General features: G+C 47.5%; 3 protein-coding genes across 3 annotated transcripts; 1 reads left to right on the plus strand and 2 right to left on the minus strand.

Annotated features, from left to right (window-relative positions):
• The first annotated feature begins 22,211 nt into the window (after positions 1–22,211).
• LOC123444332 (GDSL esterase/lipase At5g45670-like) lies at positions 22,212–24,755 on the plus strand. Its single transcript, XM_045121017.1, has 3 exons — positions 22,212–22,725; positions 23,414–23,538; positions 23,655–24,755. The coding sequence occupies exons 1-3, from the start codon at positions 22,494–22,496 to the stop codon at positions 24,375–24,377; spliced, it is 1,080 nt and encodes a 359-aa protein (XP_044976952.1). The 5' UTR covers positions 22,212–22,493; the 3' UTR covers positions 24,378–24,755.
• Positions 24,756–24,822: 67 nt separating this feature from the next.
• Positions 24,823–26,103, minus strand: LOC123444333 (HVA22-like protein f). The gene is made up of 5 exons (XM_045121019.1): positions 25,922–26,103; positions 25,763–25,789; positions 25,552–25,674; positions 25,181–25,427; positions 24,823–25,063 (listed from the first exon to the last, which is right to left on the minus strand). The coding sequence occupies exons 1-5, from the start codon at positions 25,966–25,968 to the stop codon at positions 25,037–25,039; spliced, it is 471 nt and encodes a 156-aa protein (XP_044976954.1). The 5' UTR covers positions 25,969–26,103; the 3' UTR covers positions 24,823–25,036.
• A 339-nt stretch (positions 26,104–26,442) lies between these two features.
• On the minus strand, positions 26,443–38,442 carry LOC123444331. Its single transcript, XM_045121016.1, has 3 exons — positions 38,321–38,442; positions 37,928–38,246; positions 26,443–30,260 (listed from the first exon to the last, which is right to left on the minus strand). The coding sequence occupies exons 1-3, from the start codon at positions 38,374–38,376 to the stop codon at positions 26,949–26,951; spliced, it is 3,687 nt and encodes a 1,228-aa protein (XP_044976951.1). The 5' UTR covers positions 38,377–38,442; the 3' UTR covers positions 26,443–26,948.
• Positions 38,443–71,824: the final 33,382 nt, after the last annotated feature.

The raw sequence follows: 71,824 nt of genomic DNA on the forward strand, positions 1-71,824 counted from the left end.
GGGTCTACCAAATATGATGGGCAAAAGATATCTTGTGCAGTAGCAAGGACGAGGAAATCAGTAAGATACTTCGTCTTACCACACAGGACTTCTATGTCTCTCACAATTCCCACAGGGCAGATAGTGTCTCTATTAGCTAGCGTAATAGTGACATCAATGGGTTCTAACTCAGCAGGTGCAATCTCATCTTTGATTTCATCATATAGGGACCGGGGTATTGCACTAACACTAGCACCCATATCACATAAACCATGATAACAGTGATCTCCTATCTTGACAGAAACAACGGGCAGGCCAACTACAGGTCCGTATTTGTCTTTCGCGTGAGGTTTAGCAATTCTAGCGGAGTCCTCATAGAATTTGATAACATGCCCGTCTATGTCTTCGGCTAAGAGATCTTTGATAATAGCAACATTGGGTTCAACTCTAATTTCCTCAGGGGGTGCAAGTGGTCTAATGTAACCCCTACGTATCACAGTTGGAGCTTTAGAATAATCCTTTTTCCTAGCAGCGTAAGGTGGTTTCTCAGTGTAGGCACAAGGAACAATAGGATCATTATAGGCAATGACTTTCTCTTCAACTAGATTGGGTTTAACTATGTTGACTTCTACAGGAGGATGATACTTGAACCACTTCTCTTTAGGAAGATCAATATGAGCAGCAAAATATTCACATAGAGAAGCTACTATCTCAGAGTCAAGTCCATACTTAGCGCTAAAATCTCTAGAAGTGTTTGTTTCAACAAAAGATTAAACGCAATCAAACTGGAAATTCATACCTGACTCCTTACCTTCTTCAAGCTCCCAATCTTCAAAGTTACGTTTGATTCTTTCCAATAAATTCCACTTGTGGTCAATATCCTTCTTCATAAAGAACCGGTACAAGAAGTGTCAAGCATGGTACGATCTTCATGAGAAAGCCGAGCATAAAAGTTTTGAGTGATAATTTCTCTCGAGAGCTCATGATTGGGGCATGAATATAGCATTGATTTAAGCCTCCCCCAAGCTTGAGCTATGCTTTCCCTGTCACGAGGCCAAAAGTTATAAATATAATTCCGATCACGATGTACTAAATGCATAGGATAAAACTTTTGATGAAATTCCAATTTCAACCGATTGTAGTCCCATGATCCAGTATCATCACATAGCCTATACTATGTCAACGCCTTAACCTTCAAAGATAAAGGAAAGACTTTCTTCTTTACCTCATCCTCGGGCAAACATGCAAGCTTAAATAAACTACAAACTTCATCTACATAGATTAGATGCAAGTCTGGATGTGATGATCCATCTCCTGCAAAAGGATTAGCCAGCAGTTTCTCAAGCATACCCGAAGGAATTTCATAAAAGATATTTTCAGTAGGTACCTTAGGTTGAGGAGAAACTCCTCGTGCTTCCGTTCGTGGTGAAGATACCCCGAACAAATTCCTCAAAGGAACAGTTTCCATAGTGACAAGTGACAATAAATTTCAGCACAATATATAAATGTTTCCTTACCAAATTCCACTTACCAAAGGCGCTTCCCTCCTCGGCAACGGCGCCATAAAAGAGTCTTGATGACCCACAACTATAGGGGATCAATCATAGTCCTTTCAATAAGTAAGAGTGTCGAACCCAACGAGGAGTAGAAGGCTCTGATAAATGGTTTTCAGCAAGGTAATAACTGCAAGCCCTGAAAGTAGCAGTAACAACTGATGGTGTAGTGAGGTGAAACGTAGCAGGTGAAAAGTAACAAGTAACAAGTAATAGCAACGGTGCAGCAAAGTGGCCCAATCCCTTTTGTAGAAAGGAACAAGCCTGAACAGAATCTTATAGGAGGAAAAACGCTCCCGAGGACACACGGGAATTTCTGTCATGCTAGTTTCATCATGTTCATATGATTCGCCTTCGTTACTTTGATAGTTTGATATGTGGGTGGAACGGCGCTTGGATACTGCCCTTACTTGGACAAGCATCCCACTTATGATTAACCCCTGTAGCAAGAATCCGAAACTAAGGAAGAAGAATTAAGACAACGTCTAACCATAGCATTAAACTAGTGGATCCAAATCAGCCCCTTACGAAGCAACGCATAGACTGGGGTTTAAGCTTCTGTCACTCTAGCAACCCATCATCTACTTACTACTCCCCAATGCCTTCCTCTAGGCCCAAATAATGGTGAAGTGTTATGTAGTCGACGTTCACATAACACCACTAGAGGAGAAACAACATACAACACATCAAAATCCCGAACGAATACCAAATTCACATGACTACTATTAGCATGACTTATCCCATGTCCTCAGGAACAAAAATAACTACTCACAAAGCATAGTCATAATCATGATCAGAGAGGTAATGAGTATCATCAAGGATCTGAACATAAACTCTTCCACCAAGTAATCCAACTAGCATCAACTACAAAGAGTAATCAACACTACTAGCAACCTTACAAGTACCAATCGGAGTCGCGAGACAGAGATTGGTTACAAGTGATGAACTAGGGTTGGAGATGAGATGGTGTTGATGAAGATGTTGATGGTGAAGAGTCCCCTCCGACGAGAGGAGTGTTGGTGATGACGATGACGACGATTTCCCCCTCTAGGAGGGAAGTTTCCCCGGCAGGATCGTCCTGCCAGAGCTCTAGATTGGTTCTGCTCAAGTTCCCCCTCGTGGCGGCGGAGAATCCACGAAAAAGCTCCGCCCCGATTTTTTTCCGGACGAAACCTTTCATATACCAGAAGAGGGGGGGCAGTGGGCCACCAGGGTGCCCACAAGCCCTGTAGCCGTGGCCAGGGGGCAGGTCATGGCTACCAGGCTTGTGGGGCCCTGGCAGCTCCCCTCTCGCACTTCTTTCGCCCAGTATTTTTTATATAATCCCAAAAAATTCCACGTTGATTTTCAGGGCATTTGGAGTTGCGCAGAATAGAGGACTCAGACTTACTCCTTTTCTAGTCCAGAATTCTAACTGCCGGTATTCTCCCTCTTCAAATAAACCTTCCAAAATAAGAGAGAAAAGGCATAAGTATGGTACCACAAAGTATAATAACCGTCCATAAAGCGATAAATATCAACATGAAAGCATGATGCAAAATGGACGTATCAACCATCTCCTCCTTTTTGTCTCACAACCACCACCACACTCTATTCCACCTATAGTGATATATCCATGGCTCGCGCTCATGTATTGCGTGATAGTTATAAAAAGTTTGAGAAAGTAAGAGTGTGAAAACAATTACTTGGCCCATTCCGGGGTTGTGCATGATTTACATTAGTTGTGTGAGGATGATGGAGCATAGCCAGACTATATGATTTTGTAGGGATAACTTTCTTTGGCTTGTTATTTTGAAAGTTCATGATTACCTTGCTAGTTTGCTTGAAGTATTTTTGTTTTCATGTCAATAGCAAACTATTGTTTTGAATCTTACGGATCTGAACATTCATGCCACGTGAAATAAGTTGCAAAGGACAACTATGCTAGGTAGCATTCCACATCAAAAATTCATTCTTTATCACTTCCCTACTCCAGGACGAGCAGGAGTTAAGCTTGGGGATGCTTGATACGTCTCCAACGTATCTATAACTTTTGATGGTTTCATGTTATTATCTTGTCAAACTTTGGATGTTTTGCATGCCTTTTATTTATTTTCTGGGACTAACTTATTAACTCAGTGCCAAGTGCCAGTTCCTATTTTTTCCATGTATTTGACCCCTTTAAGAGGAGATTTTGAAACAGGGTCCAAACGGAAGAAAATCCCCGAAAAGATATTTTCTGGAATGGAAGAAGATCGGAGAACTTGGGAGCCAAGCCAGAAGAGCCCCAGGGGCCCCACAAGCCCCCACCCCGCGGCCAGGTGGGCGCGCCATCCAGGCTTGTGGGCCCCCTGGAGGTCCCCTGACCTAGATCTTGCGCCTATATATTCCCAAATATTCCCAAAAAAATCAAGAGACGGTCGCAATTACTTTTCCGCCGCCGCAACCTTCTGTCTCCGCAAGATCCCATCTCAGGCACGTCCTGGAGCTCTGTCGGAGGGGAGATTTGGACACGGATGGCTTCTTCATCAACACCATGACCTCTCTGATGATGCGTGAGTAGTTCACCATAGACCTACGGGTCCATAGCTAGTAACTATATGGCTTCTTCTCTCTCTTGGATCTTCAATACAAAGTTCTCCATGATCTTCATGGAGATCTGTCCGATGTAATCTTCTTTTGCGGTGTGTTTGTCGAGATCCGATGAATTGTGGATTTATGATCAGATTCTCTATGAATCTCATTTGAGTTTCTTCTGGTCTCTCTTATGCATGATTTCATATCCTTGTAATTCTCTTCGAGTTGTGGGTTTTGTTTGGCCAACTAGATCTATGATTCTTGCAATGGGAGAAGTGCTTGGTTTTGGGTTCATACCGTGCGGTGACCTCACCCAGTGACAGAAGGGGTGGCGAGGCACATATCGTGTTGTTGCCATCAAGGGTAAAAAGATGGGGTTTTCATCATTGGTTTGAGATTATCCCTCTACATCATGTCTTCTTGCTTAAAGCGTTACTCTGTTCGTCATGAACTCAATACACTAGATGCATGCTGGATAGCGGTCGATGTGTGGAGTAATAGTAGTAGATGCAGAAAGTATCGGTCTACTTGTCTCGGACGTGATGCCTATATGCTAGATCATTGCCTTAGATATCGTCATGACTTTGCGCGGTTCTATCAATTTCTCGACAGTAATTTTTTCACCCACCGTGATATTTGGTATTATGGGAGAAGCCTCTAGTGAACACTATGGCCCCCAGGGTCTACTCCACACCATATTTTCAGCCTTATACTTTTTACTTCGTTGCACTTTCCGCCTTCAGATCTCACTTTGCAAACAATCTTGAAGGGATTGACAACCCCTTTGAAGCGTTGGGTGCAAGCTTGTTTGTGTTTGCGCACGTACTTTGGACTTGACTAGGCCCTCCTTCTGGATCGATACCTTGGTTCTCAAACTGAGGGACATAGTTACTGCTCCTGTGCTGCATCACCCTTTCCTCTTCAAGGGAAAAACCGACGCAAACCAGAGAAGTAACAAGAAGAATTCCTACGCACCAGGGAAGGACTTTTGTTGCTGTAGCACAAGCTTGTTGCCAATCCGACGAAGAAACTCAAAGTTGGACCTAAGCCTGAAACGGAGTGCTATTATTGCAAGGGTATGGGTCACTGGAAGCGTAACTGCCCCAAGTATCTGGCTGATAAGAAGGCGGCCAAGAAAAAATCAGGTATATTCGATATACATGTTATTGATGTGTACTTAACCAGCTCTCGTAGTAGTGCCTAGGTATTCGATACCAGTTCTGTTGCTCATATTTGCAACTCGAAACAGGAACTATGGAATAAGCGAAGACTGGAGAAGGATGAAGTGACGATGCGCGTGGGAAATGGTTCCAAGGTTGATGCAATTGCCGTCGGCACAGTTTCACTTCAGTTACCATCAGGATTAGTTATGAACTTAAATAAATGTTATTTAGTGCCTGCGTTAAGCATGAACATTATATCTGGATCTTGTTTATTGCGATACGTTACTCATTTAAGTCAGAGAATAATGGTTGTTCTATTTCTATGAGTAATATCTTTTATGGTCATGCACCCAATGTGAGAGGATTGTTCATATTGAATCTTGATAGTGATAATACACATATACATAACATTGAGACCAAAAGAGTTAGAGTTAACAATGATAGCGCCATGTTTTTATGGCACTGCCGGTTAGGTCATATTGGTGTAAAGCGCATGAAGAAACTCCATACCAATGGACTTTTGGAGTCACTTGACTTTGATTCACTTGACACGTGCGAACCATGCCTCATGGGCAAGATGACTAAAACTCCGTTCTCCGGAACAATGGAGCGTGCAAGTGACTTGTTGGAAATCATACATACCTATGTGTGTGGTACGATGAGTGTGGAGGCACGCAGCGGATATCGTTATTTTCTCACCTTCACTGACGATTTGAGTAGATATGGTTATGTCTACTTGATGAATCACAAGTCTGAGACGTTTGAAAAGTTCAAACAATTTCAGAGTGAAGTCGAAAATCATCGTAACAAGAAGATCAAGTTCCTACGGTCTCATCGTGGGGGTGAGTATCTGAGTTTCGATTTTGGTACTCACTTAATACAATCTGGAATTGTTTCACAGTTGACACCGCCTGGAACACCACAACGTAATGGTGTGTACGAACGTCGTAATCATACTTTATTAGAGATGGTGCGATCTATGATGTCTCTTACCGATTTGCCATTATCATTTTTGGGCTATGCATTAGAAACAGCTGCATTCACTTTAAACAGGGCACCATCAAAATCCGTTGAGAAGACACCACACGAACTGTGGTATGGCAAAAGACCAAAGTTGTCGTTTATTAAAGTTTGGGGATGCGATGCTTATGTCAAAAAGCTTCAGCCTGAAAAGCTGGAACCCAAAGCAGAAAAGTGCGTCTTCATAGGTTACCCAAAGGAGACAGTTGGGTATACCTTCTATCTCAAATCCGAGGGCAAAGTGTTTGTTGCTAAAAACGGAGCTTTTCTTGAGAAGGAGTTTCTCTCGAAAGAATTGAGTGGGAGGAAGATAGAACTTGATGAGGTTGTCGAACCTCTAATTCCCCTTGATGGTGGCGCAGGGCAAGGGGAAACCCCTGTTGCTGCGGCACCGGTTGAGGAACAAGTTGATGATAATGATCATGAAACTTCGGATCAAGTTACTGTCGGACCTCGCAGGTCGAGAAGATCACGTACTACTCCTGAGTGGTACGGTAATCCTGTCTTATCGATTATGTTGTTGGACAACAATGAACCTGTGAATTATGAAGAAGCAATGGTGGGCCCGGATTCCAACAAATGGCTGGAGGCCATGAAGTCCGAGATAGGATCCATGTACGAGAACAAAGTGTGGACTTTAGAAGTACTACCTGAAGGCCGCAAGACTATTCAGAACAAATGGATCTATAAGAAGAAGACGGATGCAAACGGCAATGTGACCGTTTATAAAGCTCGACTTGTGGCAAAGGGTTTTTCACAAGTTCAAGGAATTGACTACGATGAGACTTTCTCACTGGTGGCGATGCTTAAGTCTGTCCGAATCATGTTAGCAATAGCTGCCTTTTACGATTATGAAATCTGGCAGATGGATGTCAAGACGGCGTTCCTTAACATTTCTTAAGGAAGAGTTGTATATGATGCAACTCGAAGGTTTTGTCGATCCTAAGAATGCTAACAAAGTATCCAAGCTCCAGCGATCCATTTATGGACTGGTGCAAGCATCTCAGAGTTGGAATAAGCGCTTTGATGAGGTGATCAAAGCATTTGGGTTTATACAAGTGGTTGGAGAATCTTGTATTTACAAGAAAGTGAGTGGGAGCTCTGTGGCGTTTCTAATATTATATGTGGACGCCATATTGCTGATTGGAAACAACGTGGAGCTTTTGGAGAGCATAAAAGGTTACTTGAATAAAAGTTTCTCTATGAAGGACCTAGGAGAAGCTGCTTACATTCTAGGCATTAAGATCTATAGGGATAGATCGAAACGCCTGATAGGACTTTCACAAAGCACATACCTTGATAAAGTTTTGAATAAGTTAAAAATGGATCAGTCCAAGGAAGGTGTTGGGGAACATCGCATGGGAAACAAAAAATTTCCTACGCGCACGAAGACCTATCATGGTGATGTCCATCTACGAGAGGGGATGTGTGATCTACGTACCCTTGTAGACCGTACAGCAGAAGCGTTAGTGAACGCGGTTGATGTAGTGGAACGTCCTCACGTCCCTCGATCCGCCCCGCGAACTGTCCCGCGATCAGTCCCACGATCTAGTGCCGAACGGACGGCACCTCCGTGTTCAGCACACGTACAGCTCGACACTGATCTCGGCCTTCTTGATCCAGCAAGAGAGACGGAGAGGTAGAAGAGTTCTCCAGCAGCGTTACGGCGCTCCGGAGGTTGGTGATGATCTCGTCTCAGCAGGGCTCCGCCCGAGCTCCGCAGAAACGCGATCTAGAGGTAAAACCGTGGAGATATGTGGTCGGGCTGCTGTGGCAAAGTTGTCTCAAATCAGCCCTAAAACCCCACTATATATAGGAGGAGGAGGGGGAGCCTTGCCTTGGGGTCCAAGGACTCCTAAGGGGGTCGGCCGAACCAAGGGGGAAGGTCTCCCCCTCCCAAACCGAGTCCCACTTGGTTTGGAAGGTGGAGTCCTTCTTCCCTTTCCCACCTCCTTCTTTTTTTTCTTTTCTCTTTGATTTTTATTCCAATGCGCATAGGGCTCTTTTGGGCTGTCCCACCAGCCCACTAAGGGCTGGTGCGGCACCCCCAATGCCTATGGGCTTCCCCGGGGTGGGTTGCCCCCCCCCCCCCGGTGAACTCCCGGAACCCATTCGTCATTCCCGGTACATTCCAGGTAACTCCGAAAACCTTTCGGTAATCAAATGAGATCATCCTATATATCAATCTTCGTTTCCGGACCATTTCGGAAACCCTCGTGACGTCTGTGATCTCATCCGGGACTCCGAACAACATTCAGTAACCAACCATATAACTCAAATACGCATAAAACAACGTCGAACCTTAAGTGTGCAGACCCTGCGGGTTCGAGAACTATGTAGACATGACCCGAGAGACTCCTCGGTCAATATCCAATAGCGGGACCTGGATGCCCATATTGGATCCTACATATTCTACGAAGATCTTATCGTTTGAACCTCGGTGCCAAGGATTCATATAATCCCGTATGTCATTCCCTTTGTCCTTCGGTATGTTACTTGCCCGAGATTCGATCGTCAGTATCCGCATACCTATTTCAATCTCGTTTACCGGCAAGTCTCTTTACTCGTTCTGTAATACAAGATCCCGTAACTTACACTAAGTCACATTGCTTGCAAGGCTTGTGTGTGATGTTGTATTACCGAGTGGGCCCCGAGATACCTCTCCGTCACACGGAGTGACAAATCCCAGTCTCGATCCATACTAACTCAACGAACACCTTCGGAGATACCTGTAGAGCATCTTTATAGTCACCCAGTTACGTTGCGACGTTCGATACACACAAAACATTCCTCCGGTGTCCGTGAGTTATATGATCTCATGGTCATAGGAACAAATACTTGACACGCAGAAAACAGTAGCAACAAAATGACACGATCAACATGCTACGTCTATTAGTTTGGGTCTAGTCCATCACATGATTCTCCTAATGATGTGATCCCGTTATCAAGTGACAACACTTTCCTATGGCCAGGAAACCTTGACCATCTTTGATCAACGAGCTAGTCAACTAGAGGCTTACTAGGGACAGTGTTTTGTCTATGTATCCACACAAGTATTGTGTTTCCAATCAATACAATTATAGCATGGATAATAAACGATTATCATGAACTAAGAAATATAATAATAACTAATTTATTATTGCCTCTAGGGCATATTTCCAACAAAAGGGTACTTGCCAGTATTACAAGGTATAAAATTGAGTAAGACTCAGTGCCCAGCAACTGAGGAAGATAGAAAGACAATGAGTTTCGTCCCCTACGCTTGAGCCGTAGGTTCTATCATGTATGCAATGTTGTGCACTAGACCAGACATCAGCTTGGCCATAAGTATGGCAGGCAGGTTTCAGAGTAATCCAGGAGTGGATCACTGGACGGCGGTCAAGAATATTCTGAAGTACCTGAAAAGGACTAAGGAAATGTTTCTCGTGTATGGAGGTGACAAGGAGCTCGTCGTAAAAGGTTACGTCGACGCAAGTTTTGACACCGATCCGGTTGACTCTAAGTCTCAAACCGGATACGTATTTATTCTAATGGGGGTGCGGTAAGCTGGTGCAGTTCCAAGCAGAGCATCGTAGCAGATTCTACATGTGAAGCGGAGTACACGGCTGCCTCGGAGGCAACAAAAGAGGGTGTCTGGATGAAGCAATTCATGACAGATCTTGGAGTTGTGCCAAGTGCACTGGATCCATTGACTCTGTTATGTGACAACACTGGTGCCATTGCCTTAGCAAAGGAACCAAGGTTTCACAAGAAGACCAGACACATCAAACGACGCTTCAACCTCATCCGCGACCATGTCGAAGGAGAGGACATGAATATTTGCAAAGTGCTCACGAATCTGAATGTAGCATACGCGCTAACTAAACCTCTTCCACGGGCAAAACATGATCAACACCAGAACTGTATGGGTGTTCGATTTATTACAATGTAAATCGCATGGCGATGTGAGGACTAGATTATGGACTCTAGTGCAAGTGTAAGACTGTTGGAAATATGCCCTAGAGGCAATGATAAATAGTTATTATTATATTTCCTATTTAAAGATAATCGTTTATTATCCATGCTATAATTTTATTGAATGAAAACATAGATACATGTGTGGATAAATAGACATAACAATGTCCCTAGCAAGCCTCTAGTTGGCTAGCCAGTTGATCAAGGATAGTCAAGGTTTTCTGACTATGTGCAAAGTGTTGTTGCTTGATAACTGGATCACATCATTAGAGGAATCATGTGATGGACTAGACCCAAACTAAGAACGTAGCATATTGATCGTGTCATTTTATTGCTATTGTTTTTTGCGTGTCAAGTATTTGTTCCTATGACCATGAGATCGTATAATCCACTAGCACCGGAGGGATGCCTCATGCCTTGTGTGCATCAAACGTCACAACCTAACTGGGTGACTATAAAGGTGCTCTACAGGTATCTCTGAAGGTGTCCATTGGGTTAGTATGGATCAAGACTGGGATTTGTCACTCCGTGTGACGGAGAGGTATCTCGGGGCCCACTCGGTAATACAACATCACACACAAGCCTTGCAAGCAATGTGACTAAGTGTAAGTCACGGGATCTTGTATTACGGAACGAGAAAAGAGACTTGCCAGTAACCAGATTGAAATAGGTATGCGGATACCGAAGATCGAATCTCGGGCAAGTAACATACCGAAGGACAGAGGGAATGACATACGGGATTGCCTGAATCCTTGACACTGAGGTTCAACCGATAAGCTATTCGGAGAATATGTAGGATCCAATATGGGCATCCAGGTCCCGCTATTCGATATTGACCGAGGAGTACCTCAGGGCATGTCTGTATAGTTCTCGAACCCGCAGGGTCTGCACACTTAAGGTTCGACGATGTTTTAGTATAGTTGAGTTATATGTGTGGTTACCGAATGTTGTTCGGAGTCCCGGATGAAATCACGGACGTCATGAGGGTTTCTGGAATGGTCCAGAGACGAAGATTGATATATATGATGACCTCATTTGGTTACCGGAAAGTTTTTGGGCATTACCGGGAATGTAACGGGAGTGACGAATGGGTTACGGATGTTCATCGAGAGGGGGCCAACCCACCCGGGGAAGCCCATAGGCTTAAGGGGTGCCACATCAGCCCTTAGTGGGCTGGTGGGACAGCCCAAGAGGCCCTATGCGTAGGAGATAAGAAATCAAAGGCAAAAGAAGATAAAAAGGTGGGAAGGAAGGGAAGGACTCCACCTTCCAATCCTAGTTGGACTAGGATTGGAGGTGGACTCCTCCACCTCCTTGGTCGGCGGACCCTTGGGGTCTTGGACCCCAAGGCTAGCCTCCCCACCCGTCCTCCTATATATAGTGAAGGTCTAGGGCTGATTTGAGACAACTTTGCCACGGCAGCACGACCACAAAACATCACGGTTTTCCCTCTAGATCGTATTTCTGCGGAGCTCGGGAGGATCCCTGCAGGAGTAGATCCTTCACCACCACTGGAGCGCCATCATGCTGCCGGAGAACTCATCTACTTCTTTGTCTTGCTTGCTGGATCAAGAAGGCCGAGATCATCGTCAAGTTGTACGTGTGCTGAATGCGGAGGTGCCGTCCGTTCGGCATTAGATCGGAGCGGATCGTGGGACGGTTCGCGGGGCGGATCGAGGGATGTGAGGACGTTCCACTACATCAACCGCGTTTCTTAACGCTTCATGTTGTGCAATCTACAAGGGTACGTAGATCCAAATCTCCTCTCGTAGATGGACATCACCATGATAGGTCTTCGTGCGCGTAGGAATTTTTTTGTTTCCCATGCGACGTTCCCCAACAGTAGGGCCATCGCATCCTCGACTCTCTCACAGCTCTCCTTCCTACGTGTCGTTGGGCTAGGCCTGATCGGCGTCAACAGCGGTGGGTCCTGGCACGGGCGGCGCATTGGCGGCGGGGCCACCACGTCCTCGACTCCCTCCCATCTCTCCTTCCTGCGCGCCGCCGGGAAAATCCCGGCCGGCGTTGACAGCGGCGGGACCTCTCATTCCCTCAGCTGCAGGACCTGGCGCGGCCGGCGGTCGACGGGGGGGCTTCCACGTCCTTAACTCCCTCCCATGTCTCCTTCATGCGTGTCGCCGGGCGAAGCCCGATCAACGTCAACAGCGACGGGACCTCTCATCCCCTCAGCTGTAGGACCTGGCGGGGGTGACGGTTAGCGGCAGGGCACGCGGCGAGGACTCACGGGGCGACGGCGGGAGCTGAATCCCCGTGGTGGTCGTCTGAGGAGACGCTCGGGCGCTCCTGTGGTGGCCGGTGGTCAATTTTTTCTAGATCTGGTCGTCGACGCCTCGGGAGGCGCGTGCCTACCTTTCCATGGTTGGTGCATCGCGGTGGCTAGGGACGACGGTGGCGTGACCAGATCGGTCTGTTGCGCCATGTCTGGATCTGGGCCCAGGTGTGGGCCTTGGTCCCTGGATTGCGGTCGACACGATGGCAAGTGCGTCATGTCGGCAGCTGGGCAGATCCATTAGGATTCTACCCTTATCTAGTCCATGACAGCACAAGCAACTCAGTGGGAAACCCTAGGTATCCTTGGGATCGAGCGATGGCGGTGCTTTTGCATTGTAGTCCCTCTTTAGGGCATCATTTTGGAGTTTGCTCCGGTTGAAGGGACCGACGACGTCGGCGGCACACGCCTGGTGACACAATTGTCAATGAAAAATGGCGACGACTACGTTCATGGCGGACGATGGTGACGTCTTTGATGACGTTCCCTTGTCGAGGCATCGTCGTTTGCAGTTTGGGTCATCAGGCTCAGCATGCTCTGGGGGAAACCCTAGATCTGGGTCTTCCGGAAGGCATTAGTATCACTTTTTCTCGTGGAGGCAACATTTTGGAGCAAGTGATGGCTGAAGGGGACAAGAGGAGGAGCGGTGTTGCATCTACCGCATGGCCGACGACGGATCACGGCGGACGCGTGTGGATGGGCACGTGCAGGATGGTGGCGTTGTGTGGCACCGTGGTGGCGTCAACGGCATGCCAAACAAGGTCGATGTGTCAATTCCAGCTCTGGAAATTCATGATGGGAATGGGTCGGGTCACTGACCCGGCCCAAAAAAACGAGATAATGGGTTGTGTGGGTTGGCCTCGAACCATAGTTGGGGTCGGTGGAGCCGGCACCGACTGACCGAATGGGTCAGCAGGGTCGACTCACCTCCGCGGCTGGTTCTGCCCTTATCGTGGCCCCGTCCATCCCTTCCGCCGACGGCGTGCCTCCCGCTTGGTCTCGTTCCTGGCGCACCTGCCGCTCGTCGTTTTGCCGTCCAGCTCGTCGCTTGGCCGCAGTTGACATATCTATACTTCTTTTGCTATTGACGTGTGATAGTCTAGTTGTTCTGCTACTGTTGACGTAACTGAACTTTGCATTGTAACATTTTTCATGATACCAAATTCATGCCATGACACAAATGTTTTGAATTTTTTAGAAACACAATTTTTAACCCGCAGTGCGGATAAATATAGATGATGATTTTATTGTTCATCGAGCTTGTTGCTAGTATGGAGGAGTTTTCTACTCGTGATCTTGTGCAAATGTTTTTTTATTCAACTTGTTAATTTTGTAGTTCCCTGTTCAGATACACAGCTGAAAAAACTTTTTTTTTCTGTAGCTGCAACATGTCTGACTACCTGTAATACTAAATAACAACTAGAGTTTGGGACGACCGAAGATACCCATCGGGCCAGCAAGGCCATGGGCATTTAAAAAATGGGTCGCCCCGCGGCCTCATAAAGTGGCCTTGAGGCTATGAGGCCAGGTCCAAGGCCAGGGCCAGGCCCATTCCCATCATGACTGGGAAATGGACCGGTGGAAGATGGCGGCGGCAGCGAGAGTGCGCCGGACCGGTGTGGGACCCAGTCCCGGTATGTGGCTGGACTAGGGCATCCGACTATAGATGTTAGGGTTTGGTGCGATGCATGTTTGGTATTTCCTCTGTTATTCGGCACAACTTCATCAAGGGGATTAGAATAGCAACAGGTGTTGCCTAGATGACGGCTTCAGACTAACTCATGTATTATTTTATATGGTTTTTGAATAAATAATAAAATGATTGCCTACATCATTCAGATGCGGAGGTTGGGAGTATATTCTGTTTTCCTGAGAAAAAAACTCGATCCTAAATACAGTTTAGGGTATGTAATCTATCTGATTGGGACTTCTGGTCGAGGCCACATTCGGCGGTGAGTCGTTACCAGTGCAAGGACCATGTCTCCCTCCCGCACGTACTGACGTATAACGTACACATGCAACAGTGAGATACCGTGCTACTACAGTACTCCCAACGTTCACTGTTAAAAGAATTATTTATATATATATAGGTTGACTATTCATCCTTCTTTATTTTCACATCAATCCATCATAATTTTGTATTTCAAATTTTTTTCTTACTTCATACATAAAAAGAGATAGTTAGAAAATATATAGTCGCCACAAAAAATATTTTATGTCACGTAAAATTACAAACATAAAAATATTGTGTAAAATATACATGAAATGTGATTTTTCGGATCTTATGATCTATATTTTTAATTTTTTACATCAAATTTTACGTATTAATCAATATTAATGTAACTATTGGTATTTGAAATGTAATTTATTTATTAAACGTTTATAAGATTATCTGGATGAAGAATAATTTATTTTGCATCCTGGAAGACGAATAGACTTTCTATATGTATATCCAACTGGGCTCAGCTTCCTTTTCATTACTTTCATAATGAAAATATAACAAGGTTCACATCAATTTGAGATTAACAGAAAACTACCCAAAAAAAAAAGCAAACAAGAAACCAAAAGGGGAGGTGAATTGGAGCATCATTAGAAAACCCAAAGCGAGCGCCCCTGAAAGCTGAAACGGAGCACCTATCATGGACGAAAACCTGATGACATTTAACCACCATACAAAAGCACTATCTAAACCTAAAAACATCCACCATCACGCGACAAGGAACAATAACTATCCCAGAAAGCACCAATCCTCAGCACAGGCATCAAACCCTAGTGAGCACATGATACTATCATAGAGATTAGTCTGCCCTTGTCTCCGCACCATCACCCAGCCTGGGCCTGCCACAAGTGTTAGATTTATCAGCCAGAATGGCCGCAACCCGCACCATCTTGTTGACACCAGCCTGGAAACCATCTCTGTCACGTGCCTTGAGTAAACCTGTCCAATACATCGGGAAAGAACACGCAGTGAAAACGGCTTGTAAAGGAGTGTGCATGGCATGTTTTCAAAGGTAATTTTGTTCCAGATGCATCAGATTCCGTAGCAAATGGACACAATAATCATCATGTAATACTTCTCCCCACCAGGAAGGAGTTTATACAGCCAAGCCCAACTTTACCACAAAGAATTCGGACAACAAAAAGAACCCACAGGCCACAGCCAGACTGAAAGCCCCTCAAACAGTCTGTGCAAAAGAACAAGTAAAGGAGAGATGCTTAGCCGTCTCAATGTTACTACAGAAAGAGCAACAAGGTTCCCATGCCACTTCCTTTTTTGCATGTTATCTCTAGTAAAAACGACATTTTCAAAGAACTGCCATAAAATGATTTTAATTTTAAGAGGAATCTTAGCTTTCACTATTCATCATCCAGGGTGCAGAATAAGTTACTCTTCATCCGAGGTAATTTTACGATTGTTTCATACAGAAATTACATATGATATACAAATAGTTACATTTATATTGATTCACAACGTAAAATTTGGCATAAAAAACAAAATTATGGGTCACAAGACCTGAAAATTTGTTTTTGTGTATATTTTACACTATAATTTTACGTTCATAAATATAAGTAACATAAAATAATTTTACGGTGAATATGTATTTTCTTACATCTCCTTTTTAGGTGTGAATTAAGATAAAATTTACGGGACGTAAAAATACGATGCATTGATATTAAAATAGGAGGGGGTGAAGAATAACTATTCCTCATCCAGGATGACGAATAGCGCGACTATATATATACTCTTGGGAGTACATACTCCCGCTCTTCATGTACCACATGGATGACTCTTTTATACCTCATTATTATTTTTAATATACTTCATTAATAATTACTAGATACCTTAAAGTGGGTTTCATGAAAAATATCATGTGAGTTTACATATTTTCAAAGGTTTACGTACATACTGCTTTATTTATAGGTGAAAAAGGTATAATATAAAAAGTAAGTCGCAAATAATATTTTTTCAACAAAACTCATATTGAGGTATCTTAGACTATTTAATGAAGTATATTGATAATGATAAAGAGGTATAATCAATGCGTATATCTATATCTAATAATAAAGAGGCTATTGCTTCCGTCGGGAAACTCACCGTGACATTTTTATAAAAAAGCCCCTGTAAATTTTGTTATTCAACCCGTGCTCCATTATTTATCTGCAAGGTAAAAGGAAAAAACCGATTCGCTGCAAAAATTATGCCCGTACGCATCGCTTCCTCCCGTCGACCCTGGGCCACCCTGGCCTGTGCCCAGGCCGCCGCAACACCACTCGCCGTCGCGGCCGACCTCAATCGCCACCGCTGTCGATCTCAACCCACCCGCCTTTGCGGCTGTACCTCTCCCCGCTCACTGCCCCCGTTGCGGCGCTCGAGCGCATTGCGTCGACCCTGGTCCACCCTGGCGTGTGCCCAGGCCGCTGCCACACCACTCGCCGCCGCGGCCGACCTCAACCACCACTGTTGTCGATCTCAACCCACCCACCTCTGCGGCCGTACCTCTGCCCGCTTGCTGCCCCCGTTTCGGCGCTCGAGCGCAGCTTCTGGATCAAATCAACGCGACAGCTACAGTGACTGGGGATGATGCGTCTGCTCGATGCAGAACGGCGGCGGCGCGACGGAGCGAAGTACTTGCAGGTGGAGGCGGGCCTCCATGGCTCACACGGGGAACTCCGAGGTTATGGCGCGGCAACGGCGACTCCTTATGGCCAAATAGAGGTGCCTAACCCTTGCTCCCCTCATCGTATCCCCTTCTCCGGCAGGAACTCATCATCTGGTGAGATCCCCTTCCCATGCCTCCAACCGTGTGCCAAGCACCGGCAAGAAATTTTGTTTTGTGGGAATTTGTTTGTTGATGAATGAATGTATTGAATGTAAGATTGTATTGTTGTAGAGACAGAGAATGGAACACCACCTTCAGTTTGTCATCTGATCCCACCTTCTCTACCCCATGAGTGAAATAAGATAACAGTCCATTGATCAATTCACGTAGCCTCTTTGTTTTGCTTTGCTTGTCCCGCTCAATTTCTCATCATGGTGGAATTAACAATAGATGGATTGATTTCTTAACAAAATAGGATAGGACTGACTACATTAGTTAGTTAGCTTATTATTTTAATAAATCAAAATGATTATAAAAAAATTAAAAGCGTGTTGTATTTTTTTCTCCCGTTGCAACGCACCGGCCCTTTTGCTAGTGAAATATATATATATATATATATATATATATATATATATATATATATATATATATATATGTGTGTGTGTGTGTGTGTGTGTGTGTGTGTGTGTGCATCTTAGTATGTTTTATTCACTTGTTTCATTTTATATGTAATTTATATTAAAATATCTAAAACATCTTATATTTGTGAACTGATGGAGCATTACAAACTGAAAGTTCTCTCTAGAATATTTTATCATGCCATCTCTTAACACCTTGAATCAGTGCTTGTTGGAATTAGTGGTTAGTCGGGGCCCATGTACTGCGAGTGACTTGATGATGAGAACAATTATGTAACCTTTCCTGTTTGTTTTCCCCTGCATGGCTCCACCAACCGGTCACCTTATGTTTACCAGCAGTTCTTACGTATACTAAAGAAATGCCTGCCGTGGTAACTCCAACTTCCAAATGCTCGCACTCAGTTTGGCGCGGTTTGAGACGTGAATGCGCGTGACATCCATGGTACGCGGCCGAACGCCAGGCCCAACTTCTACACAGGAAATAACGTAATGTGGGCGAGCTAATAAATAAACTGCCACACAAGCATCAGCCAGTACTCCGTAACTTGTAGAGCTTGGCTTCAAGCTGCCATTGTCTCCAGCGTTGGGGTCTGGCAATACGAGCCGAGAAATCAACTAAAAAAACGAGCAGAGAAATCAAGACAAAACAGCACCTAGTCATGTTTTTTCTTTCATGCGTTTAATCACGTGTTCCGTTTGATTGATCCGGCGTTACAAACTAGAGACGCCATGACGGTACTGTCTTTGGTGTGCCATCAGCTCATCATACCTAAACAGGACTAATCGGCATCATATCTTTACCTATATTTGTGGCCTTGATCCTCACCAACCTGTGTATTCATTGTTAGATTCGAACCCTTTTAGAAATGACACAGCATCCATCAGTAGTGAGTAATGAGTAGTGACTGACTGCTCAGGAGAAGCCGTATGAAGCCTCTCCACTGACGATTGATGAATTATCTGTCGGTAGTGTGAGGATCGGCAACCCTTTAGTTGACACTGTATTTGTACACGTTGGTGTTCGGCCTTTCACTATTTATTTACGGATGCATCAACCTGCTTTGTCGTGGTTTTGTCATGGTAAATGTTTTCGTGAAAGAGCTTAGGTATAAGGTCATCACAACTATGTCATAGATTGAGAGAGGTTGGTCGAAATCGAAAGACGCGAGTTTATTCAAGTTTGGCCCCTTCTATGGAGGTAAAAATATACGTCATGCTTGTGTTCTATTGATGAAAAATCTCGATTACAAGGGTACGAAATCGCTACCTCTAATTTTAAGAGTTTTTAATCAGTCTATCTCTAATGATTTGTTTTGTCCAATGACGGAGCCAGAAACTAAATATAAAAGGGACCGAAACATGTCATATAATGCTAGAGGGGACCAAATCATCTAAACCTACCTAATTTTGTCTGACAAATAAAGGATTAAGAGTACATATAGGTGTATTTGTGAGAGCATAGTGGGTGGGGGGGGGAGGGGACCAAATCATCTAAACCTACCTAATTTTGTCTGACAAATAAAGGATTAAGAGTACACATAGGTGTATTTGTGAGAGCATAGTGGGTGGAGGGGGGGGGGGGGAGGCCCTTGCCAGCACCCACTGCCTCCGCGACTGGTCTTGTCTAACTTCACTTGTCCCTCTTGGGTGCTCTTTCCTTCCTTATATAAGTTGAAGGGGATAGACTTACATAGAGTCCTACTAAAACTTGGACTAGCTTTTCTTGAATCATAATTCGGCTCTCGCTCCTCTTCCCGGGCCTTCTTTGTGAGCCGCCCTTTAGGCCTCTTCATGAGCCACCCCAATGTCGTCTTGCACACTGGGCCTTGGGACTTGTCGTCCAGGGTGACCCGACGAGCGGGGTGACCCACGAGCCGCGTGGTGGTGGACAGGGTCATACCTTTTGGCCGGGTCAAACAGTTGGGTATATACCCCCAACATGCTTGCTAGTGGTATCTAACTCTTAGTGGTCGGGCTCCTGTCATCGAAAACAAACTCATCATTGATGTGAAGTCGGCTATCAATCAATACTCCCTCCGCCTCCATTTTAATTTATCCTAAGTCAAATATCTTTAAGTTTGATCGTGTATGCCAAAAAATATACTAACATGTACAACCCAAAAAAAATTTCCATTAGATTCATCACAAAAAGTATTTTGACATTATACATATTTTATGTAAATTTGCGAGTATATACATATTTGATGTTGTACATGTGAATATATTTTTCTATATACATGGTCAAACTCAAACCTAGAAACATATAAACCCCCGGGAAAGAAAAACTCAGACCTATAACTCGAAGTATTAGAAACCAAGTTATAGTACATCCATTATACCCCCCCCCCCCCCCCCTCAAAAAAAATATATACTCCTAGCAAGGCCTTCCATAAAAATCAATACATAGGTGGATGTGTCACGTTCTTGCAATGTTGCTGGAGTGTCTGATTGGCATAGGGTCGTTTCCCAGGCCAACAGATCCAGCAATTTTGCGGCATTGTCCATGCTATGCTATGCTACTTCGTCTTCATCCCAAATGGCGTCTTAAAATTCGGTGCTTTACGTCTGTCCTAGTTAAGTCAGGTTGTTGGGAGCCTGGTACTAGTAATAAATCGGTTGCGCTGCGGTGCATGACTCTCAAGGTAAGCCGTTCTCTTCTCCAACTCTAAGCAGCCATTGTCAGAGGTTGACCAAACACGATCGTACCATTCCCTGCAGGTGCAAGGTTTACATCAGATTCTCTGAAACAACCACCCTATCCTGCCCTTTTGGCCACTCACGGGACACGGCTGCGACCCGACCATTTACAATCACTGACTCGTCCTTTGCAAGTTTGTTCCTGCATGGAAACGAAGCGCCAGAGCCGCCCCGGCCTCTGTCTACCTGCAGCCGCGAGTAACGCGCCGCCGTGGTAGGTCGTCTTGCTCCAGGCTCTACTAGCTGTTTTGCTTAATTCCGATGGGTCGCCCTCTCCTCCGGGTGACATGCATGCATGCGTGCATGTGCTGTGCGCCAGCGGGTTTTGAGCGGCGCGGAATGCAGGCCAGCTCGGGTTTGTTGTGCTTCGCGCTGCCGCAAGCGCTGGGAAACCTGCATGATTTGGGGGCGGCCGACCGCCCTTCAACTTGAAGGCGCTCACCGCTCGCGTTGCCTCCTCCTCCTACCGGCATTAATGGAGGTGCCACCTATGCTCGTCGACGGACTCCATGCCGTGGTTTATGGCCCGTCTCACGGGCTAGTGTCGACGTACGTCGTCCATGCCTAATTACTTGCCGCTGCGGCCTAACGGCAGCCTCACTTAAGGTGATGAAATGCTTCCTTGGTTGGTACTCCACCGGTACTGCCTTGTACCTGTAATTTTCGTGGAAACGATCATTCGCGAGTCACAGTGCGAGCAGACCAACTTTTTCTACAGGAACGAAGCAAGTTTGTGGTTTTTCTCACAGCTCCCAGAGACTGCGTGTTGTTTTCCTTGCATTTAATTTGTTTGAGGTGCTTAAATTGATGACCCTCAATAGTGAAGTTGGTGAAGTTGATCTTTATATCGAAAAAAAAAGAATGAAGCTGATAAAACTACAGAGCAGTTGCACCAGGAGGGGGGGCTTGCACGAATGCAGGTACTTACTTCAAGAGGGGTGTGTGAAAATGCCCTCCTCGGCTTGTCCTATTCTGAAACGAAAAACATGGCACTGTGGCACACGGTAAAAACTGTTCATGTGCTTCACTGGATGACGCCCACGGGTGCGGCGCAGACCCACGCCACACCGAACCAAACCACCGGTACCAGTAATTAAGCATGGCACTAGCAGTACAGAACTTGCCATGCAGGCGATGCAAGCACCATGCAGTACCCACTTGCCATGCATTTTGCCAGTGCGCTGCGGAGTGATACTAACAAGATGCATGTACTACCAGTAGTATGTTCACTGAACTGAACCCCGTTGGCCGGGAGAATTAAATGAACTGTATGCAAAAGCTGCTGCAACATACTACCCACAGATCCGTCTAAGCACTGCAGGCGGGCCAGTGATTAAACTTCCACTCGACCGCTGCAGCAGCCAGCTAAGTGCAACCGTACGTACCACAGATCCGTCTGAAAGCCGGGTGGAATTAACTGTATTTTCGGCCAACACTGAATTAAGTTACACCCAAAGCTCGATCATTCGATCAGTACTACGTACTCCCTCCGTTTCTAAATACTATAAGTCTTTAAAAATGTTTTATTAATAGACTACATACAGATGTATATAGACATATTTTAGAGTGTAGATTCATTCATTTTGTTTCATATGTAGACTTCTATTTATATTTTGGAACGGAGGGAGTACGTAGTAGTGTACTGGACTACTGGGGCTAGCTCGCCCACCAAGCGCGACCAACAATCTATCTATCTACGCAAGTGGAGGTGGAGCGCGCCCACACGAGTGACGAGTCCATCTGCTATCACTGCAGCTTCCTTCCGGTACCGCTCCATCGCCGCCCCAGCAGCCCTGCCCGCGCGGCGCCTATATATATGTTTGCCCAGTCCCGTGTGTCATGTGCAAGCGTGACTCGTGCTAGCTCCTCTGGTCGACCACCCTCTCCGTCCATATCCACTTCCACTTCTCTCTCCTCCTCGTCCATCGATCAATCTCCTCTGCACTACCCGTGTGCCTAGCTGTAGCTACTAGCTAGCTAGAGCCTAGAGCTACCTCTCTCGTCGGAAGCTAGCTAGCTAGCCGTGTGCGTGCGCGGGCGCCATGGATCTGTGGCGGCTGGCGTGCATGGTGGCGGCGGCGGCGGTGGCGACGGTGGCGAGGAGCGACCCGCAGGTGCCGTGCTACTTCATCTTCGGCGACTCGCTGGTGGACAACGGCAACAACAACTACATCGTGTCCCTGGCGCGCGCCAACTACCCGCCCTACGGCATCGACTTCGCCGGCGGCCCGTCCGGGCGCTTCACCAACGGCCTCACCACCGTCGACGTCATCGGTAATCAATTAATTAAGTAACCTGGCCGTCGTCAAACCCAGATTAATTAACCTGGCCGTCGTCAGCATGCACTACCTACCTGCCTGTATATACACAGGAGCTCAGCTAACTACTACAGGGTACGTAGTAGCTAGGATAGATGAATTGTCGTCTACTTCTACACCTACACTAGCGCATTCGGACACGATCGGCCATGGATGTTTATGGCGGTCATGGGTGATGCGTGCATGCATTGCATGCGTATCTGGGTCAGGTGATAGATAGAAAACGGTGGCAGCTGGCCTGGCATTCCGATCCTTCCCAAGTACAGCAGTAGCAGTAGTAGAAATAGTCAAGGTGGGTGTGTAAATAGAGGAATGTGGCCGTAGCTTTTCTTGGCTTGGCACCCGTCACGTCCGAGCGTGGGCCAACCCGCCGATATAGTACTTGCAGCGTTCGGTGAGGGCTACAAGGAATTAAATTTGCCGGGGCGGGCATAGATCCATGCACGCATCACGAACTCACCACTAGCTAGATCCATCGTCTCGCCTCGTCGCGTTGCAGATAACAAAAACATGATAGTTGTTCTAGTAAAGAGATTTCTACGTACGTACGCGCGCATGGTACTCCTACATGTGCAGCATCAATGGTGGTTACGTACGTCACGGCTCAAAACGTTAACCTTGTTGTGATTTTACCATGCATGCAGCTCAACTTCTGGGCTTCGACAATTTCATCCCTCCCTACGCCGCGACGGGCGGCGACCAGCTCCTCAACGGCGTCAACTTCGCCTCCGCCGCCGCCGGGATCCGTGCCGAGACCGGCCAGCAGCTGGTACGTAGTCGTAGAGTATATATACAGATCACAAGCTCACAACCATCATGCTATATACGTACATAGCCAAAAAATGATGTCATGGTGGAATGAATCGGCGCGGCGTGATGCTGCAGGGCGGTCGGATCCCGTTCGCGGGGCAGGTGCAGAACTACCAGACGGCGGTGCAGACGCTGGTGAACATCCTGGGCGACCGGGACACGGCGTCGGAGCGGCTGAGCCAGTGCATCTTCACGGTGGGCATGGGCAGCAACGACTACCTCAACAACTACTTCCAGCCGGCCTTCTACAGCACCGGCAGCCGCTACACGCCGGAGCAGTTCGCCGACTCGCTCATCTCCGACTACCGCCGCTACCTCCAGGCCATGTACAGCTACGGCGCCCGGAAGGTGGCCCTGATCGGGGTGGGCCAGGTCGGCTGCGCCCCCAACGAGCTCGCCCGCTACAGCCCCGACGGCGCCACCTGCGTCGGCCGCATCGACGACGCCATCCAGATCTTCAACCGCCGGCTCGTCGGCCTCGTCGACCAGATGAACGCCCTCCCCGGCGCCCACTTCACCTACATCAACGCATACAACATCTTCAACGACATCCTCGCCAACGCCGCCGCCTACGGGTTCACGGAGTCCACCGCCGGGTGCTGCGGCGTCGGCCGGAACAACGGGGAGGTCACGTGCCTGCCGTACCAGGCGCCCTGCGCCAACAGGGACCAGCACATCTTCTGGGACGCCTTCCACCCGTCGGAGGCGGCCAACATCATCGTCGGCCGGAGGTCCTACCAAGCCCAATCGCCCAACGACGCCTACCCGGTGGACATCAGCACGCTCGCGTCCCTTTGATCCCGTCAGTAGTATGACACCATCTCTGCGAGTGAGTGAGTGAGTGGTCGATCCAGTACCCATTTCCGCTCGCCAACAAACAAGGGCATGTAAATGGATTAGTAGTAATTCTTTTCGATCCGTAAACGCGCCTGCATTAGCCTGTCTTCTTTTCTTTTTTTGGTTCGTTTTGCCTTTTGCGATGAATACGCCATGCATGCAGTTTGTAACAGGTATAGACAATAACTGGTTTTCATCTCAAGGATTAAGGAGTGCCTGAATAATCGGCGCAAGTGAGCAGCCATCTCCGTTCGTGTTCAGTGGAGAGAGAGACAGGGATATGTTCAGAATTAATTGGTTAATTAATTGGACTGTTATAAAGACTATGGGTTTCATTCATTCAGAGACTTGTTGTGGTTGTGCTCCATTTCGTGTTGAGCAAATCACATCACATTTCATTCACATGTACAGCCTGAATGCTTCATTCATCATCTCTTATGTACAGCAAGGTATCTTGCCAAGCCCAACCAACAGATCAAACGCACGCACACGGCACAAGGATAACAACCGCTCAAGCATATTGATCACAGCACACGGCAGCCATTTCCATTTCCATTTCCACTCGTTTCTCTTCTCCCGGTTGAAAGAATGTCTTTCACTTCACCACAAGCTAAATAGAATTAGGCTCTCTTGGCTTCCTGCTCAGCCTGCATGCACAAGTCAAGCCATCGATCGCATCAGGAAGGAGGAAAACAAGATGGAGAGAAACATTAAGAAACAAAAGAGCATGTATGCAGGTGGTGTAGGGAACAAGGATGACTCACGGCCTGGATGATCTTCTCCAGAGCGCCGGGGCCGTGCGTCTCGATGAAGCGCTCGACGGACTTGCGCGCGTCGAGGCTCATCATCTGCAGCACCTTCCTCTGCCTCTCGCTGTAGCCGGGGCTCACGTACTGGCCGATCTTGAAGTAGCGCCGGACGTGCGTCTCGTAGATGTAGGCCGCGCCGTTGAAGATTGGCAGCACCAGCCAGCAGCAGAAGAGGAGCTTCATGTATGGCCAAAGAGGGAGCCTGAAACATACATACATACATACATAGGCAGAGCGAAATCTTGAGAAACCCAGTGCCCCCGAGAACAGTATCTGAACTAGTCAAGCAGAGGAGGAGAAATGGGTCATGGTTGCTGCTGGCTTACCACTGGAGAGCCTTCCAGCATGAGAGCTCAAAGAGGGTGATCAGGGAGTACAGCACCCAGTAGGTGAGCCATTGCTGATCATCCAGGGAAGAAGGGCTCTCGATCGCGCGCATCGACGCGTACCTGATAGTGCAGGAAAACCATGTCAGGATTCAGAGCACAGCGTTGAAATACCTCTCAAGCCAACCGTTGTTTCTGATGAATCACTTACAGCGGATAAAGCAGCATGATTCCTGGCCTGTGAAGCGCAACATAGGAGAAACACGGATTTTATTAGAGTGCAAGTCTGGAAGTTCACAAGGAAATGAACAAAAGCAGCAGCTGAAAGAATGAGGCATGAAATGCGAATACAAAGGTGTGCTCTGCTTACCCAACAAGGGAATCCAAATGCCTGGCAAGGGCACCGACAACACCCATGATTCGTCGCCGCGGCTTGCGAGAAGCTTTCTCCGAGGTTCTTGATGTTCTCGGTTTGTCGGTATGGAGCGGTGTAGATGACAAGAGACACACATGATGGTTTTATACCTCTGTTGGGGCAGTTTAAAACTGGGGTTTAAAGGGGGGCAAGGAAGGAACCCTTGCAGATACGATGCCAAGTCTCCCTTACTCTTGCTCCAAGGAAAGAAAGAACAATCTGAGATGGTCTCAAGCGATTGCACGCCTCGCCAGCACCCTTTTGCAAGGTTGCACGGCCGGAGGGCTACCTAGGTGACATGCATCAGAAGTTTCTGTTTTTAGTTCAGTTCAGAATCAGTGGGCGCGGCTTTCTGAAAGACAAAGGGTTCCTTGGCAGCTTTCCCAGCAGCATATGATGGCTTTATTTTCTGGGCCCAAGACTATGCAGATTACAGATTTGAACCGATATGTGTTAAGGGGTCAGAACATATACACTATTTGACGATTTAAATGTCCCCGTGCTTGCATTAGGATATGCCATGGTAATGTATATTCTAAGAAAAATATTCTTGCACATTTGGCCGCGAAGTTTTTACAAGAATAGGAGCAATCGAATGATTGCTAAACTAACATCTTTTGAAATGTAGAAAAGGCTACTTCAGCTTCCCTTTTGCTGACTACTCAAATACTTCCTTCGTCGGAAAATAAGTGTCTCGACTTTAGTATAACTTTGTATTAAAATCAGTACAAAGTTTAGACACTTATTTTGGAACGGGGGAGTACTAAAAAAGCTCCAGAACTGTAAGCGGAACAGGAACACTCCACTGTTTCTTTCTGAAGATTCCACTATACCAACTGAAAATTTAGTGGAATGAAGCATCTTCGGATGATCATTCGGCTTTTGACCTGGCTTAAGAGTGGTTTTGGCTCCTGCAACCATGCTTACAGTCCCTGGCCTTGCTTCAACAACTGGAACTGAATTTCCCCCTAAAGTGTAGTTTTCATTTTCGGATATTTTTGTCGCATGTCCTGCTATTTTTGTTACTAAAGTCAAGCATCCGCGGGCCAACTGTGTCATTTAGTGACCAGCCAAATGAGTATTTTTCCATGCTTGGGAACATTGAAGTTGATAGTTCCTGTTTGTCTGAAACTAGCTGCCTCTTTGCAGGTTGCTGTGAAACATTATCTGCACAACCTGGTCTCTTGCCCCTTTCATCAACCATGGAAACACCCTTCCTGCCATCCATATTCAAGACACCGCCAGTGCATGTCAGGCTGATTGCTGAAATGGACTTGCTTGCCATACTAGTTGAAAGAGAAGGATGTGCTCCCTGATAAGAGTATCTGGAATCGGCATTTCTTGTACAGTAGTCATGAAACCTACTTGCCGCACTAGTTGGAAGAGAAGGATGTGCTCGCTGATAAGAGTTTCTGGACTCGGCATTTTTTGTACCGTAATCATGAGAAAATATGTTTGATGCCGAAAATAGATTCGCTCCAGCTACTTGGCAGGGAGGTTGGTGGGCAGGAACAGATCTAGGATCTTCGTAAACAAATGAAGTGGGATTTTGGTACTCCCCCCGCATGCTTGTATTTAATGACCACTGTGGAAATGAAGAAGAAGATCGATTTACTGCTGAACCAACAAAAGTGTGTTCTGCATACATGCTTGATGCAGGATTGCCTGACTGCAAGTATTGGTTCCGAGGAATGCTTGTCAACTTGGGTGGCTGAGACAATTCCGTATGCCTGGTCCTTGAGTTACCTATGATGGATTCCTTGTTTACCTGAGCTTGCTGGCCAAATTGACTGCCCGAATTCCAAGTCCAATCTTTAACTGCTGAAGAAACAATATTAGTCTGTGGCGGCCTATGATTTTGAGCATCAGTGACAATAGGCCTTGCCTCTGCAAAATTACTGCTGGGGATCCTTGGCAAATTGTTGTTGTTGTTGTTGTTGTTGCTGTTGTTGTTATTGTTGTGGATCCTTGGCAAAGTATCTGAAGATTCATGAACACGAGTTCTCAGCATCACAGAATCATGATAAGGGAACACCCTCTTTGGGGGCAACTGGCATGAAATTGATGAGGGATGGTCTCCTTCCATAATATTTTTGTCAATCCAGACTTTCCCCGTAGTTGGTACCTCCTGCTCCATTCTACCTTTAGAAAGTGAAACTGTCTTGCCCATTAAGCGCATGGTGGGTTGGTGCAGATGACAATTATCACGTCTCACAAAACCATCCGGGTCCTTTTTGCCAGCTTGAGAATCGCTGAAACCAATCTTATTTTGACCTTGTATAGTACTGGCCATGCCACCCACCTGCTTCTCTTGTTGGTATCTTACTGTGTTCATTGATCGTCCATTCACAAAGTTAGTTTCACCTGTTCTCGGATCATAGCTTGAGATCTCCATCTTTTCAAGGCCAGGTAGCTTCATAAAAGGCAAATTGATACTTGCCGGAGAGCGAGCTGGGTAAAATTTTGAGTGCCAGCTACCTTGGTCATCTATAGATAATGATGTGCATGTATCCACAGACTTTCTACTTCCATGATGCACATTGCTTGCAACTTTACAAGGATTAGAAGCAGGGACATACTCCTGGGCAGGCACAATCCTGCAAGAAGACATGCCATCTGCGTTTATTCCTGCATTGAAAGTCCTCTGTGATATAACCGAGGGCGATAGACTGCCTTCACATGAAGGATAGTATTCGGTTGGAACCAATCGACCAGAAATATCAGTGCTCTTCTTGCCATGGGCTGCTGTATCTCTATCTTTTTCAATTGCTTCAGTTCTGGTTCTCACAGCCACTGAACTAGTACCAGGTCTTGTCATTTCCTGAAAGCGGTTTGTGTTACTGTAGAAACAACTCTGCGGGTGGTTGCTAGAACCAGATTTCGCTCCCTCGTTACAATAAGAACTTAAAGTAGGAACATGAGTAGATTTCCGCTGCACTTCAGGAAGACAGGTTTTCGCCACAGTGATGCTTGTATGATTTATATCATGGACTGCTGGATCTCCATCTTTTTCAATTGCTCCAGTTCTGGTTCTCACAGCCACTGAACTGGTACCAGGTCTTGTCATTTCCTGAAAGAACTTTGTGTTCGTGTAGAAACAACCCTGCGGGCGGTTGCTAGAACCAGATTTTGCTCCCTCGTTACAATAAGAACTTAAAGCAGGAACATGAGTAGATTTCAGCTGCATTTCAGGAAGACAAGTTTTCGCCATCGTGACAGTTGTATTATTTAGACCATGGACTGCTGCATCTCTGTCTTCTGTAATTGCTTCAGTTCTGGTTCTCACAGCCACTGAACTGGTACCAAGTCTTTTCATTTCCTGAAAACAGTTTGTGTTTGTGTGGAAAGGACCCTTTGGACGGTTGCTACAACCAGATTCTGCTCTGCCATTACAATAAGAACTTAAAGCAGGAACATGGGTAGATTTCAGCGGCATTTCAGGAAGACAAGTTTTCTCCACGGTGACACCTGTATTGTTTAAACCATGGACTGCTGCATCTTCTTTTTTAATTGCTTCAGTTCTGGTTCTCACGGCCACTGAACTGGTACCAGGTCTTTCCATTTCCTGAAAGCAGTTTGTGTTCATGTAGAAACAACCCTGCGGACGGTCGCTCGAACCAGATTTTGCTCCCTCGTTACAATAAGCAGGAACATTGGTAGATTTCAGCTGCATTTCAGGAAGAGAAGTTTTCGCGACACTAGTATGATTTAGCAGACCATCAAACTCAGCAGAGGAAGAATGACTCCTTCCTGCATCATTGGGAAAGATGCATGTTGACCCCTTATCAGGAGTCTGTTCCTTCTTCACTAAGTCTTCAACGTGGAGTGATGTTTGCTTTGAAATGTCAACAAAAGACATTAGTTTCAATGGTTCAGTTTCTGATATGGCATCTGATCCATTTTGATTTTCTACAAAAGAATCTTCTATATTAGTAGGGAGTATGTCAACTCCAGTACGAAACATAACTTTTGAGCTTTCTAAAAGAGGCAGATCTCCAAAAATGTCATCCTTGGGAGGGCATGCAACATGATTCACTACTTCACAGCCAGGATTTACAGGATAATCAATTGGCCTGCTGATTTTTATGCTTTGTTCGTGGTCCATTGCTCTCCCGGACTGTTTCTTCATGCTGTTTCTGTGGGTTGACATCTGATTCTGTCGCTCTTGCAATTTCTTCCTCATAACGAGTTCTCTCAGTGCAGGAATAGTACAGCCTTTTCGTTTTCTCAACAAACCCTTATGGAGCATGAGTTGAAGTAAGCGAGATGTTGGTTGGGGTTTAGAGGTTCTCTCCTGTTAAAGAAGACATCTTACATAGTATTAGCTGAAAATAACAAGGTAAGCTGACTACATAGAAGAAATGCGAACATGGAATTAGGTGGTTACTCCAAAAAACTTATATATAATCTGACCAATAAATAAACTGTATAGATGCACTTTCAACGTTTCTTTGACACACATTTTCAAAGAAAGAGCAACGAGCATGTTTAAAATTATGGAAAAGTAAATGTGGATATAGCTAACCTAAATCTAGAACATGTAACTTAACAATATGTCAACACCATAGGGCAGTCGAAATTTTGAGGTCATTTCACCATGTCAGTAGGTTAATTGACCAAAATTCACTGTGGAACGGTATCATAGCCAGCAATGGTAAATAAATAACACCCTCCTTGAACGCTGAGAGGCTGACAGAGAAGAAGAGACTATAGAAATCAAGAGAAGAACTTTCATTGTTTAGGGATATTGATGACTCATTGATTTAATTATGTTGAAGCCGTTTCATTTCCACTGCTGGCTAGGATACCACCGTAGCAAAGTTTGATGGTATAAGCTGCACAGGTACAGAACCACCATTCCAGACTGCCTTCGGTTGTAAATTGATCTAGTTTTGCAACATTGGTGGTATAAGGCAGTAAGTGGTCCGAGAGGTAAAATTGGCTTATTCCTTTCTACAATTCATCAAGTAGGTACAAACTATGTGCACCATGGCCTCTTCTAGCATCATAAGAACATGAACATAAATTCAATGGATTTTTTTCCCAGAACACATAAACTCCTCGCACAAATAGAAAAATAGAGTTACATCTGTACAAGCCTAAGACTAGGCCGAAAAATAGAGTTACATCTGTATAAACCGCTCGCGTCTTGAACGCTACATCAACACACCTTGCCACATCCCTCGTTTGTCGCAACCTGGTTGGCCCATGATGAGCCATCGGTAGTAGCCCAAGAACCTGGTTGGCCCACCACACCAGCAACAGAGACCACCCCACGCCTTGCATCAAGTCCAGCATGAGCCTACCACAGCGACAACACCATCAACCACCTCCTGCCAGACGCTGGCCAACCTCACGCAGCCAGCCAAAACAACCACCACACACCAAGAACGCATCATGGACCACCTACAGGCACAGCTCCACTCTCGCAGGCATGCGAGATACCACAATGATGCCAGCCAGGCCACATGTCTCTCCGGGCTACAAGCCTCGACTGACATATCTAGAACGCCCAAGTCCCAGGGATCCCGAGCCAACATTGGCGCGTTTTGTTCGGCTCAAGAGACGAGACAACTAGCAGTTGAGGAGGAGAGAGGTGGCCGAAAGATCCCACCGCCAACATAGGCAATGGTTACAGGGAGGAGAAGACCCACACATCAACGCCCTAGCAGGGACTAGCGCCACGCACCACGGCATAACGGCGCTGCCACTGCAATGAACAGAAGCTCACCATGCTGGCGTTGCCAACCTAGCTTCCGTGATGAGGAGCATCACACTGACATTACCATGGAGTCACCGCCAAGGCCAAGTGGACCATTGACAAGAGCACGCACACGCGCTATACAAACTGAGGTGACTTCATTCCTCTTAGACCTACCTTTGCATTTGAATGAGACTTGGCTACTACCTCAAGCCGACGCCCTATGCCTGCTTAGGTACAAAGGCAAGGACTTATGAGATCCCGGCTTAATAGGAATGATAGACTACTCATATCAACAAGGTGCACCTTCTTCTTCGGGAGCCCATCCGAAAGAAACCTCAAAGTTATGTGTGCTTGGCTTGGAGTAATTTGAGGATGGGTGAGAGACTAGGAAGTTGATCCCGGCTGCGCACGAGTGAGCACAAAGTGCGCAAGAAAGATGGTATGTGGGGCCAATCTAGATTCCAGGCGTAATGGCCAAGAAACGGTGGGTTTGGCCGAGGCATTACAATTGGTATCAGAGCCAACCCTCGCGGTTACATGGGCGTATGCGGGTCAGTATGCATACATGGGACACATGTAGGTGATGGAACTGGCACGCACAGACGTGTGCCAAGAGGGAACCTTCCTGCTAGGCCAACGGGATGCCGGTTCCTTTGACGGGGGTGTATGTGACATACCGACTCAATAGGAATAATAGACCACTCATATCAACAAGGAGCACCTTCTTTTCCTAGAGTCTATCCAAAAGAAACCTCAAAGTTAAGCATTTTTGGCTTGGAGCAATTTGGGGATGGGTGACCAACTGAGAAATTAGTCTCGGGTTCGCACGAGTGAGGACAAAGTGCGCACGAAAGACTAGTGTCGGTATGTGGGGTCAGTCTAGATCCCAACCACAATGACCAGGAATCAGTGGGATCAACGTCCGCCGTCCTCTTCTCTTTGGATTGGGGACAAACTACCTCTCACGTCGTGCATCTCTCATAGAGTTTTAGGGGTGAACTATCTTTATGTTTACTTCCTTTGTTTGTTGTTGGTCTTCATGATCATCTTATAGATTTGAGTTAGTACTTTGGTTGTGAACCTTATCCTTGTGTGTGTGTTCCTCTTATTTTTCCTTGTTCCTCGTGTTCATCCATGAATCCTTCAATCATGAAGATCACGCTACCCTTACGGTTTGCCCAATATCACTCCGAGAACCAGGGGGCATGAACCATGCCTTCATTGCCATACAAATACCGGCGACAGGTCCTGATGCCGCACAGATGGGGAGTTGTCAGCTGACGAGCCACCAATGCAGCCAACTGACAGCACCAAGCCCTTGTCGCCTCGGGCTGCCGCTCGTGGACCCATCCTTCCCCGCCACGGCAGACCAGAGCAAGCCCGACCACCGCCATCCGAGGAGAACAACAAGGGGTGTGGCTTTTCGTTCAATTAAGCAAGGTATCAGATTACTACATCTGAATCCTATGTGCAGAGGAATAGGATGCAACTCTCGATGTATTGATCGGGTGCAAGCGCACGTAAATATAATGTACAAGGTGGGCCACAACCTCAACTATATAAAGATCTATGAGGTGGGCCAGGTATACAGATATATATATGCTAAATATACTCCACACACCCCTGCAGTCGAAGCGTCACCGGTGCTAACGCAAACACTGGACCAGAAATCCTCAAAAGACACCGTAGGCAAGCCCTTGGTCATGATATCAGCAAATTGTTGGGAAGTAGGGACGTGTAAGACACGTACATGACCAAGGGCCGCCTGTTCCCGAACAAAATGAATATCCAGCTCAATATCCTTGGTACGACGATGATGAACCGGGTTGGCGGAGAGGTAGACGGCAGAAACATTGTCGCAGTACACCACATTGGCCTTATCAATAGGGCATGAAAGCTCGAGGAGTAGTTGACGAAGCCACGAACACTCTGCGAGCAAATTCATTATTTTGACCCTTAGCCATTAGTTTGGCACAATTTGACCCTGTGTGCAAAAGTTTTTCGGATCTGACTTTTTCCTACCGCCATTGTCTTTGGCGGTAGGGTAACAGATCCTACCGCCAAGGCCTATGGCGGTAGGACTTACCAACGTCATCACGTCCGTTCGGTGCGAAAAAACCCTACCTCCAGAGTATGTGGCGGTAGGATGTGTTACCCTACCGCCACAGTCTATGGCGGTCTGTGGCGGTAGGGACCTATCGATAAGGTCCCTATCGTCATAGACTATGGCGGTAGGGTCTTTTTCGCACCGAACGAACGTGACGGTGTAAGCAAATCCTACCACCATAGGCCTTGGCGGTAGGATGTGTTACCCTACCGCCAAAGACAATAGAATGGCGGTAGCAAGAAGGTCAGATCCGAAAAACTTTTGTACATAGGGTCAAATCGTGCTAAACTAATGGAAAAGGGTCAAAACAGTGAATTTGTCCACACTCGGCGACAACGTTAGCCACGGCGCGATACTCAGCCTCAGCACCACAACGAGAAACCGTGGGTTGCCACTTGGACGACCAGGAAATGTGCGATGGTCCAAGGAAGACACAATATCCCGAAGTGGAGCGGCGTGTATAGGGATGAAAACGGACGGAACTGAGTGCTACCATATTTGTTTTCATATTGTTTTGCAGAATCAGAAACGAATACAAAAACCCCGAAAATAATACGGAAACATATACTACCGGAAACAGACACAGAGCGGATACGGACACAGAAGTGGGCCTTGACCAAAACCTTTAAACCCCTTGAATCATAGAGTAATACACACAACATAAAAGTAATGAATTGCTAACATGGCTACAAAATAATTTGATTATATTAGCAGCATATCCTAGTATTGTATTAGTACATGACAATTGTGTATAGGGTCTAGTTGAGCACGTATATGATAGTATAAGTTGGGCCTCAAATTATCCATTATGCTCATTGTGTCATTACGTATTATTTGGTGGTTGAGCTAGAAAGAAGCCATAGGTCTAGAGTAAAAATGGGAAATTCCATATTCACGGAAACGGAAAGTTCCATTTCCACGTACCTTCCACCGGAAAACACTGTTCCATTTTTGTTTCCGTTTTCACATTAAAAATTCCATTTCCATTTCCGTTTTGCAAATTTTCATTTCCGCTTCCATATTTCCTCACCGTTTTCATTTTTCCTCCGGAAAAGCGGAAAGTTTTCACTCCATTTTCATCCCTAGGCGTGTATCTAGGCAGCCGACCCAATCAGCTTCAGAGTAAGCTATGATGTGAGTGGCGATGGAGGCGTGTAACATGATGCCAAGATCTATACACCCCTAGATATACCGAAGAATCCGCTCCACCACGGTCCAGTGAGCATCGCCGGGAGCGTGCATATGAAGGCACACCTGCTGAACAGCGTACTGCAGCTTCGGTCGAGTGAGAGTGCCATTGTGACCGGCACGGGTGAAGATTAACAAGGAGGGTGGCGGTGGCAAGAGCATCTGGCCAGAACTGTGGTGGCATGTAGGCGTGAAAGAGAAGAGTGCAAACACACTCGTTGAGAGTGCAAAGGATGCGTTCAGCGCGGCCGTTTTGCTGAGAGGTGTAAGGGCAAGTGAGTCGGAAGATGGTGCCGCGGGTGGAAAGGAGTGAGCGTATGGAGAGGTTATTAAGCTCTTTCTCGTTGTCGGTGTGGAGAGCGAGTATGGAACAACCGAATTGTGTGGAGACGTAGGAGTAGAAAGCAATGTGGGTGGCAGGAACATCGGATTTCCTACGAAGAGGGAACGTCCACACAAAGTGTGAGTAATCATCAAAGATAACAAGATAGTAAAGAAAACCGGAATTACTCGAAATAGGAGAGGTCCATACATCGCAATGAAGTAGCTCAAAAGGAAAAGACGCAACTTTGGAGGAGGAACTAAAGGGTAGGCAAACATGTTTGCCAAGACGACATGCTTCATAGGAATGAGCAGTTGTTTTATTATATATAAAAGAAAAACTCATTATGTGATGAAGCGAAGTGGAATTCGGGTGCCCAAGGCGTACATGCCAAAGATCGACGTCAACGGAGAGAGCTCGTGGTGCAGCGGAGGTGGAGGATGGCAGCTGAACTGGATACAGATAATCGGGACTGTCACATCGGTGGAGAACCATCCTGGTGCCCGCGTCCTTAACAGAAAAACCAACTTCGCCAAATTTCATAGTTACATAATTATCACGGGAAAGTTTACGAACACAGACTAAGTTGTGAATAAGCTCAGGAGAGACAACGAGATCTTGAAGAGAAAGTGGCCTAGATGTGGAAGGAAAACTAGTGGAACCAACACGAGAGATAGGGAAGCCGGCACCATTACGAACAATGATGCGGGGAGAAGTGGAAGTGGGAAAAGGAATGGAAAGGTTACCCCGGTGTGCTGCCATGTGTGCGCTCACCCCCACTGGTGTAGGGCGCCACAGGCGCCTGCTGAAGGGCGGCTAGGAGCGACGGGTCCACCGAGGGATACCCGTGGTGGCAGGGTTGGCCACCATAGGCGCCGTAGGGGGCGCCAGCCAGAGCGGCGGCGTAAGCCTGAGACGAAGGGAGGAGACCGGCGTGGCCGGGCTGCGCGGGAGCGTCGTAGCCCGGCTGCTGCATGGCGAGCATCGCCTGGTGCGCCGGCGGATGCAGGCCAAGAAGACCCGAGGCAGGGGCCGCGGCAGATGCATGTTGTAGGCATGCACGACCCCCGTCCAGGGGTTGTAGCCACCACTCCAAGGCGGCGGAACCTACGTGTTGGAGAAGCGCGGCTGACCGCCGTCGGCGCCAGAGCCGCCACCGTTGCGGTTGCCACCACGACCACGGCGACAGTTGCCATTGCCGCCGTTGCGTTGCTGCTGCTAGGAGAGCGGGAACGGCACCATAGGGCCCGGCTGCGGAGCCGGTGGCCATAGCTGGAGCGGCGGTGCGGGGGGTAGAGGCGCGGGAGAGGCCGGCGGCGAGGGCAGTGTGAACGGCGCACGTACGCGTGTTCTTCATCTGCCGTTCTTCAAGGCGGAGGTAGGCCACCACACGCTCGAAGGTGGGGTTGACCATGAGGGTGAGGTTGGAGGCGGCGTTGCTGAAGTCCTTGTTGAGGCCGGCGGTGAGGGTGGAGAGGAGGAGCTCATCTCCAACCTTGAAGCCGGCGTCATTAAGCTCATCGGAGAGGGTCTTGTGGCGGAGACAATAGGCGTCGATGGATGACTCGTTTTGGTGACTCCCAAAGAACTCCCGTTGCAAGAACACAACGCGTTGGAGCTTGTTGTTGGTGAAGAGGCCGTTGATCTTGGTCCACACCATGTAGGCATCGTCCCCATCGCGAACGACGATACAGAAGATGTCCGACGAGACGGTGAGGAAGAACCACCGGATGAGGGTGCGTCGTGGCCCATGGCGAGGAGGTTGCGAAGCCGTCAACGTGATCACCAAGATTGTACTCCCGGAAGAGGAGATTGAAGTAGGTCGACGTGAACGGAGAGAGGAACGTCGCGGATGTGGATGGCGTTGGGAACCTCTGAGTCGGAGTCGGAGGAGGAACCGAAGGGGTTGATGTTGTGGCCGGAGGAAGACATGGTGGTGGCAGGAGGGAACGGCGGCACGGTAGGGTTTGGGTAGAGAGGAGGGAGAGGTGCATGGGAGAAGGGGCGCGGCGGCAATTGGAGGAGCGCGGCAGCGTGGGTGGTGGGAGGCGCACGCGGCAGCCGGAGGAGGAGGTGGCGCGGCAGCAGAGGAGGAGACGCAGCGCCGCGGCGGCTAGGGTAGGGATCGTGGTAAGTTTGATACTATGTAGAGGAATAGGATGCAACTCTCGATGTATTGATCGGATGCAAGCGACGTATATATAATATACAAGGTGGGATACAACCTCAACTATACAAAGATCTATGAGATGGATCAGGTATACATATATACATGCTAAATAGACTCAACACTATGCATTAAAATTTAAAATCTACTTCCAGTGTCCACCTTCAAATGGCTAAGACAACCACATTGCAGCAGAAGTTTTAACCGCGGTGCTACATAATGTGGCCATTGTTTGGCGCATTGCATTCACCGTTCATGTCTACCAGTAGAAACATACATATAGTCTACATTTTTTAAGGGGATGCATAGTCTACATTTTAGCAAGCAAATAACATAAATTACCAATGTGACAAGGGCCTTCACAAAAGCTAGTAATACTAAACTGAACATGATGTATGAAGTTGTAAACCCAGAGAACGGTTATTAGCGAATGCTGGGGGGAAGGGCAAGCAAAGCGGGGGCACCAACCGTACCTTGTGCTTCAAATAGAAGAGAGATTGGAGCGCTCTCTGCCGTTTGTTAGCCCTCCCGGCACCGCCGCTCCCGCGAGACCCCTTCCTCTTCGTTGCCTTCCTCAAACCATCTTCCATGCCGCCACCCACGGCGAAGTCTCGGCCCGCAGCGCAAAAACCCGGCCGCGCCCGCGCCGCCGCAACCCCGTCGGCCCACCAGCGCGACCGCGGCGTCGGGTCCATCGGCGGGAGCTGCGGCGTCTCCGTAGTCCCGTCCTCGACGCCTCCGAATGGCCAGCACTTGGCCGCGTCCACGGCCCGCATCATGCTGGCGAACCCCCTGCGGCATTCGGTCGACCAGTCACAGTCAGCATGCATCAGCCGCGTGTGCCGAGAAAAACAAGCGGAGGGTACCGTATGGAGAAGGCCTCGGCCGCCGCGGCCGAAGCGGCGGCGGAGGCTGCGGCCATTTGGCTTCCGCCTCGCCGGCGAGGGTTGGCCGGCCGGGTGGGCTGCGAAACTACGAGCGAGAGTGGGAGGGAGAGGGAGAATAGGCCGAACGAACTGACAAAAAGAAGTGGGGACGCCTGGGAGGGTGTGATGAGGCGGGGCCCAGTGCGCAGCGGATTCGACGCTGGACCTGACCAGATTTCTTTTTATTACTCCCTGTTGCGTCGGCAGACGCGCATGGTCTTCTTCCCGGGATTGTGCGCTGTACCGTCGTGGTGGCCCAAAAAGCCCGAGGGGACGAACAAGAAGAGACAGCCGGCCGTCTGAATTTGACAAAACATATTACTAAAAGAACAGATATTATTTTTAACACGAGGAGGGGACCAGAAGGAAAATACTCTTATTGCGTCAAAATGTCGAGCTTTCGCGCAGCCGAACCCCGATCGAGCGAATTGGGCCATAGGCAGCCGGTTTTGAAAACCTTCAAGAACGATCCCTGATAGCGAGCCTACCTTTTTTTGTTTTTATACAGTTTTAGCGGTTTTATTTTGCGTTTGTTTTTATTTATTTTTGGTTTTTGTTTTTCTGTTCATTTATTTTTTTGGTTTTTTCCTGTTTCTTTTTTCATTTCTTTGTTTTATGTTTTTGTTTATTTTTCAAGTTCATATTTTCTTGATTTTCATTTTTTTATGTTTTTGTTTGTTTTAGAAAACTCAGTTACAAATTTACAAAATGTTTGTGATTTTCCAAAATTGTTATTCTATTTACAAAAATATTTCCCTTTAACGACTTTTGTAGCCTGTTTCAAAAATTGCTCGGATTTTCAGAAAATATTCATGTTATTTCCATTTCGTCCATAATTTCATAAAATGTTCATGATTTTCCTAAAAATTTCGTTTGTTTGAAAAAATGATTCATTTTTAAAAATTTTGTATTGGTTTCTTAAAATGTTGATAAGTTGAAAATTGTTCCCTATTCTTCAAATTATGTTCATAAATTCAAAAAATTGGTAATTTTTTAAATAATGTTTGGAATTTCTAAATTTTGATCACATTTTAAAAATTGGTGATTTTTCAAATAATGTTTGATTTTTCAAATAATGTTCTTTATCTGTTTCTAAAAAATTGTTTACAAGTTTAAAAAATATTCGTGATTTTCAAAACTGTTTGCCTATTTGAAAAAATGTTTGTCTTTTCCAACTTTTCTTCTAGGTTTGAAAAATTGCTCAGATGTTCAAAAAATGTTCATGTTTTTTCAGTTTGTTCATTATTTCATAAAATATTCATGATTTTCATAATAAGTTTGCATGCTTGAAAATTTGTTTCACTCTTGTAATTTTTGTCTAGGTTTCTCAAAATGTTGAGAAGTTGAAGTTTGTTCCCCATTTTTCAAATTTTGTTCACAAACTCAAAAATTGTTCGTGGTGTTTTAAATAATGTTTGCATTACAAAAAAATCACATTTTTAAAAAATGTTCCTATTTTCACATTTTTAGTCACAATTCAGAAAAAGTACAAAAAATCAAAAAAATCGCGTTTCCAAATTTTGTTCGCAATTTTAGAAAATGTTTGGAACTTTAAAATGTGTTCCTGTTTTCAGAAAATATTTGGAAGTTTTGGAATTTTGTTCACGTTTAAAAAAATGTCTCGTGCATTCAACTTTTTTCCGCAATGTTAACAACTATTATGAATTTCCAAACAAAATCATTTTTTCAAAAATGTATGGAGTTCAAAATTATGTTCGCATTTTAAAAAATTGTTTGCATTTTCAAAAAAAATGTTCGGGATTCTAAATTGTGTTGGGTTTAGAAAAAGTTTACTGTTCAAATTTTGTTCCGGATTCTAAACATTCTTCAGAATTTATAAATTTGTTTGTGTTTTCAGAAAACCGCACTTTCAAATTGAAGAAAATAATGAATAGGAAAAACAAATAGAAGAATAAAAAAATGAATTTTGCCCCCTACCGTAGGAAGCGAACAAAAACTCGCTCACAAACGGAAGAAACACAAAATGGCCCAGAAAGCCTGCCAAGTGCACCCTGTGTGCGAAGCAGCACATACTTGACACGGTAAGCGTCACATAGGAGCTCTCGGACGAGAAGGCCCCCCAATTCCCCGAAGCTGCTTTCATACAGACTTGGCCATGAAAAACCCGGCCTGGCCACCCCGACCCGACCCGACCCAAAATTCATGGGCCAGGCTGGGCGTGGACTTCCCGCGGGCCGGATCCGGGCCTGAGAATCAAGCCCGAAGGTCTGGCCATGCCGGATCGCGGCCTAAGGAAACCACTTTTTACGCCTATGCCGGGTCGGGCCGGGCTTGGACATGAGTTTTGTACCGTCGGCTTTTTTAGGCCCGCCCGAGCCCGAGTTTTGGCTAGGTATACTCTTATATATCAAAAATTGTAGCGCACTAGAAGAAGGACTCTAAAAGAAAGCAAGATTACGAACATGTCCTCCCTAAATGCAAACAAGACCTTAAAAGAAAAGGAGAAAAGCAATCCAGTCCTACTACATCGAGCGACCTCGCCGGAGATGTGACTACCACCATCTCGAGCATGATCCTTGCCATCTCTCGGCAAAGAAAGAAGGGCCTTTCCATGGAGGTTGTACAAGTGCTTGCTGGAACCATATGCTTGTTTGATCCTCTGTTCCCGCAGCGGAGGTCGAAGTAGTGGAAAACGATCGACCGGTGAACTCCATGCATCATCCACCCCATGGAGTTTCTTGATGAGAAGAGTAGCAAGCACCGGGCTGCCACCCTCTTCCTCACCACCATTGCAGCGAAGAGAGGACCTGTAAGGCACCCGCTTCACTCGACCAAGAAATCCACGGAGCTTATTTGGGAAGCTCCCGCCAAATCTGGCATGTACAGCCACTGTTCACTGAGGGATCCACCCCCTTCCGACGCGGCTCGAGCACGTTGGACAGAAGCATCGCATTGATAACGACATAAAGCCAATCCTAAAGACTACTCTAGCTAGGCTACTATATATAAGGAGGACCCGAGCACCTCTCCATAGCCTTCGTGGGCTCGCAACGTCGTTGGACGAGGCGTAGGATTGGGCCGGTGAGCCTTGGTCGACTCTCAAGAGCACGGGCGGTGGAATAGAGGGGCAGAGAGAAGGGGAGGAGGAGATATCTTTTTTGTGTGAAAACATATAGCTAAGTTTTAAAAAAGAATAAGAATAACTAAGTTTTAGATATGTCACAGAAATCAACCGTCAGATCTAAGAACATCAACAGGGGCTGTCAAACCCACCCAAACGCTCAAACAGTCTAACCCGATAGAACAAAAAATTGCCATCCAATCGGGCTCTCGAGAACCACACATATCCAACCCATATGTTGGGGGATATAGGGAGGTCCGAATGTGCATGGATACCGTCTGTGACATCCTCGACTTTTGCAACAGTAATTATTGTAATTAAGCTACAGTGATCACCCGCTAATGATGCCACGTCATCGAATTCCCATCTCAGAACCGCGTTGATTCGAGTCTGTCCGGATCCAAAATTTGAAAACAAAAGAAAAGTACTTTATAAATTCATGTTAAATATCAAAAGAATATAAGTATAAAAAAAAGGTATTTAAAAAGAAAAATCAAATAGTAAAATAAATAATGAAAGAAAGAAAAGAAAAGAAATTAAAAAAAGGAAATCAGACCCTCCCCCCTGGCCCGACTGGGCCAAGGTGGCCCAGCCGGCCACTCCCGCCCAAACCCTAACGCCCCCTGGCGAGGGAGCCCCTCCCTGGCTCGCTCCCTCCCCTCCCCTTAGCCGCCGCCAGCCCCCTCCCGCTGGCCCCACTCCCCACGCCCTCCCACCTCTCTCGTAACCCCCACCCCCACCGAATCTCTCTCTCTCTCGTATCCCTCTCCCTCCCCTCACTCTCGGTCCCAACCGAGACCGAGCCTCCCCACAGCCCTCCACTCCCACGTCGCCTCCTCCCTCCCAGGTCCTCCCGCCGGCGGCCTCCCCCCCGTCGGCCCCTCTACTCCCGGCCGGCGAGCCCCCTCCCCTACCTCCTCCACCCTCTCGGCCCCAAGCCCCGGCGGTTCCCTCTTCCCTCACCCGGCCGGAGGTCCCTCCCGTCGAGCCCCTACTCCGACGGTGCCCCGGCGAACCCCCCCCCCCCCCTCACCAGCCGCTCCTCCCCATCGGCGCCTCGGTCGGGGCCTTGCCGGCCATGGCGGCCCCGCCTCGGCCTCCCTCCGCTCGCCCCGGCCGAAGACTGCGCCGGCCGGCCCCTGCACCGCCGACCGAGCTCCCTCCGGTGCCTCCTCCTTGCCAGGCCGCCCCGCCTCCACTACACCGCCCCACCGCCGGATCGGCCTCGCCGGGCTGCAACACCACGTCGGCCATCGCCCTCCCTCGAGCCCGCTTTGCACCTCTACGGGCTCGGTGAGAACAACCCCTCTTCTCCTCTCTGCCCTCCGGATCCATTCCGACGAACGTCGCCGCATTCCGACGCCGTTAGGGTGAGATGAGGTTGTCACCTTCCTCCTCTCTGTTGAGAGAGGAGCAGGGAGAGTTGTACAAAGAGATGCAGAAGAGAGAAAGTTAATAATAAAATGCATATGTATGTATATAAAAAATTATGTATGTATGAATTTATGCATGTATATACGTATAATAGATATTACTGGATGTGAGAGTTTGTGTGTTGTGTATGCGTGTGCGTGTAGTGTTTGTGTGCTCGTTGTCCCGATGACATGCGGGGCCATGTCCCTAAAGATAATAATAATAAAAATAATGTTCATGTTTTTATCAAATAAATAAATAGATATATTAGTTAAATTAATTAATTAGCAGAATGAGAGAATGACACGTGGGTCCCCCACTAAATTAATCTGATTAATTAATAATTAATTTTAATAAAAACTTGTGCCTATGACGTTCGGGACCCGCTGGTCAGTTGACCGGTCAACTGCTGATGTCATACTCACATCGCGATGATGTCATAATAGGATTTTATTAAAATAATTAAATCTGTTTTTAATCCCTAATTATTAAATAAAACTTTAAAAATTAATATTAAATAATCCGTAAGTAAGATCGAAATAATTTCAACATGAAAGTTGATCAGCAAAACGAGACGAACCCGGATACACGGTCCATTCGTCTGTCACGCGTCACTAGCATAGCAAACTTGGAACTTTTCCATCGTTTCCAGTATTACCGGTAGTAGCCCGAGACCCGGAAAATATCGTCAGATATTCTTCCGACCCATCTATGACGGATGTTGCTGCGTTAGCTCATGTCTAGCCTGCATCTTGCCATGTCATGCTTTGTGTTGCATCGGTGCTATTATTTATTGTTTCTTCCCCCTCTTCTTACCGGTAGACCTCGAGACTGACGCTGCTGCCGGGTACATCTATGACCCTGCCGATCAGTCCTTTGCCGCAGAGCAGCAAGGCAAGCAAACTCCCCTTGATCATTCCTATATCGCCTATGTCGTTCTTCCTACTGCTTGCATTAGTATTTTGCTACTGTTGTAGCTAGCTCCTATATCTGATGCATAGCCTGTTTTTGATGAACTGCTACTTTCAGTCATGTACCTTTATCCTGCTTAGAATAGGTGGAGCAGTCATCCCCTCTGACCCCGTAGTTCAGTTGCCCCGCTTGTTCTCAAATCTCGATCCCTGATCGACGAGCCAGACCCGACACAACACATTCACCCCCCCCCCCTTCGTTGTACGACGCTACAGAGATACTATCGGATACCGAGGGTGACACCTCACTAAGTACTCCTGATGATATCTCTGTAGTATAGCTAGTCGGTCATGGTTATCGAGGGTGATTCCTCTTTCACCATTCCCGATGACACCTCTGTCGTGCAACCCCTCAAGTGTGGGACCCCCGAGGATGATTCCTCTAAGCCCACCTTGATGGGTACATCGTTCGGAATCCAACGAAGGTGATACCTCAGATTTCCCCCGATGTTACAACCACACAGTTACTCGACCATGTTACTGGGATCATTGGTGATTAGTTGTAAGACGGGTGGATTCCCGTGAGACTGTGTTGATGGCCTAATTAAACTGCTAATGGATTTGGGTATTTGATCTGGGTTGGTCAGAGACCTTTTCGCACTAACCGGCTACGCGGGAAGAATTATGGGTACTCGGCGTCGCGGTATCAGCCGAAGCTTTTCAGATGCCAGCAATGTAGCGGCGCGCGCCCGAGTGGTCCCGAGATGCATCGCGCTTGTGATTAAGGGATGCTAGGACTGACGTCGGCCGCCCACGCCACGTGCAGGAGCGTGAAGGGGAACTGGACCCATGAACCCTTTGTGCTTAGGATTTAGACCGGCTGGCTGGCCTCTCTGATTAGTATTAGGTGGGGCTACGACGTGTCGATATTTCAAGGCCGGGCAGGACCCAGAAAAGTATGTCCGGCCAGAGTGTTATCGAGCGTGACGGGACATGTGGTGCACCCCTGCAGGGATGAAAATTAACTATTCGGATAGTCGTGTCCACGGTTACAGGACGACTTGGAGTTGTGCCCCGATATTTTACAACTACAATTGTTACTTAACTGGAATTAGTTTGCCTCGGGATTGCTTCCTCGCAGGGAGTCGAGGGAGGATCCTTAGGCGTGACCTCACTTTAATACTGCTGCAACAATATGACTATTAATGTTTTACCCCTGTTCTACTCTCGTCTATTGCTGCAAGACCCTGAAGATGCTAGTCTTCGATAGGACTAGGCCTTCTCTCTCTATTCTCGCATTGCTGCAGTCAGTCCACATATAACCCCCTTCTTTGATACTGATGCATAATTAGAATAGTTCTGATGTAAGACTTGCGAGTACTTTGGATGAGTACTCACCGCTGCTTTGCTCCCCCCTTGTTCCCTTGATCCGTTTGCTGCGACCAGATGATGGAGCCCAGGAGATGGAGGTCCCCGCCGCCGACGACTGCTACCCCGACGGTGCCTACTACTACGTGGAGGCCGCTGATGATCAGGAGTAGTTAGGAGGTTCCCAGGCAGGAGGCCTCGCCTCGTTCGATCGTTGTATCTTTTATGCTAGCCTTCTCTAAGGCACCCCATGTTTTATGTCTGTACTCAGATATTTGTTGCTTCCGCTGACTCGTGTGTTTATCGAGCTTTCGTATTCTAACCCTCGAGGCCCCTGGCTTGTAATATGAAGCTGATGTTATTTTATTTGTGTCTAGAGTTGTGTTGTGATATCTTCCCGTGAGTCCTTGGGTTTGATCGTACGCATTTGCGTGTATGTTTAGCGTACGATTAAATCGAGGGCGTCACAAGTTGGTATCAGGCCGACTGCCTGTAGGTAGCCCCCTTTCCAACTCCTTGGCCGAAGTTGAGTCTAGTGTTTGAAAAACTTTACTAACACTGATGTTGTGGCTTACGGGCCCACATCTTAATTGGGTGGTATTAGTATCTTTTACTCTTTTCCTATACTCTGGGTTCTACTCTCTCTTCTCTTTCGGGTTAAAGATTTTTCTAACTCTAACATTAGGTTCTCGTAAACATTTCTTCCCGAAGAGTCTCGTATTCCAGACGATGGCTTTATCCCTTAGAAGAACTGCAGTTACTCTTCAATGTTCTCATGAGCTGTTGTGCTCATTGCTTCTGCAATTTTCCCTTCCTTCGTCAACCACTACGGATGATTACATACAAAGGTCGTTCATACTTTCTTCTCCAATTGCTCTTGTTTTACGAGATGCAACGAATTATCTTACCGGGGATTCGTCCATCATCAGTTGTCATGGGTTTCGAAAGTTCTTCGACTTACTATTCGGTCTTCCGAAATCCTCCGTAGCCTATTGCTCTTGGCTTTTCTCACCTACTTGCATTATGGTTAAATCCATATGTCTAGCAGCATTCATTAAAATCCTTTGTGATTTTCCTATGATCTTATTGACTCATCCTCTGTGTGAATGAACACAATCATCTGACGATACTTATGAATTTTCTTTCAGACTCAGACGTCCTTTCAAACAGAACTGGTTCCCGACAAATCAATTTTTATTGATTCTCCATCTAAATCTATTCAACTTACTTGTATTTGATCGGAGCATCTAATTATGATACAGCAACCTGGAAATCCTAATTCCGTTGGTAATTAAATATCAATATTTTTCAAACGTTCTATTAACTAATGCATTGCATCCTGTCTCCCTCTGATTGACTACCGATACTCACATCAGATCATTTGTGGATTGCCAGACTCATTTGAGTTATTATCCGACGGCATCCTTTGCTTTCGAAAATTCTTGTGCCTGTTTCCCCTGACACATGATGCCATTGGTAAATTGTGTCTTCTCCCTTTGATAAGTTGTACCATACGATTTGTTAGCCATGCCCTTCAAGCATGTGTTAATTACTCTTGAAGTTTGTGGTATATGTTCCTAAGATGCCCCGACGGGTTGAACCTATGCCTTCCTAAATCGATATGACTCAAAGAGTTTTCATGAGTCTTACTCTTCTGGCGCTTTGCCAAATATCTTTTTAAAGCTGCGACCTGATCAAAGGCGAGGAATAAATGGCAGGTGATGCATTGATGAAGTGGGAGTCGACCTTGAACTTTGTGTTCATGCCCATGGAAACGACGTTGATCCTATCATACAAACTTCTCGTAACAATAATCAATAATTCTATGATTTGATCTGGTATCTGTCGTTTGGTACCTTACAATCGTGGTTCCGACCATGTTGTCCTACCTTGATTTCATTCTTAGACGAGTTAAAGTACTTGTCTTCTTCAGATCAGTACATCGGTCCAAACCTTAAAGTTGATCTACCTCTGAATATTATTCCTTGTAGCTCAAGGATATCGCGGAGCTATGAAACTTCTTGTGAGCTCCTCATCAACTATGATTTTTTCCTTAATTTCAGTTGCCTCATGTTTGAGTTGTTGGACACGCGAGTACATCGATAACTGAATCGAGTGCACGTTGCAATTCAACAACTCTTAGTAATCTTCCTTGCTTACGAGTTTGTACTCGATCATAACAATCCAAGCTGTTAAGCTACATCATCATCGTCATGTTGGAGCTCGACCATGCTACCTATACCGTTCATCCCTGGAACACAATTCCAACTATGTGTTTGGCTTGCATCGTCCTTTCCACATCATGTTGGTTGTCCTGAAAGGCAATCGCAATTCTAAGCTAGCAGTCTTATCTGTGATTTAGACAACCTCTTGCTTCATCATTCCATTGCTTGATGTCGTCGCCGATCATTTACATCTTCGTGAAGCTTCTCGACAAAGGTGTCGTGATCATCATCGGCATCCCGAGCTCTTGCAGGGTATCAATCGAATGCATGTTGACAAATACCATCGTTGCCCCTCGATGATATGTTTTATCATCGACAACCTTCTTGCCTTCCCTCCTACACAAACATGTTCATGTTTTGTGTTGTCCTTCGAGTTCCTTGCTAATTCAGCTTATGTCACCTTCTACCTTGGGGTATTACTATCCTTTCTGTCAAGAATGTTGTGAGCATCATTGCACCTCTTAAGAATCCTTGACATAGTAATACCTCTCACCATCACCACTGATTTCTTGGTCCCAAGTTGTTTCTAACCGGTATACCGACAAGTGAACTCTGATGTGTGATTCCAATACTTTTGTCAACCCTATCACCTTGAGGTTAATAACTGATTGTTTCCTCCTTAGTGTGTTGGGTATTGACTCATCATTTTAGCATTGGTCATGCTACTCACTAAGTATTTCCGAGTGCACCCTTTTACCAATGTTTAATTGTTGTTGTTCCCTCGAGCATACGACATTATACCATTTGATTTGACAAATGCTATCTCTTTGATATTATAATTTTGGCTGTCAAAATTTTGAGGGATTGTTGTTGAGCACATCGGCCACACCCTCAACTTCTCTATGTTCCACGATGAAGCTCTTGAAATCATTATCCTTGTGCCTAGCTCATGAAGAATATGTGGATAGTAGAAGTGTATTTTCCCAAAGTTCACGTGCACTCTTTCCACCGTGAATACGTGAAAGTTTTGTTTCGTTTCCTCTCAGGAAATACCAAATCATTCAAGCACGTGCGAAGTGTTGTATGTTTTGAAGATTTGCTATCTTCACCCCATATAATTTCTCTTAGCACCCCAAGCCACTGACTGATTTGATCAAGAAAAAGAAGTTCCTTCCTAAGAATTAATCCAGGCTCACACAAGGGCCTTGATATCCTCGATGATGGTTTTCAAACCAGATATCAGGTGCATTTTGTTGTAAGAGTTCTATGTGTGCACGAATGTCTTGTCACTGTGTTCATGTGTCTTGCAATCGAACTCATGATTCATGAATTGCTTGTGTAGCTCATATCATGAGAATCTTGCATCTTCATCTTTCTTCTCAGGCATCTTGAGTTTGAGGTACCGTAAGACCAATCAGATCTGAATCTCGGGCAGATATGATGGTTGGAACATTTTCCCAATAATTATAACTTCGGTCTTATGTACCCGGTATGGTGATGTCTTGTATGGAACACCGGGCCGGAGGACCTATTGTTGTAAATTCTTCCATATGAAAGATTTGTCATCTTCCATGCGAAAACTGTATGAATAATTTTGTCAGTTGTTCCTCATGAATCCTCTTTTTGTACCCATTGGTCCGGCCCTTACCTGATGACCATGTTGATGCTACCTCGAAGCATGAATGTGGTACTTCAATTGTCAACGGGAACATTGGAAGCGCAAGGCTAGATTGTTCCTGATCAATTATCCAGACCGCATGGTATGGGTAAACATCATGATTCTTCTTGACTCTTTATCAAAATGGTTATGTACTGGATGACCTATCATGTATACCATACTCTATGTTTTCCTCGGGAATGGTATACTCTAATACATGTGTGTGTGAATACAGTTTTCCTTCCCATTGGCCTGTTTGACTTTTATTGTGGCATAACTTATCTAAGCAGTGTTAATTCCCTGCTTAGGTAAAATTCTCGGTGTACAACTCTGTCAGTAAGACCGTGTTACTATTGTGGATAACGTTCTGGTAGCCGCCGGTGGACGAGAACCTTGCCTATCGGACCGCCTCGTTTCAACGAGCAGGAAAATGGTTCTAGTCGTCCTCCGCCCTTGGTATTGATTTTGTTACCAACATAACTGACATGCTATCCTCTGACATGTCTTGCTACCAAGACAATGTAAGGTGTCATCCCTCGGCCTACTCTCGGGCCACATGGTGGACCCATAACCCAAAGTTCCACAGGATTGAAACCTGACTCTCCTGTACATCTTTGATTCCAAAGTATCCTTTACACTTGGCTCATATGGAATTCCCGAGCCACCGTTCAATGGACTGATCACTCCTTGGTCCAGATGTTATCCAACATGCTAAAGATCGAGTCCGCATTAATTACAACAATCCGAGGGCTACTCAGTTCCGTCAGAAAAGTCAGTATGACCGACATCATCAGGATATGGTCTATCAACCTGGCGAAAAAGCATATCTTCGTGTCACACCAATGAGAGGCGCACACCGTTTTGTAATCAAGGGCAAGTTAGCTCCTCGTTATATTGGTCCTTTCACTGTTCTCGAAAGGCGTGGAAGGGTGGCTTATCAACTGGAACTGCCGGCGAACCTTTCTCAGGTTCACGATGTCTTCCATGTTTCTCAGCTCCGTCGTTGCTTCAAGGACCCTATTCGAGCAGTGGATCACGATATGCTTGAACTACAACAAGACCTCTTTTATAAAGAGCATCCGGTCTGCATTCTCGACCAAGCTGAACGTAAGACTCGTCGCAAGGTCACTAAGTTCCTTAAGGTGCAGTGGTCAAATCACTCTGAAGATGAAGCCACTTGGGAACGCGAGGATCATCTTCGTGATGAATACCCCGGGATCTTTCCCTCTACCTATTAATTCTCGGGACGAGAATTCTTGTTAGTAGGGGAGAATTGTGACATCCTCGACTTTTGCAACAGTAATTATTGTAATTAAGCTACAGTGATCACCCGCTAATGATGCCACGTCATCGAATTCCCATCTCGGACCCGCGTTGATTCGAGTCTGTCCGGATCCAAAATTTGAAAACAAAAGAAAAGTATTTTATAAATTCATGTTAAATATCAAAATAATATAAGTATAAAAAAGGTATTTAAAAAGAAAAATCAAATAGTAAAATAAATAATGAAAGAAAGAAAAGAAAAGAAATTAAAAAAAAAGGAAATCAGACCCTCCCCCCTCTGGCCCGACTGGGCCAAGGTGGCCCAGCCGGCCACTCCCGCCCAAACCCTAACGCCCCGTGGCGAGGGAGCCCCTCCCTGGCTCGCTCCCTCCCCTCCCCTTAGCCGCCGCCAGCCCCCTCCCGCTGGCCCCACTCCCCACGCCCTCCCACCTCTCTCGTAACCCCCACCCCCCACCGAATCTCTCTCTCTCTCTCGTATCCCTCTCCCTCCCCTCACTCTCGGTCCCAACCGAGACCGAGCTTCCCCACAGCCCTCCACTCCCACGTCGCCTCCTCCCTCCCAGGTCCTCCCGCCGGCGGCCTCCCCCCCGTCGGCCCCTCTACTCCCGGCCGGCGAGCCCCCTCCCCTACCTCCTCCACCCTCTCGGCCCCAAGCCCCGGCGGTTCCCTCTCCCCTCACCCGGCCGGAGGTCCCTCTCGTCGGGCCCCTACTCCGACGGTGCCCCGGCGAACCCCCTCACCAGCCGCCCCTCCCCATAGGCGCCTCGGTCGGGGCCCCGCCGGCCATGGCGGCCCCGCCTCGGCCTCCCTCCGCTCGCCCCGGGCCGAAGACTGCGCCGGCCGGCCCCTGCACCGCCGACCGAGCTCCCTCCGGTGCCTCCTCCTTGCCAGGCCGCCCTGCCTCCACTACACCGCCCCACCGCCGGATCGGCCTCGTCGGGCTGCAACACCACGTCGGCCATCGCCCTCCCTCGAGCCCGCTTTGCACCTCTACGGGCTCGGTGAGAACAACCCCTCTTCTCCTCTCTGCCCTCCGGATCCATTCCGACGAACGTCGCCGCATTCCGACGCCGTTAGGGTCGTGCAGGTGGAGATGAGGTTGTCACCTTCCTCCTCTCTGTTGAGAGAGGAGCAGGGAGAGTTGTACAGAGAGATGCAGAAGAGAGAAAGTTAATAATAAAATGCATATGTATGTATATAAAAAATTATGTATGTATGAATTTGTGCATGTACATACGTATAATAGATATTACTGGATGTGAGAGTTTGTGTGTTGTGTATGCGTGTGCGTGTAGTGTTTGTGTGCTCGTTGTCCCGATGACATGCGGGGCCATGTCCCTAAAGATAATAATAATAAAAATAATGTTAATGTTTTTATCAAATAAATAAATAGATATATTAGTTAAATTAATTAATTAGCAGAATGAGAGAATGACACGTGGGTCCCCCACTAAATTAATCTGATTAATTAATAATTAATCTTAATAAAAACTTGTGCCTATGACGTTCGGGACCCGCTGGTCAGTTGACCGGTCAACTGCTGATGTTAGACTCACATCGTGATGATGTCATAATAGGATTTTATTAAAATAATTAAATCTGTTTTTAATCCCTAATTATTAAATAAAACTTTAAAAATTAATATTAAATAATCCGCAAGTCAGATCGAAATAATTTCAACATGAAAGTTGATCAGCAAAACGAGACGAACCCGGATACACGGTCCATTCGTCTGTCACGCGTCCCTAGCATAGCAAACTTGGAACTTTTCCATCGTTTCCAGTATTACCGGTAGTAGCCCGAGACCCGGAAAATATCGTCAGATATTCTTCCGACCCGTCTATGACGGATGTTGCTGCGTTAGCTCATGTCTAGCCTGCATCTTGCCATGTCATGCTTTGTGTTGCATCAGTGCTATTATTTATTGTTTCTTCCCCCTCTTCTTACCGGTAGACCTCGAGACTGACGCTGCTGCCGGGTACATCTACGACCCTGCCGATCAGTCCTTTGCCGCAGAGCAGCAAGGCAAGCAAACTCCCCTTGATCATTCCTATATCGCCTATGTCTTTCTTCCTACTGCTTGCATTAGTATTTTGCTACTGTTGTAGCTAGCTCATATATCTGATGCATAGCCTGTTTTTGATGAACTGCTACTTTCAGTCCTGTACCTTTAACCTGCTTAGAATAGGTGGAGCAGTCATCCCCTCTGACCCCGTAGTTCAGTTGCCCCGCTTGTTCTCAAATCTCGATCCCTGATCGACGAGCCAGACCCGACACAGCACATTCACCCCCCTTCGTTGTACGATGCTACAAACATACTATCGGGTACCGAGGGTGACACCTCACTAAGTACTCCTGATGATATCTCTGTAGTATAGCTAGTTGGTCGTGGTTATCGAGGGTGATTCCTCTTTCACCATTCCCGATGACACCTCTGTCGTGCAACCCCTCAAGTGTGGGACCGCCGAGGGTGATTCCTCTAAGCCCACCTTGATGGGTACATCGTTCGGAATCCAACGAGGGTGATACCTCAGATTTCCCCCGATGTTACAACCACACAGTTACTCGACCATGTTACTGGGATCATTGGTGATTAGTTGTAAGATGGGTGGATTCCCGTGAGACTGTGTTGATGGCCTAATTAAGCTGCTAATGGATTTGGGTATTTGATCTGGGTTGGTCGGAGACCTTTTCGCACTAACCGGCTACACGGGAAGAATTATGGGTACTCGGCGTCGCGGTATCAGCCGAAGCTTTTCAGATGCCAGCAATGTAGCGGCGCGCGCCCGAGTGATCCCGAGATGCATCGCGCTTGTGATTAAGGGATGCTAGGACTGACGTCGGCCGCCCACGCCACGTGCAGGAGCGTGAAGGGGAACTGGACCCATGAACCCTTTGTGCTTAGGATTTAGACCGGCGGGCTAGCCTCTCTGATTAGTATTAGGTGGGGCTACGTGTCGATATTTCAAGGCCGGGCAGGACCCAGAAAAGTATGTCCGGCCAGAGTGTTATCGAGCGTGACGGGACATGTGGTGCACCCCTGCAGGGATGAAAATTAACTATTCGGATAGTCGTGTCCACGGTTACAGGACGACTTGGAGTTGTGCCCCGATATTTTACAACTACAATTGTTACTTAACTGGAATTAGTTTGCCTCGGGATTGCTTCCTCGCAGGGAGTCGAGGGAGGATCCTTAGGCGTGACCTCACTTTAATACTGCTGCAACAATATGACTATTAATGTTTTACCCCTGTTCTACTCTCGTCTATTGCTGCAAGACCCTGAAGATGCTAGTCTTCGATAGGACTAGGCCTTCTCTCTCTATTCTCGCATTGCTGCAGTCAGTCCACATATAACCCCCTTCTTTGATACTGATGCATAATTAGAATAGTTCTGATGTAAGACTTGCGAGTACTTTGGATGAGTACTCACCGCTGCTTTGCTCCCCCCTTGTTCCCTTGATCCGTTTGCTGCGACCAGATGATGGAGCCCAGGAGATGGAGGTCCCCGCCGCCGACGACTGCTACCCCGACGGTGCCTACTACTACGTGGAGGCCGCTGATGATCAGGAGTAGTTAGGAGGTTCCCAGGCAGGAGGCCTCGCCTCGTTCGATCGTTGTATCTTTTATGCTAGCCTTCTCTAAGGCACCCCATGTTTTATGTCTGTACTCAGATATTTGTTGCTTCCGCTGACTCGTGTGTTTATCGAGCTTTCGTATTCTAACCCTCGAGGCCCCTGGCTTGTAATATGAAGCTGATGTTATTTTATTTGTGTCTAGAGTTGTGTTGTGATATCTTCCCGTGAGTCCTTGGGTTTGATCGTACGCATTTGCGTGTATGTTTAGCGTACGATTAAATCGAGGGCGTCACAAGTTGGTATCAGGCCGACTGCCTGTAGGTAGCCCCCTTTCCAACTCCTTGGCCGAAGTTGAGTCTAGTGTTTGAAAAACTTTACTAACACTGATGTTGTGGCTTACGGGCCCACATCTTAATTGGGTGGTATTAGTATCTTTTACTCTTTTCCTATACTCTGGGTTCTACTCTCTCTTCTCTTTCGGGTTAAAGATTTTTCTAACTCTAACATTAGGTTCTCGTAAACATTTCTTCCCGAAGAGTCTCGTATTCCAGACGATGGCTTTATCCCTTAGAAGAACTGCAGTTACTCTTCAATGTTCTCATGAGCTGTTGTGCTCATTGCTTCTGCAATTTTCCCTTCCTTCGTCAACCACTACGGATGATTACATACAAAGGTCGTTCATACTTTCTTCTCCAATTGCTCTTGTTTTACGAGATGCAACGAATTATCTTACCGGGGATTCGTCCATCATCAGTTGTCATGGGTTTCGAAAGTTCTTCGACTTACTATTCGGTCTTCCGAAATCCTCCGTAGCCTATTGCTCTTGGCTTTTCTCACCTACTTGCATTATGGTTAAATCCATATGTCTAGCAGCATTCATTAAAATCCTTTGTGATTTTCCTATGATCTTATTGACTCATCCTCTGTGTGAATGAACACAATCATCTGACGATACTTATGAATTTTCTTTCAGACTCAGACGTCCTTTCAAACAGAACTGGTTCCCGACAAATCAATTTTTATTGATTCTCCATCTAAATCTATTCAACTTACTTGTATTTGATCGGAGCATCTAATTATGATACAGCAACCTGGAAATCCTAATTCCGTTGGTAATTAAATATCAATATTTTTCAAACGTTCTATTAACTAATGCATTGCATCCTGTCTCCCTCTGATTGACTACCGATACTCACATCAGATCATTTGTGGATTGCCAGACTCATTTGAGTTATTATCCGACGGCATCCTTTGCTTTCGAAAATTCTTGTGCCTGTTTCCCCTGACACATGATGCCATTGGTAAATTGTGTCTTCTCCCTTTGATAAGTTGTACCATACGATTTGTTAGCCATGCCCTTCAAGCATGTGTTAATTACTCTTGAAGTTTGTGGTATATGTTCCTAAGATGCCCCGACGGGTTGAACCTATGCCTTCCTAAATCGATATGACTCAAAGAGTTTTCATGAGTCTTACTCTTCTGGCGCTTTGCCAAATATCTTTTTAAAGCTGCGACCTGATCAAAGGCGAGGAATAAATGGCAGGTGATGCATTGATGAAGTGGGAGTCGACCTTGAACTTTGTGTTCATGCCCATGGAAACGACGTTGATCCTATCATACAAACTTCTCGTAACAATAATCAATAATTCTATGATTTGATCTGGTATCTGTCGTTTGGTACCTTACAATCGTGGTTCCGACCATGTTGTCCTACCTTGATTTCATTCTTAGACGAGTTAAAGTACTTGTCTTCTTCAGATCAGTACATCGGTCCAAACCTTAAAGTTGATCTACCTCTGAATATTATTCCTTGTAGCTCAAGGATATCGCGCTTGTGATTAAGGGATGCTAGGACTGACGTCGGCCGCCCACGCCACGTGCAGGAGCGTGAAGGGGAACTGGACCCATGAACCCTTTGTGCTTAGGATTTAGACCGGCGGGCTGGCCTCTTTGATTAGTATTAGGTGGGGCTACGTGTCGATATTTCGAGGCCGGGCAGGACCCAGAAAAGTATGTCCGGCCAGAGTGTTATCGAGCGTGACGGGACATGTGGTGCACCCCTGCAGGGATGAAAATTAACTATTCGGATAGTCGTGTCCACGGTTACAGGACGACTTGGAGTTGTGCCCCGATCTTTTACAACTACAATTGTTACTTAACTGGAATTAGTTTACCTCGGGATTGCTTCCTCGCAGGGAGTCGAGGGAGGATCCTTAGGCGTGACCTCACTTTAATACTGCTGCAACAATATGACTATTAATGTTTTACCCCTGTTCTACTCTCGTCTATTGCTGCAAGACCCTGAAGATGCTAGTCTTCGATAGGACTAGGCCTTCTCTCTCTATTTTCGCATTGCTGCAGTCAGTCCACATATAACCCCCTTCTTTGATACTGATGCATAATTAGAATAGTTCTGATGTAAGACTTGCGAGTACTTTGGATGAGTACTCACCGCTGCTTTGCTCCCCCCTTGTTCCCTTGATCCGTTTGCTGCGACCAGATGATGGAGCCCAGGAGATGGAGGTCCCCGCCGCCGACGACTGCTACCCCGACGGTGCCTACTACTACGTGGAGGCCGCTGATGATCAGGAGTAGTTAGGAGGTTCCCAGGCAGGAGGCCTCGCCTCGTTCGATCGTTGTATCTTTTGTGCTAGCCTTCTCTAAGGCACCCCATGTTTTATGTCTGTACTCAGATATTTGTTGCTTCCGCTGACTCGTGTGTTTATCGAGCTTTCGTATTCTAGCCCTCGAGGCCCCTGGCTTGTAATATGAAGCTGATGTTATTTCATTTGTGTCTAGAGTTGTGTTGTGATATCTTCCCATGAGTCCTTGGGTTTGATCGTACGCATTTGCGTGTATGTTTAGCGTACAATTAAATCGAGGGCGTCACACTGTCGTCACATAGGACCGACCCGCTTTGTCCTGCGTCGTCCTCATCATTGCCCCCCCCCAAGAAAACCACTCGCTCTTACAAACCCTCAACCTCAGTCCTCTCACCCTCTTCACTCCCCTCGCATCTCCTCCACTTCGTCTCCCAATCTCTCCCTCCCGCTCCGCCATGGCCAGGTCCGACCATGACTCCAGCAGCGTGACCAATCTCACAGACTATGACGACCTCTTGAAGGAGGACTAGGGCTTCGACAACGATGCGCCAAACGACGAGGAGCTCATGGTCCGCATCGCCATCCCACAGTTGTAGATGGACACCGGCATGATCACAATATCCGTGGCATCCGCCGCTAGCTCCTCCAAGTCATACTGCCGCAATACGGCTTGCATTCACCTATCCCGCTTTACACCACTCTTGATCTAGTGCAGGGCGTCACCTTCCCCTATAGCGCGAGCTCCACCTAAGCATCATTGGGTACTCGTGCCCGATGTCTGCCTAGTGGGACCTGGGGTACCACGGCTCGCCAGCCGCTGGCCGGAGGACGACGCACAGGCTGGCCTCACAGAGACAATCATGCCTTAGGTGCTCTGGGAGGATCCGCCTCGCGAGGGCATGCTGGTCAGGTCCCTCCCTGTCGGTCACGCCCTACCGGGCCTTCAAACGACACGGTGCCCCGCGAGGCCCCCTCCTGTGAGGCGGCCTCGTGAGGCTTGGCGCACGACACCAAGCGTAGCGCCCTACGCCCATCATGTGGGTGGCACGCTCGTGTGAAGAAGGACAACACGTATCGCGCGAGTCAACACGGATAGGGAGTATTTCCCTTCTGATGATTGGGAGGCAGCATGAGCTGCTCCCTCGAAAAGTAGGTAGTCAAAGCTTACCATTTTGGTGATAGAGGATCATGACGGATTGGTGCTGCAGGGAGGAGTTCATCGCCGAGCCCACAGGCGTGTCACGAAGGCTACATTGTCAAGCGAAGACCACCTTTAATCGGGATAGGACTGGATTCATGTCCCCCTTCAAATTGCCTCTCTTTGGCTACCCTGTCCTGCTCATGTTTTCGAGGAAGAGGACCAAGGCACTACAAGAGGGGAAGGACCGCGTTGATGTAAGTGAGGAGCGATTTTCTCCCCCCAAAACCTACCTGTACTAGAGCTTCAAGCTCTCTCCTTTCCCAAGAAAGAGAATCACAAGCAGGAGTAGGGTTTTACGCTATCGACGGCCCGAACCTGGGTAGCTCGTGTTTCCCCATTACTTCCATCGAGGAGGAGTGAGTCCACTGTCGGTTTTGCTGTGTATGTCATCGTGTTGTATGTCGCAAGCCTAGCCCCGAGTGTTCGAACCTCGTTCTTGGAGAATCTCGTGGGCGCAGATCCAGACTCTGACATTTGTCACGCTAGGTAGGGGGCATGTTGTCTTCGCGCCCTCGTCCTTGATGCGAGCATCAACATGGATGAAGCCGCCACCCGTCGGGAGCGTGCCATGCGCCGAGCTTCCACCAAGGCACCCGCGGCACCCGCCGCCTGTGGCGCTCCGGGGTGGCATTCCTGGGCCGCCATAGAGCATGTTGGGGAGCGCATCGCCTCCTCCGTCCACCCGTCTATGAACGAGAAAGCACGTGACCGCTCCGCCACCGTCTCCTTGCTCGGGCACCCCACCAACGACTATGAGGCATGGCTCGAGCACATCACCGAGCTCGTCGATGCTGCGCACACCACCCCGGGCCATGACGGTACGACGCCCTCCCGCTTCATTCTCCCTCTGGCATTGTGCACTGGCCAGGACGAGCACGAGGCTCCGCCTCACCCTCCTCCTCCGGCGTACGCGATGTATCCGCCCGAGGGGCAATGGCACCAACGGCCGATGGCAAGAGTTTCCAGACCATCCACCACCGCCCCGAGGACACGCACACGGGCCATGAGAGAATGCCCAACTACCACGATCGTGTTCTCGAAGACGTCGCCATTGTCGGGCACCAGAACTGTGCGGTCCTCAATGGGGGCGTCTCCACCACTGAGGGCTACTTGGCCCTCACCCCCGAGCTGCGCCGCATAGTGTGGCCCAACAAGTTCAAGCTGGAGCTCCCTCTTTGCTACGACGGTAGAGCCAACCCCACGGAGTTCCTCGTGCTTTACACCATTAGCATCTAGGCAGCGAGCGGGACCATCGGGGCATGGCAAACTGGTTCCTCGTGCCCCTCAAGGACGTTGAGTGCGCATGGCTCATGAACCTCCCCGAGGCGTCGATGTCTTCATGGGAGGACTTGTGCAAGAAGTTCGTCGGCAACTTCGCACGCACGAGCGACCGCCCCGTCACACCCAACGACTAGCGAACCGTGCGCTAGCACACCGACGAGCCCCTCCGCAAGCTCATCCAGTGCTTCAGCCAGGTGCGTAATTGGATCCCGAGGGCCTCCGATGCCACCATCATCTCTGCCTTCACCAACAGTGTCACCAACGTGAAGATGCGTGAGAAGCTCTCTGTCAGGGACGAGCTCTACTCCTCAGCAGAACTCTTCTTCCTCGTCGACCGTTGCGCCAATGCCGAGGAAGGGCGCCTTTTCCTCCACGTCATCCCTCGCACCGAGCCTGGTGTGGTGAAGCCCAAGGACAAGGACCTGAAGCGCAAGGGCCCTATCATGATCGCGATGGAGCCCGAGCAAAAGCGCGGGCGTGACCGCGACGAAGCACATATAAATCCATTAGGCGCCTGTTGGAAATATGCCCTAGAGGCAATAATAAATTAGTTATTATTATATTTCTTTGTTCATGATAATCGTTTATTATCCATTCTATAATTGTATTGAATGGAAACACAATACTTGTATGGATACATAGACAAAACACTGTCCCTAGTAAGCCTCTAGTTGACTAGCTCGTTGATCAAAGATGGTCAAAGTTTCCTGACCATAGGCAAGTGTTGTCACTTGATAACGGGATCACATCATTAGGAGAATCATGTGATGGACTAGACCCGAATTAATGAACGTAGCATGTTGATCGTGTCATTTTGTTGCTACTATTTTTCTGCATGTCAAGTATTTGTTCCTATGACCATGAGATCATATAACTCACTCGCACCGGAGGAATACCTTGTGTGTATCAAACGTCACAACGTAACTGGGTGACTATAAAGATGTTCTACAGGTATCTCCGAAGGTGTCCGTTGAGTTAGTATGGATCAAGACTAGGATTTGTCACTCCGTGTGACGGAGAGGTATCTCGGGGCCCACTCGATAATACAACATCACACACAAGCCTTGCAAGCAATGTGACTTAGTGTAAGTAACGGGATCTTGTATTACGGAACAAGTAAAGAGACTTGCCGGTAAACGAGATTGAAATAGGTATGCGGATACTGACATCGAATCTCGGGCAAGTAACATACCGAAGGACAAAGGGAATGACATACGGGATTATATGAATCCTTGGCACTGAGGTTCAATCGATAAGATCTTCGTAGAATATGTAGGATCCAATATGGGCATCCAAGTCCCGCTGTTGGATATTGACCGAGGAGTCCCTCGGGTCATGTCTACATACTTCTCGAACCTGCAGGGTCTGCACACTTAAGGTTTAGCGTTGTTTTATGCGTATTTGAGTTATATGGTTGGTTACCGAATGTTGTTCAGAGTCCCGGATGATATCACGGACGTCACGAGGGTTTCCGGAATGGTCCGGAAACGAAGATTGATATATAGGATGACCTCATTTGATTACCGGAAAGTTTTCGGACATTACCGAGAATGTACTGGGAGTGATGAATGGGTTCTGGATGTTCACCGGGGGGGGGGGGGGGGGGCAGTCCACCCGGGGGAATCCCATAGGCCCCAGGGGTGCCGCACCAGCCCTTAGTGGGCTGGTGGGACAGCCCAAGAGGTCCTATGCGCAGGAATCAAAGAAAAAAAAAGGGGAAGTGGGAAAGTGGAGAAGGACTCCACCTTCCAATCCTAGTTGGACTAGGATTGGAAGGGGAGGACTTCCCCCCTTGCTTCGGCCGACCCCTTGGGGCTCTCTTGAGCCTCAAGGCAGGTCCCTCCCCCTCCCTCCTATATATATTGAGGTATTAGGGCTGATTTAAAAAAACTTTGCCACGACAGCCCGACCACATACCTCCACGGTTTTTCCTCTAGATCGTATTTCTGCGGAGCTTGGGCGGAGCCCTGCTGGGATAGATCACCATCAACCTCCGGAGTGACGTCACGCTGTCGGGGAACTCATCTACCTCTCCGTATCTCTTGCTGGATCAAGAAGGCCGAGATCATCGTCGAGCTGTACGTGTGCTGAACGCGGAGGTGCCGTCCGTTCGGCACTAGATCGGACCGGATCGTGGGACGGATCGCGGGACGGTTCGCGGGATGGTTCGCGGGGCGGATCGAGGGACGTGAGGACGTTCCACTACATCAACCGCGTTTCTTAAGGCTTCCTGCTGTGCGATCTACAAGGGTACGTAGATCCAAATCCCCTCTCGTAGATGGACATCACCATGATAGGTCTTCGTGCGCTTAGGAATTTTTTTGTTTCCCTTGCGACGTTCCCTAATAGTGCCTACCATAGTGTGAACTCCCACAACACCGAGGATTGATATGAGCTCAGGTAGCTTCACGAGGGCTGCACGGACCACCGTGACAATAGCAATGAGAAAGGATCCACGGGACGTAGCCGTCGCGGCAGCCGCCGCTGATGGGACAATAACACCGATGCTAGTGGAAACAACCGTCGGAGCTAGCAGAACCAGCTGCGGCAGGCTGATCCTCAGGCCAACTACGCCCCGTCGTGCGCCAACAAGTCCCCTCCTGCTAAGAACGTCGGGGCTACCAAGAGCCCCGTTGGGTGGCCTACATCCTGGGCGGTGCCTAGGCTCCCACCTCCAACCGACACTTCAACCAGTTCTCTCGCGAGGTGAACGCGGCCCTCCCGGCGCCCGGTTCCAACAACCGCCTCTAGTGGTCTAAGCTTCGCATCGCCTTCAATGCCAGTGACCACCCTAAGACCACAAAGGCCATGGGCGTCGCCCCCTTGCTGTACACTCCCACTATTAACAAATGTGGCGTCACCAAGACGCTCGTCAATAGTGGGGCAGGGCTCAACGTCTTCTTTATGGAGACCTTTGAGATGCTCAAAGTGCCCTACGAGCGCCTGATGCTCATACGTCTCCATCGTATCTATAATTTTTGATTGTTCCATGCCAATATTATACAACTTCAACATATTTTGGCAACATTTTATATGATTTATTGGACTAACATATTGATCCAGTGCCAAGTGCGAGTTCCTGTTTGTTGCATGTTTTTTGTTTTGCAGAATATCCATATCAAACGAAGTCCAAACGCGATAAAAATTTACAGAGAATTATTTTGGAATATATGTGATTTTTGGGAGGTGGGATCAACGTAGACGGAGGCCCACACCCTCCACTAGACACCAGGGCGCGCCTGGTCCCCCTTAGAGCGGGGGTGGTGTCTACTGGGCACCTTTTAAGTCGGTTGAAGATCTTATTTGGGTGCAAGAAACCTAATTTATGGATAAAATTCCCCTCAAAATTTCATCCTGATTGAAGTTACGGATATCCACGAATTTAAGAAACGGTGAAGGGACAGAAAACAGGAACGCGAAATAGAAGAGAACATAGAGGGAGATCTAATCTTGGAGGGGCTCCTGCCCCTCCGCTGCCATGGAGGCCATGTACCATAGGGTAAACTCTCCTCCGATCTAGGGGAGACCAAAGAAGAATAAGAATAAGGAGGGGGGCTCTCTCCCCCTCTCTCTCGGTGGTGCTAGAGTGACGTCGGGGCAAGGAGCGTGACGACGATCTATTTCAACAATCTTGCCGCTGTCAACGTCAACTCCCCCCCTCTATGTAGTGGTGCAACACCTCTTTTCCCATTGTAACTCTCTACTTAAACTTGGTGCTCAACACTACATACTATTTCCCAATGATATGTGGTTATCTTATGATGTTTGAGTAGATCCGTTTTGTCCTACGGGTTAATTGTGATATGATGTTATTGATATGAGTTGTGTGTTGATATGGTGCTGTCCTAAGTAAGCACACATGAAGGATACACACTGGAGGGTTTGTAATATGTTCATTATTCACTTATAGTGGATGGCGAGAGTGACAGAAACATACACGCGAGTAAGGGAGTTGTGCGCGTATGGGAGTAAAGAGGACTTGATGTTTAATGCTATGGTTGGGTTTACCTTAATGATTTCTAGTAGTCGCGGACGCTTGCTAGAGGTCCAATCTTAAGTGCATATGATCCAAGTACGAAAAGTGTGTTAGCGTATGCCTCTCCCTCATTGCACATCATAAGTATCTATCATTTTATATTCAATTGCCTATGGACAATCTTTTTCTTGCATTATGCAAAAACCTTTCTACTAAATAACCCTAACTTTTATTTCCACGCTCTTTATTTTCTTGCAAAACAGCACCTAACTTTTATTTATTTATTTTTTATTATATTGCAAACCTATCTATTACACCTACTAAGTACTTCTAATTTTATTCTTGTTTTAGGTAAAGAAAATGTTAAGTGTGTGTAGAGATGTATAAGTGGTCGATAGAACTTGAGGGAACATTTGTTCTACCTTTAGCTCATCATTGGGTTCGACACTCTTATTTATCGAAAAGGGCTATAAACGATCCCCTATACTTGTGGGTTATCAAGACCTTTTTCTGGCGCCGTTGCCGGGGAGCAATATCGTGGGGTGAATATTCTCGTGTGTGCTTGTTTGTTTTATCACTAATTATTTTTTATTTTCTCGTATTAGTTGTTTTATATCTTTAGTTATGGATGGAATACGAAACACCAAAAAAATTAGTGGTACTTGCACTCATGGAGATGAGGAACCTCCTATACCCTCGATGCTAGTTATGTGAAACATGTTAATTACTCATTTGATAATCCTGAGAAATCCTCATTAAACTTTATAATGGGAGATATGTTGGATCAACATGAGTACTTTAGGGATTATCGCTTATCTCAAAAAGGGAAACACTTATGGGATCAAATTATAATTTTGCATTGGTTTGCTTGGGATGCATGTTTGAGATCTGATTATACTTGTAGCTCCAAGATTAAGGGTCTACACCTTCCCTTTCAATGTGAATCTAATGATAATAAAACCTTTGTTGCTCATGCTAACAGTATATATGATTACTATGATGTGGAACGAATAGAACAATTTGTTGCTTTTAAAGGTGCTTATGAAATTGCTTCTTTGCTTGAAAAGTATGATGATGTTCCTTACAATCTGAAATTTTTGCCATACTTAAATATTTCTATGATAATTATGATTACAATGATAATATTAATGAATTTATTGAAAGAATGACGGCTGCCTTGGAAGACATTAAGATTTTGCAGGAATCTATGGAAGAAGAAATTTCTGAAAATGTGAGATGATTGGATGCAAAACACGATGAGGAGAGCGAGGAACAAAAGGAGGAAGAGCGGATTAGTTACCCGTGGCCACCGTCTAATGAGAGTAACTCTTCAACTCATACATTTTTGAATTTTCCTTCGCACATACCGAAGGATGAATGCTATGATGATTGCTATGATTCCGTTGATTCTTTTGAAATATCCCTTTTTGATGAAATTGATACTTGCTATACTTGTGGCCATGATGCCAATATGAATTATTCTTACGGAGATGAACTTGCTATAGTTACTTATGTTAATCATGAAATTGTTTCTATTGCACCCACACATGATAGCCCTATTATATTTTTGAATTCTCCCAACTACACTATATCTGAGAAGTTTGCACTTATTAAGGATTATATTGATGAGTTGTGTTTTACTACTTCACATGATGATTTTGATGGATATAAAATGCATGTGCTTGCTGCTCCTACTTGCAATTATTATGAGAGAGGAACCAAATCTTCACCTCTCTATGTTTCCAATACGTTAAAATTGCAGGAAGCTACTTATGCTATTTATTGGTCTTTACTTTGTGTGAATGAATTGTTGTTTTATGACATGCCAATGCATAGGAAAAGAGTTAGAATTTGTTGTAACATGATATATGTTGCTTTGTGCTCACTACTAAATTACAAATCATTGTTAATGAAATTTGGCTTTGATATCCCTTGGGATCCGGGTGAATCCATTACTTGAGCACTTTATGCCTAGCTTAATGGCTTTATAGAAAGCGCTGCCAGGGAGACAATTCAGAAGTTTTAGAGTCATTTATTTATGTTGTGTGATTTTAAAATATTTAAAAACAAAAAATATAAAGTGGGGAACTTAAAACTTAAAAAAAATAAAAGTGAAAGTGAGAAGGACGAGCACCGTTGAAGTGGGGGCTAGCCTTGAACTTTTTTCATGCCCATGGAAACATTGTGAATCTGGATTACAGAAACTTTTCAACAAAAATAATTATCCCATTGTATACATACCATTGTATTATAAAAATAATGTGCCAATATTTGCCTTTAGGATGATTAGATTGCTTGCTGGTATGTGCGGTGCAAAAACAGAAATTTTGGCTGTAGTGCGTTAATTTAGATTTTTTACTGGAATGTCGAAAGTTTCTAATTTTTTTACACAATAATGCTATGAAATGTTTTTATTTCTTCCTAATTTTTCATAATTTCTTAAGTTACATAAGTATGTCCAATGCTCAAATTATTACAGTGTCTTGTTTTTGACACACTCTGTTTTTTATGCATTGTTTTGCTCGTTTTGATGAAACTATCGATTGTATCGATGGTATAAGCCATGGGGAAGTTATATTATGGTAGATAAAATTAAAAAAAACAAAATATGAATGGGTTTTCAATAGTTGTTAAGGTAGTAATTTGCATTATTATACTAACGGATCTCATGAGTTTTCTCTTAAGTTTTGTGTGGATAGAATGTTCGAAGTTTGAGGAGGTCTCAGTGTGAGGAGATGGAAGAGTTCAAGCTCGGGGATGACCAAGGCACCGCAAGTAAATATCCAAGGAGACTAAAGAGTCTAAGCTTGGGAATGCCCCGGAAGGCATCCCATCTTTCTTCAACAAGTATCAGTATGTTTTTGTCTTTGTTTCCTTCATGTGATATGCGTAATCTTGGAGCATCTTTTGTGTTTAGTTTTCACTTTTATTTTATGCACCATGATGGTATGAGATAGTCCATGGTTGATTTATAGAATGATCATTGCACTTCACTTATATCTTTTGAGTATGGCTTTATAGAATGCTTCATGTGCTTCACTTATATCATTTGAAGTTTGGATTGCCTGTTTCTCTACATATAGAAAACCGTTATTTGTAGAATGCTCTTTTGCCTCACTTATATTTATTAGAGAATGGTATTTTGTAGAAATAATTAAACTCTCATGCTTCACTTATATCTATTTAGAGAGTCAAAAGGAATTGGTCATTTACATGGTTAGTCATAAAATCCTACACAAAACATGTAGATCACTGAGTATGATATGTTTGATTCCTTGCAATTGTTTTGCGACATTAAGATAGTAATATGTGGGTGCACTAGTTGATGATTGTGTATTAGTAAGAATATTGATGTTAAGGTCTGTGATTCCCGAAGCATGCACGTATAGTATTTGGTTATACGATGAAGTTGGAGCATAATTTATCCTTGATTGAAATCCCTTGTGTTATTATAATCAGAGTCGCACGATGGTTAAATCCTACCAACCCTCTCCCTTGGGGCATGCCAGTAGTGCTTTGCTCAAAGAGAGCCAATAAAATCTTACAATAAGTATGTGAGTTCTTTGTGAGTAATGTGAATCAATGGATATATGCACTCTTACCTTTCCGCAATTTGCTAGCCTCTATGGTACCATGCATTTCCCTTTCTCACCTCGAGAGCCGGTGCAAACTTTGCAGGTGCATCCAAACGCCATGATATGATGCGCTCTATCACACATAAGCCTTATTATCTCTTCCTCAAAATAACCACCATACCTACCTATTATGGCATTTCCATAGCCATTCCGAGATATATTGCCATGCAACTTCCACCGCTTCCATTTTTATGACTTGAGCATTCATTTTCATATTGCTTTGCATGATCGTAAGATAGCTAGAATGATATTTCCATGGCTTGTCCGTTTTTATGTCAGTGCTACGCTAGATCATTGCACATCCTGGTACATTGCCACATGCATTCATATAGAGTCAAACTTTGTTCGAGGTATCGAGTTGTAATATTGAGTTGTAAGTAAATAGAAGTGTGATGATCATCATCATTAGAGCATTGTACCAGTGAGGAAAGGATGATGGAGACTATGATTCCCCCTCAAGTCGGGATGAGACTCCGAACGAAAAATGAAAAAATGGGGGAGGGCAAATGAGCCCACCACAAAAAGGAAAAAAAGAGAAAGAAAGAAAAAATGAGAGAAAAGAGAAAAGAGAGAAGGGGCATGCTAATTCCACACTTGTGCTTCAGAGTAGCACCATGTTTTTCATATGGAGAGTTTCCTATGTTGTCACTTTCATATACTAGTGGGATTTTTTCATTGTAGATTTTGATGCACACCCACTTAGTTTTCTTATTGAGCTTTCATACACTTATAGCTCTTTGTCATTGTTTTCTCCGGACAGATGCCATGGGGAGGCTAATCGTACGTGGTTGGGAACGAAAGGACGCCGTCGAGCTCCCGGAACGGGATTGGGTATGAGCAACGTGAGACACACGAAGTACCCAGGTTCGGGGCCCTCTTTGGGAGGTAACTCCCCTAGTCCTGCTGGAGTGTTGATGATCCGGTTGAGGATACCATATGCTCCTTGAGGTGTATGTGGGAGGAGGAAGAAGGAGCTCGGTGCTCTCTTTTCCCCTCTTATGTGAGTGTGTGTGTTCGGTCGACCCTTTTCATGAGGCTAGGCGAGGGGTTTTTATAGGCCAACCCCATGGCTTACAATAGGAATAGAAGGAACTAGGTGGGACCCGGCTGGCAGCTCTGGAGCCGGCCAGGGGGCCAACCGGCTAGAGAAGTCCTGTCGCAAGTGGGGGCTCGCCGGCTGCTGGGTCTCGCCTGGAGTCGGGGCCCATCGGCCGAGCCCTGCCATTGGTGTGTGCTTACGTTGTGGCATGTGCCGTACTATGCGCGTTGCCCTGCGCAGCCGGCTTCGGTCATCGTATGACCGGTTGCACTGTTGCCCATGCCAGGGCAGGTAATGGAGTGGACGGGGGCGTGCTCGTCAGTGTGCCGTCTCGGCTGCTCGTAGTTAACGACGGTTAGTGATACGTCCCCTCCATTGTAGCCTTGCACGGTCGGGTCGGAGGTACCCGAAGTGTTGTAGTTGTACCTTTGGTGACGATGCCCCTGACGTAGCTTGTCAGGTGATGCGACTGGAGTTAACCCGTCGGCTGGCGGGGGGGGGGGGGGTTGAGTACGACGGGGGAGTAACGTCGCCTGATCCGGCTTGGCCGTGTAGCCGACCCCCGGGGGAGCCGGTCACCCTGTATATGTTTTTTCAAAAGGGGGTTTGTGGAATCCTTGCTTTTGGCCTACCCTGGGGCTATCCCCCCGTTAGTAGTCCCCGAAGCAGGGGAGTCCTGCCGGCTCAGAGCGACGAACCTCGTGATCTTAGATTTCGCTCCCAAGCGTGACGCACGGCTGCGGCCGGATCACCGGCTTGTTGGAGTCGTTCGGGCTATAGCCGACCATTGTGCGAGCCGCCTCGGGCTCTCCAACACGCACAGGGGAAGCACCACGTGTGGCGCCCCGCAGACCAACGCCTGGCAGGCCACGCACGTAACGAGACCGGGCCGTGGAGCGGGGCCAGTCCGGCGGTAGCCTCAGCCCAAGCGCGCAAAATTTCTATGGGTTTGAGTGCGACGGTTGGCGCTCCCGAGGCGTAATCATACCGCCCACGCGACACGGAGGTAATGGGGGGCATGTGCGTCAGATCCCTCCCCACTACCCCGCGCGGGGTTTAAATGGGCAGGAGGGGGGGCGAGAGAGCCATTTGCCTCCCCGTCCAAACACCATGTCTTCTCCGACGCCTCTCCCTCCCTGTCGAAGAGATAGAGAGAGACGCCGCTGGTAGGCCCACCGTTGTCATTTGCAGTTGTGGCCCGATGCGCCCTCTCCGCCTTTGACCTCACCCTCCAAGCTGTCGGCGAACATGTCGCCAACCCGCGATGCCTGGGACGGGAGCGACATTGATGAGGAGCACATCGACGTCCTCTGCCACCGCCGCAAGCTGCCACCTGCCTCGCTCGTCGCCGCGCATGTCCCGGGGGCGAAGAACTCTTCAGACCCATGGGAAGGCGAGGTGGTGGTGTTGGTCGAGCACTTTGCTCGAGGGCTCGGGCTGACGACCGTCTAGCCACCATGGTGTCGCATCGAGTCCAGCCGCTGCAACGCCGGTCGCATCTCATCTGCCAGATGAAGGTCAGGCACGACCTGTGCCGACTCTCGGCAAAGGAGCTGCTGGTGCACTGCATGGCCTGACGGGTGGACCTCATCTCCGACAACCCGATGGATGAGGACGAATGGAGATGGGGGCAAGGTCCCCTACTACCAGGACCCTCCGGCCCCAATGGTGACTCACCGACTCCCTTCCTTTTGATGTTCTTGTTGTGTTCTATGTCTTGATGCCGGATACCGAGCTCTTTTCTCGGATCCAGATCTATGACCGGCCGGTTGACGACTTGCTGGAGTCGGATCCGTAGGAGATCAAGGATGCCGACGAGGTGGAGCCGCGGATGGCGGCCCGTGCTGGAGATGACGCGGCTGGGGACGACGGGGGGCGGGGGGGGGGGGGGAGTCAGATGGCTCCGAATCGGCTGGTGGGTCCTTTAAGACCGTGTTGCGAGGTTGGTCTGATGACGATGTTGAGTCGTTGGAGCCGCGCGATGTAGCCGCCGTGGAGGACTCTGAGGCACCGGAAGACGCTGCCGGCGTGCCGAGGAGGCGAGTGCGCCGAGCTGGCCATGCCTCGGCCTGGGACGAATCGAAGGCCAGGAGGCGGGGCAAGCTGCCGGTGGGAGCTCGCCCATCCTCCAAGCGAGGCGCCGGTGGGCCTCCGGCTGGGAGCCGCAGATGCGTCGGGAAGAAGCAGCGGGTCGTGCGAGCTGGGCCCTCCAGACGGTTGGTTCCTGTTAGTTCTGTGTAAGTTTCCCAACCGGCCTACCCTCGGTTGGTTTTTCTTCGCAAGGTTTTGGTACTCATCAGAAGACGAGGAACAGGGATCCTGGCGCCCTAGAAAATCGGCTCGACCGACAACGACGGAGGGCGGAGGGGAATCCGCGAGGGAGCGTGCCGGCTGGGCCGAGATGGAGTCGACGAAGGACCCCGAGGGACCTGAACAAAGGCCCAACGACGCCCCGGAGGAGCCTGAGGTGGCCCCGCAGGGGCCTGAAGCCGCACCGCAAGGGACCGAGGTGGCGCCGCCGGGGGCTGAAGCCACGCCTGCGGTGCCCGAAGTTGCGCCGGACACTTCACCGGAGGTGCCGGAGGCCGACCTCCCGCCGCCCTAAATGGAGGCCCCGCACGGCGAGGTCGATGCCGCCGATGGCTTAGCAGTGGAGGAAGGCGTGGCCTCAGGAGCCGAGGCCTCCGCTTTGAAGGAGCCCCGTCAGTCTGACTCGCCGACGGAGCCGACCAGGGATACTCCTCCAGGAGTCGGCGCCATGGTGGTGTCGGGGCGCGGCCCGGCCGCATCCGGGACCATTTTCGGCGCTGAGAGCCGGTCGATGAAGACCTGGGGCGCAGTCGGTGGGTGTCTTGCGGGAGGGCCCCCTGGCGCTCTAGTGAGCGGGGTCCCCGCATTGATTGCAGGGTTCGTCCAGTGCCGCAATCACGTGGCGCAGGTGGCCCAGCCGACACGGGATCGACTGCTTCACGTGGAAAACTCGGTCGGGGTATGTTTCTTACCCCTTAAATTTTCTTTACTTTTGGGATTTCTTCTGATTCTTCCTCCAGTGGGGGCGCACCAGTGTACCCATTGGGTGTAGCCCCCAAGACTCGAGCCGGCTAGGAAATAGTCGGGTCGAGTCCATTTTGCTTTGAGTCTTCGTCTTTTTGGTTTCAGTGGGCGCGCACGAGCGCACCCATTGGGTGTAGCCCCTGAGGGTCGGGATGGCTGGGAATTAGCTTTGAGCCATAATCCTTGTGGAACCTTTCTTTTCTCTTGCAAGAGTACCATGACCGTTGGGTGACTGCCCACAATATGTTGCTGGGTCGGCACAAGGAGGCGGAGGGCCAGCTGGCCAAACTCCGGAGCCGGCTGGATCAAGCCGGCCAGCAGCGTGACGCCCTGCATGCCGGGTGCATCCGGCTGCACCAGAAGGCGGACCTTCTTCAGGCGGAGAAGGAGGACCGCGAGGTGGCCCAACGTGTGGAGGAGGAGCAGCAGGACGTGGCCCACCGCGAAGCCTTGGGGCAGCGGTACGCGACCCATGCTGCGGAGCTGGAGCGGCTGGACAAGGTCCACCACGATGAGTCGGAGCAACTGAAGGCGGCTCATGCCGCGACCCTGAAGGCCAAGTATGACCGGCTGGCGTAGGAGGTCGAGGCGGCGCGAGCCAAGCTCGCTAGCCAGGTCAAGGCATACGCGACCCGGGAGCGTGAACTCGAGGAGGAAGCGCACGAGGTGGATGCGCTTCTATCGAGTAAGTTTTGTTGTCCTATTTTGTTTTTCTTGCGCCGATTTGAATGTGGCCCCTTTCTTCTTCTTTCTTACGTCGGGCACCTGCCCTTCTTCCTAGACCTGAGGACGCAAGACGTGGCAGAAGCAGCTGTGATGTTCCACCGCCTAGATCAACAGGACACAGACGTTCACATCGAGATGTTCGTCGGTTGGACCGTTGAGGAGCTCGAGCTTGCCTCCAAGGCCCATTGGATGGAGCTAAAGCGAGCCCTGGCTAGGTTCCACGAGGCCCAGCTTGTCATGGTTTGCACGCTCTAGACGAGTGTGGTGGATCCAGAATTCATGAGCCGGGTGGCGAGGTGGCTGAAAGCTGGCAGCATCCGGCTGGGCGACTGGCGAGCCTCGGCAACGCGATCCCGCATGTACATGGCGCTCCAGGTCGCCAGGTTGTGGTACCCGGACCTTGACTTCGGCCTTCTTGCAGCCCAGCGCACCGACAAGGAGTCGGAGCTAGCGACGGTCAAAGACGAGATGC

The sequence above is a fragment of the Hordeum vulgare genome, chromosome 3H (genome assembly GCF_904849725.1).
Source record: "Hordeum vulgare subsp. vulgare chromosome 3H, MorexV3_pseudomolecules_assembly, whole genome shotgun sequence".
NCBI classification, from domain to species: domain Eukaryota; kingdom Viridiplantae; phylum Streptophyta; class Magnoliopsida; order Poales; family Poaceae; genus Hordeum; species Hordeum vulgare.

Coding starts and splice junctions, on each gene's coding strand:
- LOC123444333 (XM_045121019.1), bottom strand. CDS start 25,968: ATGGGTGTTGTCGGTGCCCTTGCCAGGCATTTGGATTCCCTTGTTGG. Junction 25,675..25,762: donor ATCATGCTGCTTTATCCGCT/GTAAGTGATTCA, acceptor CTGCACTATCAG/GTACGCGTCGATGCGCGCGA. Junction 25,428..25,551: donor TGCTGGAAGGCTCTCCAGTG/GTAAGCCAGCAG, acceptor TGTATGTTTCAG/GCTCCCTCTTTGGCCATACA.
- LOC123444332 (XM_045121017.1), top strand. CDS start 22,494: ATGGATCTGTGGCGGCTGGCGTGCATGGTGGCGGCGGCGGCGGTGGCG. Junction 22,726..23,413: donor CACCACCGTCGACGTCATCG/GTAATCAATTAA, acceptor CCATGCATGCAG/CTCAACTTCTGGGCTTCGAC. Junction 23,539..23,654: donor CCGAGACCGGCCAGCAGCTG/GTACGTAGTCGT, acceptor GTGATGCTGCAG/GGCGGTCGGATCCCGTTCGC.
- LOC123444331 (XM_045121016.1), bottom strand. CDS start 38,376: ATGGCCGCAGCCTCCGCCGCCGCTTCGGCCGCGGCGGCCGAGGCCTTC. Junction 38,247..38,320: donor GCCGAGGCCTTCTCCATACG/GTACCCTCCGCT, acceptor CGAATGCCGCAG/GGGGTTCGCCAGCATGATGC. Junction 30,261..37,927: donor TCTTCTATTTGAAGCACAAG/GTACGGTTGGTG, acceptor CTTCTTTAACAG/GAGAGAACCTCTAAACCCCA.